Source organism: Carcharhinus amblyrhynchos, unplaced genomic scaffold (genome assembly GCF_965287045.1).
Source record: "Carcharhinus amblyrhynchos unplaced genomic scaffold, sCarAmb.v2.hapA scaffold_711, whole genome shotgun sequence".
In the NCBI taxonomy this organism is placed as follows: Eukaryota; Metazoa; Chordata; class Chondrichthyes; order Carcharhiniformes; family Carcharhinidae; genus Carcharhinus; species Carcharhinus amblyrhynchos.
In genome coordinates this window covers 246-72,334 of record NW_027650451.1, presented here as the reverse complement: position 1 = coordinate 72,334, position 72,089 = coordinate 246, and the positions used below count along the sequence as shown (strand labels likewise).

The 72,089-nt window shown below is 52.0% G+C and overlaps 1 protein-coding gene and 1 long non-coding RNA gene across 2 annotated transcripts; both read right to left on the bottom strand.

The window, feature by feature from the left end:
• Nucleotides 1-37,917: 37,917 nt before the first annotated feature.
• On the bottom strand, nt 37,918-46,795 carry LOC145339863 (uncharacterized). Its single transcript, XR_013886083.1, has 3 exons — nt 46,731-46,795; nt 40,940-41,021; nt 37,918-37,977 (listed from the first exon to the last, which is right to left on the bottom strand). It is a non-coding gene; the product is annotated as an uncharacterized LOC145339863 (long non-coding RNA).
• A 1,391-nt stretch (nt 46,796-48,186) lies between these two features.
• On the bottom strand, nt 48,187-68,822 carry LOC145339864 (cathepsin F-like). The gene is made up of 7 exons (XM_080184397.1): nt 68,715-68,822; nt 65,576-65,642; nt 62,230-62,343; nt 57,680-57,819; nt 55,503-55,602; nt 54,061-54,138; nt 48,187-48,368 (listed from the first exon to the last, which is right to left on the bottom strand). The coding sequence occupies exons 1-7, from the start codon at nt 68,820-68,822 to the stop codon at nt 48,187-48,189; spliced, it is 789 nt and encodes a 262-aa protein (XP_080040523.1).
• Nucleotides 68,823-72,089: the final 3,267 nt, after the last annotated feature.

Genomic DNA, 72,089 nt, shown 5'->3' with positions numbered 1-72,089 from the left:
CATCTTTGGACACTAAGGGGCAATTTAGCATGGCCAATCCACCTAACCTACACATCTTTGGACACTAAGGGACAACTTAGCATGGCCAATCCACCTAACCTGCACATCTTTGGACACTAAGGGACAATTTAGCATGGCCAATCCACCTAACCTGCACATCTTTGGACACTAAGGGGCAATTTAGCATGGCCAATCCACCTAACCTGCACATCTTTGGACACTAAGGGACAATTTAGCATGGCCAATCCACCTAACCTACACATCTTTGGGACACTAAGGGGGCAATTTAGCATGGCCAATCCACCCTAACCTACACACCTTTGGACTGCGGGAGGAAACCGGAGTCCCCGGGGGGGGGAAACCCACGTGGAGACGGGGAGAATGTGCCGACAGGAATCGAGCCCCCCCCCGGGGATCCCTGACCCTGTGGGGCAGCAGCAGCAGCAGTGATGCTAACCCACCGTACCACCCCAAATATTGGCGAACAATCCCACACAGATAGAGATAGATGGGGGGGGGGAGGAGGAGGTGGAGGAGGTGAAAACTCAAGATTTGACCCTCTAGCTAAAGATGAAACCTGTGCGCTGCTTGTGGACCTTTGCCCCTGAACTTTGAGAGGGAGCAGGCCACTTAATTTCAACCCTGCCCCCCCCTTCCTGGCTCAGATCCTCTTCCTTTTTTTTAAACTTTCTCTTTCCCAGTCTTGGAGCTCAGACAGAGTGGGGGGGGGGGGGGACTCGCCCCCAGGTCTCTGTGTGTGTGTGTGTGTGTGTGTGTGGGGGGGGGGGGGTGCAGAGGTGGTGGTAGAGTGGGGGGGGGGGGGGGAGTGGTAGGATTGGGGGATTTATCTGCCTGCTCACAGCCTCTCCGAACTAAGTCACTGAACTCGATGTCCGCTCCTGGGTCTGTTAAACCAATAAATTGGTTACGCCGCTCCCTAATGTGAAGGGGTGGGGGGTGCAGGGGGGTGCGGGGGGGTGCGGGGGGACCCCCCTCTCTCTCTCACACACACACACACACACACAAGCCGCAGGAAGGAGCAGAAGCTTACCATTTCTTGGAGCACTCTACGACCAGCTCTTGATAGGAGACGACAAACTGGAACTTGGAAGCTTTCTTGCCCACCCGCTGGAGTCTCTTCCAGACAGAAGTCATTCCTTGCCAGTCTCTCTCTCTCTCTCTCTCTCCCCCCCCCACTGCTGACGGTGGGGAAGGACGAAATGGTGATTTGTCAGCGTTCCGTCAACAGAGGAGGCAATTTTTAAATTTGAAAGTGAAAAATGTGTCCCCCTCTTTAGTTCAGGAAATGAGAGGCTGAGTTCGCTCCACGTTCTTCCACTTTCCCCACCCCTCTCTCTCTCTCTCTTGTCAGTGTCCGCATGGGGAATCCATCTCTACCCCCCCCCACCCCCCCTCCCACACACACACACACTTCCCCGCTGTCTCCCACACAGAAATAAGTTTGCGAGCTGGACAGGCTCCTCCCAGGTCTCAGCACTTCCCATGTGTGTGTGTGTGTGTGTGTGTGTGTGTGTGATCTAACAATGATATGTAAACCACCCAGTTCAGACAAGCAGAGTCCAAAGTGAAGATAATCTCTTCACTCTCCCACTCCCTTCTCTATCTCTCTCTCTCTCCCTGTGTGTGTGTGAGAGAGTGTGTGTGTGAGAGAGAGTGTGTGAGAGAGAGAGTGTGTGTGTGAGAGAGAGAGTGTGTGTGTGGGAGAGAGAGAGTGTGTGTGAGAGAGTGTGTGTGTGAGAGAGAGTGTGTGTGTGAGAGAGAGAGTGTGTGTGTGGGAGAGAGAGAGTGTGTGTGAGAGAGAGAGTGTGCATGAGAGAGAGTGTGTGTGTGAGAGAGAGAGTGTGGGAGAGAGAGAGTGTGTGTGTGAGAGAGAGTGTGTGTGAGAGAGAGTGTGTGTGTGAGAGAGAGAGAGTGTGGGAGAGAGTGTGTGTGTGAGAGAGAGAGTGTGGGAGAGAGAGAGTGTGTGTGTGTGTGAGAGAGTGTGTGTGTGTGAAAGTGTGTGTGAGAGAGAGTGTGGGAGAGAGTGTGTGAGAGAGAGAGAGTGTGTGTGTGAGAGAGAGTGTGTGTGAGAGAGTGTGTGTGTGTGAGAGAGAGTGTGTGTGAGAGAGAGAGTGTGTATGTGGGAGAGAGAGAGTGTGTGTGAGAGAGAGTGTGTGTGTGTGAGAGAGTGTGAGTGTGTGAAAGTGTGTGAGAGAGAGTGTGAGAGAGAGTGTGTGTGAGAGAGAGAGTGTGTGTGTGTGAGAGAGAGTGTGTGTGAGAGAGAGAGAGTGTGTGTGTGTGAGAGAGAGTGTGTGTGAGAGAGAGAGTGTGTGTGTGGGAGAGAGAGAGTGTGTGTGAGAGAGAGTGTGTGTGAGAGAGACTGTGTGTGAGAGAGAGAGTGTGTGGGAGAGAGAGAGTGTGTGTGAGAGAGAGTGTGCGTGAGAGAGAGAGTGTGTGTGAGAGAGAGAGTGTGTGTGAGAGAGAGAGTGTGTGTGAGAGAGAGTGTGTGTGTGTGACAGAGAGTGTGTGTGACAGAGAGAGTGTGTGAGAGTGTGTTTGAGAGAGATTGTGTGTGACAGAGTGTATGTGTGAGAGAGTATGTGTGACAGAGTATGTGTGAGAGAGAGTGTGAGAGAGGGTGTGTGTGTTAGAGAAGGAGTATGTGTGAGAGGGTGTGTGTGAAAGAGTATGTATGTGAGACAATGTGTGTGTGAGAGAGAGTGTGTGTGTGAGAGAGTGTGTGTATGTATGAAGCAGCACAGTGGCACAGTGGGGTTAGCACCACTGCCTCACAGCGCCAGAGACCCGGGTTCGATTCCCGGCTCGGGGTCACCGCCTGTGCGGAGTCTGCACATTCTCCCCGTGTCTGCGTGGGTTTTCCCCGGGTGCTCCGGTTTCCTCCCACAGTCCGAAAGACATGCTGGTTAGGGTGCAGTGGCCGGGCTAAATTGCCAATTAGTGTCGGGGGTGCAGCAGGATAAACGTGTGGGGTTACGGGGAGAGAGCCTGGGTGCGATTGTAGTCAGTGTGGATGGCCCGAACGACCTCCTCCTGCACTTTTGGGATCGTACGATGGAGAGTGTGTGTGAGAGAGAGAGAGTGGGCAAAGAACGCAGAAGAATATCACACAGGAACAGGCCCTTCAGCCCATCAAGGCAGGCGATAGCCCAGTGGTGTTATCGCTGGGTTACTAATCCAGAAACTCAGCGAACGATCTGGGGGAACCGGGGTTCGAATCCCGCCACGGGAGAATTTGAATTCAATAAAAAAAAATCTGGGATTAAGAATCTACGGATGAGGGGAAAAACCCATCTTTCAGGGAAGGGAATCTGCCGTCCTTACCCCGGTCTGGCCTACACGTGACTCCAGACACACACACACACACACACACACACAGACACGTCCCCAGGAACGAGTGAAGACAAGAGAAGGGGAAATGGTTTCACTCCGTTGGTCGATATCGTAGGTTCCCCGCGGTGCAGGAGGAGGCCATTCTGCCCATCGGGTCTGCACCCATCACAATCCTATCCCCGTAACCCCACACATTTATCCTGTTCATCCACCTAACCTGCACGTCCCAAGCTGCAATTTAGCATGGCCAATCCACCTAACCCGCACATCTTTGGACACTAAGGGACAATTTAGCATGGCCAATCCACCTAACCGACACATCTTTGGACACTAAGGGGCAATTTAGCATGGCCAATCCACCTAACCTGCACATCTTTGGACACTAAGGGGCAATTTAGCATGGCCAATCCACCTAACCTGCACATCTTTGGACACTAAGGGGCAATTTAGCATGGCCAATCCACCTAACCTGCTTATCTTTGGACACTAAGGGGCAATTTAGCATGGCCAATCCACCTAACCTGCACATCTTTGGACACTAAGGGGCAATTTAGCATGGCCAATCCACCTAACCTGCTTATCTTTGGACACTAAGGGGCAATTTAGCATGGCCAATCCACCTAACCTACACATCTTTGGACACTAAGGGACAATTTAGCATGGCCAATCCACCCTAACCTGTACATCTTTGGACACTAAGGGGCAATTTAGCATGGCCAATCCACCTAACCTGCACATCTTTGGACACTAAGGGGCAATTTAGCATGGCCAATCCACCCTAACCTGTACATCTTTGGACACTAAGGGACAATTTAGCATGGCCAATCCACCTAACCCGCACATCTTTGGACACTAAGGGACAATTTAGCATGGCCAATCCAGCTAACCTACACATCTTTGGACACTAAGGGACAATTTAGCACGGCCAATCCAGCTAACCTACACATCTTTGGACACTAAGGGACAATTTAGCATGGCCAATCCACCTAACCCGCACATCTTTGGGCACTAAGGGGCAATTTAGCATGGCCAATCCACCTAACCTGCACATCTTTAGACTGTGGGAGGAAACCGGAGCACCCGGAGGAAACCCATGCAGACACGGGGAGAATATGCAGACTCCACACAGACAGTGACCCAAGGCCGGGAATCGAACCCGGATCCCTGGCGCTGCGAGGCAGCAGTGCCAACCCACCGTGCCATCCACTCAAGAACAGCTTCTTCCCTGCTGCTGTCAGACTTTTGAATGGACCTACCTCGCATTAAGCTGACCTTTCTCTACACCCTCGCTGTGACTGTAACACTACATTCTGCACCCTCTCCTTTCCTTCTCTATGAGCGGTATGCTTTGTCTGTATAGTGCGCAAGAAACAATACTTTTCACTGTATCCTGATACATGTGACAATAATAAATCAAATCAAATATTAAGCTGATCTTTCTCTACACCCTCGCTGTGACTGTAACACTACATTCTGCACCCTCTCCTTTCCTTCTTTATGAATGGTATGCTTTGTCTGTGTAACACCCAAGAAACAATACTTTTCACTGTATCCCAGTACATGTGACAATAATAAATCAAATCAAATCAAAACTATATCAAGGTGGAAGCTGACTTCTGGTCAATTGGTTTGCCAACTACTTCAGCTGGAAAGGACAGTGTTCCGTCAATCTTTCTGGATATTCCTTGGAATACTGACCAACATTTCCCAGTGAGTTGTAAATTTGGATAACTCCGATCTCACTTCCCCGACAGCATCCGGGCCACGAACAAAATAATTTCCAGCCGCCCTCCCCAGATTCAGGGCGAAATCACAGCCTCACTGAGTAGACACTCGATGGGCCGAATGGCCTATTCCTGCTCCTGCTTTAGATGGTCTTATGGGAAGGGGTTTGATCCATTGGGATTGTGTACAATGGGAGCGGACCCATTGTACTGGCCCTCAGCACTGACCCTCTGACAGTGCGGCACTCCCTCAGCACTGACCCTCTGACAGTGCGGCACTCCCTCAGCACTGACCCTCTGACAGTGCGGCACTCCCTCAGCACTGACCCTCTGACAGTGCGGCACTCCCTCAGCACTGACCCTCTGACAGTGCGGCACTCCCTCAGCACTGACCCTCTGACAGTGCGGCACTCCCTCAGCACTGACCCTCTGACAGTGCGGCACTCCCTCAGCACTGACCCTCTGACAGTGCGGCACTCCCTCTGCACTGACCCTCTGACAGTGCGGCGCTCCCTCAGCACTGACCCTCTGACAGTGCGGCACTCCCTCAGCACTGACCCTCTGACAGTGCGGCGCTCCCTCAGCACTGACCCTCTGACAGTGCGGCGCTCCCTCAGCACTGACCCTCTGACAGTGCGGCACTCCCTCAGCACTGACCCTCTGACAGTGCGGCACTCCCTCAGCACTGACCCTCTGACAGTGCGGCACTCCCTCAGCACTGACCCTCTGACAGTGCGGCACTCCCTCAGCACTGACCCTCTGACAGTGCGGCACTCCCTCAGCACTGACCCTCTGACAGTGCGGCACTCCCTCAGCACTGACCCTCTGACAGTGCGGCACTCCCTCAGCACTGACCCTCTGACAGTGCGGCACTCCCTCAGCACTGACCCTCTGACAGTGCGGCACTCCCTCAGCACTGACCCTCTGACAGTGCGGCACTCCCTCAGCACTGACCCTCTGACAGTGCGGCACTCCCTCAGCACTGACCCTCTGACAGTGCGGCACTCCCTCAGCACTGACCCTCTGACAGTGCGGCGCTCCCTCAGCACTGACCCTCTGACAGTGCGGCGCTCCCTCTGCACTGACCCTCTGACAGTGCGGCACTCCCTCAGCACTGACCCTCTGACAGTGCGGCACTCCCTCAGCACTGACCCTCTGACAGTGCGGTGCTCCCTCAGCACTGACCCTCTGACAGTGCGGCACTCCCTCAGCACTGACCCTCTGACAGTGCGGCACTCCCTCAGCACTGACCCTCTGACAGTGCGGCACTCCCTCAGCACTGACCCTCTGACAGTGCGGCACTCCCTCAGCACTGACCCTCCTACAGATGTAAAGGGGGGGGAGGTGGGAGCGTGTGGGTAGTGGGGACGGGATGATTTTGCAGAGGAAGTGGGGGGAATGGTCAATGCGCTCACTGGGAACGCAGCCAGCGCCCACGACTGTCCAGCTATTAGTGTCCCTGCAACATGTAACAGAACTCCTGAGGCAGAGATTGCCGAGAGTGTAAGTCAGAGCCCTGATATAGCAGCACTGATCCCTGGCACCATGTGTCACACCAGCTGTCCAGCAGTAGGATGCATCAACAAGACTCAACGCAAGGAATAACAGCGATCCCTGATCTCCACGTCCCTCCAAACCACCACCCAATGTACTGCCGTCCTCTGCTAATAAATTGCAGTGTTGTGGAGACACCGGTGTTGAACTGGGGTAAACACAGGACGAAATCTCACAACGCCAGGTTAAAGTCCAACTGGTTTATTTGACAGTAAGCAACACCAGCTTTCGGGAACACTGCCCCTTCGCCAGTTCCTGCCCAAGGGACAGCGTTACCCAAAGCAAGCGAGTTTACTTTCAAATAAACCGGTTGGATTACATAAGAACATAAGAACATAAGAAATAGGAGCAGGAGTAGGGCCATCTAGCCCTTCGAGCCTGCCCCGCCATTCAATAAGATCATGGCTGATCTGTCGTGGCTCAGTTCCACATTCCCGCCCTCTCCCCATAACCCTTAATCCCCTCGCTTATCAAAAACCCATCAACCCGCTTCTTAAAAATATTGAGCGAGGCAGCCTCCACCACTTCAACGGGCAGAGAATTCCAGAGATTCACCACCCTTTGAGTGAAGAAGTTCCTCCTCAACTCCGTTCTAAACCGCACCCCCCTTTATCTTGAGGCTATGCCCCCTAGTCCTACTGTCCTTTCTGAGCGGGAAGAGTCTCTCCACCTCTATCCTATCCATCCCATTCATCATCTTATACGTCTCAATGAGATCTCCCCTCATTCTTCTAAACTCTAACGAGTACAAGCCTAGTTTATTCAGCCTCTCCTCATAGCTCAACCCCCTCAACTCCGGTATCAGCCTAGTAAACCTCCTCTGCACTCCTTCCAAGGCCAAAATATCTTTGCGCAGGTGCGGCGACCAAAACTGCACACAGTACTCCAGCTGCGGCCTCACCAATGCCCTATACAGCTGCAGCAAGACCTCCCTACTTTTATATTCAATCCCCCTCGCTATGAAGGCCAGCATCCCATTCGCCTTCCTGACCACCTGCTGCACCTGCAAGCTGGGTTTTTGCGACTCATGCACAAGGACCCCGAGGTCCCTCTGCACCGTCGCCTGCTGCAGTTTTTCGCCCCGTAAGTAATAGTCCTTCCTACCATTATTCCTACCAAAGTGGACCACCTCACACTTGCCAACATTAAATTCCATTTGCCATTTCCTGGCCCATTCGCCCAGCCTATCTAGATCCTTCTGCAGACTCTCCACACCCTCCGCACAATTTGCCGTTCCCCCAATCTTGGTGTCATCAGCAAATTTCGACACCCTACACTCGGTTCCCTCCTCCAGATCATCTATATAAATGGTAAATAGCTGAGGCCCCAGCACCGACCCCTGGGGCACTCCACTAGTCACCATCCGCCAATCCGAATAGCACCCGTTGACCCCCACTCTCTGCCTCCTATTTGACAACCAATCCTCTATCCACGCTAACACCCTACCCCCAACTCCATGTCCCTGCTGTTTTTACCTGCTGTTGTGGGAGTTCTGAATATATAGCAGCTCGTACATTAAAATATACAACACAGCAACAGACCGTTGAAACACCTTATTTTGATTTGATTTATTATTGTCACATGTATTGGGATACAGTGAAAAGTATTGTTTCTCGCGCGCTATACAGACAAAGCATACCGCTCATAGAGAAGGAAAGGAGAGGGTGCAGAATGTAGTGTTACAGTCACAGCGAGGGTGTAGAGAAAGATCAACTTAATATTTGATTTATTATTGTCACATGTACTGGGATACAGTGAAAAGTATTGTTTCTTGCGCATTATATAGCAAGCATACTGTTCATAGAGTAAATAGGGGAGAAGGAAACAAGAGGGTGAAGATTGTAGGGTTATAGTCACAGAGAAAGATCAACTTAATACTTGATTTGATTTATTATTGTCACATGTGTTAATATGTGAAGGAATGTGTGTGTGGGACCCGTACCCCAGTGAGAGTTAGTGTGTGTGGGACCCCAGTGAGAGCCAGTGTGTGTGTGGGACCCCAGTGAGAGTCAGTGTGTGTGTGGGACCCCAGTGAGAGTCAGTGTGTGTGGGACCCCAGTGAGAGTCAGTGTGTGTGTGGGACCCCAGTGAGAGTCAGTGTGTGTGTGGGACCCCAGTGAGAGTCAGTGTGTGTGTGGGACCCCAGTGAGAGTCAGTGTGTGTGTGGGACCCCAGTGAGAGTCAGTGTGTGTGGGACCCGTACCCCAGTGAGAGTCAGTGTGTGTGGGACCCGTACCCCAGTGAGAGTCAGTGTGTGTGGGACCCGTACCCCAGTGAGAGTCAGTGTGTGTGTGGGACCCCAGTGAGAGTCAGTGTGTGTGTGGGACCCCAGTGAGAGTCAGTGTGTGTGGGACCCCAGTGAGAGTCAGTGTGTGTGTGGGACCCCAGTGAGAGTCAGTGTGTGTGTGGGACCCCAGCGAGAGTCAGTGTGTGTGTGGGACCCCAGTGAGAGTCAGTGTGTGTGGGACCCCAGTGAGAGTCAGTGTGTGTGTGGGACCCCAGTGAGAGTCAGTGTGTGTGGGACCCCAGCGAGAGTCAGTGTGTGTGTGAGACCCCAGTGAGAGTCAGTGTGTGTGGGACCCCAGTGAGAGTCAGTGTGTGTGTGGGACCCCAGTGAGAGTCAGTGTGTGTGTGGGACCCCAGTGAGAGTCAGTGTGTGTGTGTGGGACCCCAGTGAGAGTCAGTGTGTGTGTGTGTGGGACCCCAGTGAGAGTCAGTGTGTGTGTGGGACCCCAGTGAGAGTCAGTGTGTGTGTGTGGGACCCCAGTGAGAGTCAGTGTGTGTGTGGGACCCCAGTGAGAGTCAGTGTGTGTGTGGACCCCAGTGAGAGTCAGTGTGTGTGGGACCCCAGTGAGAGTCAGTGTGTGTGTGGGACCCCAGTGAGAGTCAGTGTGTGTGTGTGTGGGACCCCAGTGAGAGTCAGTGTGTGTGTGGGACCCCAGTGAGAGTCAGTGTGTGTGTGTGGGACCCCAGTGACAGTCAGTGTGTGTGTGGGACCCCAGTGAGAGTCAGTGTGTGTGTGGGACCCCAGCGAGAGTCAGTGTGTGTGTGGGACCCCAGCGAGAGTTGTGTGTGTGTTAGATTTACACGCTGAAAGAAATTTTTCAAGTTTGCGATGGGAGTTTCTGAATGAATTCACTCTCTTTATAAACCCAGAGATAGTGATCTTTTCTGTGATATGTCACATACTCCCTGTCCTTATCTGACCTCTGTTGGTGTGTTTGGAGCAGTTTTGTACACTCTGATTGCTGGATGAACACTCCCCTCTGTCACTGAGCGGCAGGCGATCGGCTGAGTGAAGCGATGACCCCCGTATCTTTCGCCTGTGACCCTTTACCCTACCCCCTCCCACCCCATCACTCACCCACGGGGAGTCGTCAGAATGGGAGTCGTCTCGAGCTCACACCCACAGGGTCTCTGGAACTAACTTAACACAAGTTTCCTTGTGTCATTCCCCTCTGGCTACACCAACTGTGAAGAGGTGGAAGTGATTGAGAGCTTCAGGTTTCTAGGTGTCCAGATCACCTGTCCTGGTCCCCCCACAATGCCGACACGATAGTTAAGAAAGCCCCACCAACGCCTCTACTTTCTCAGAAGACTAAGGAAATTTGGCATGTCCGCTATGGACTCTCACCAACTTTTACAGATGCCCCATAGAAAGCATCCTTTCTGGTTGTATCACAGCTCGGTCTGGGCTCCTGCTCTGCCCAAGACCACAAGGAACTACAAAAGGGTGGTGAATGTAGCCCCAATCCATCACACAAACCAGCCTCCCATCCATTGACTCTGTCTACACTTCCCGCTGCCTCGGGGAAAAGCAGCCGGTATAATTAAGGACCCCCCCCCCACACACACCCCGGACATTCTCTCTTCCACCTTCTTCCGTCGGGGAAAAAGATACAAAAGTCTGAGGTCCCGTACCGACCGACTCAAGAACAGCTTCTTCCCTGCTGCTGTCAGACTTTTGAATGGACCCACCTCACATTAAGCTGATCTTTCTCTACACCCTCGCTGTGACTGTAACACTACATTCTGCACCCTCTCCTTTCCTTCTCTATGAATGGTATGCTTTGTCTGTACAGCGCGCAAGAAATAATACTTTTCACTGTATCCCAGTACACGTGACAATAATAAATCAAATCAAATATTAAGTTGATCTTTCTCTACACCCTCGCTATGACTGTAACACTACATTCTGCACCCTCTCCTTTCCTTCTCTATGAACGGTATGCTTTGTCTGTATAGTGCGCAAGAAACGATACTTTTCACTGTATCCCAGTACATGTGACAATAATAAATCATATCAGAATGGAATCAAATTGAATCAAATCAAAGGAGCCAGCATGGTGGCACAGTGGGTTAGCACTGCTGCCTCACTGCGCCGGGGACCCGGGTTCGATTCCCGGCTCGGGTCACTGTCTGTGTGGAGACTACACATACTCCCCGTGTCTGCGTGGGTTTCCATCTGGTGCTCCGGTTTCCTCCGACAGTCCAAAGATGTGCGGGTTAGGTGGATTGGCCATGCTAAATTGCCCCTTAGTGACCAAAGATGTGTAGGTTAGATGGATTGGCCATGCTACATTGTCCCTTAGTGTCCAAAGATGTGTAGGTTAGGTGGATTGGCCATGCTAAATTTCCCTTTAGCGTCCAAAGATGTGTAGGTTAGGGTGGATTGGCCATGCTAAATTGTCCCTTAGTGTCCAAAGATGTGCAGGTTAGATGGATTGGCCATGATACATTGTCCCTTAGTGTCCAAAGATGTGTAGTTTAGGTGGATTGGCCATGCTAAATTGCCCCTTAGTGACCAAAGATGTGTAGGTTAGATGGATTGGCCATGCTACATTGTCCCTTAGTGTCCAAAGATGTGTAGGTTAGGTGGATTGGCCATGCTAAATTGTCCCTTAGTGTCCAAAGATGTGTAGGTTAGGTGGATTGGCCATGCTAAATTTCCCTTTAGTGTCCAAAGATGTGTAGGTTAGATGGATTGGCCATGCTACATTGTCCCTTAGTGTCTAAAGATGTGTAGGTTAGGTGGATTGGCCATGCTAAATTTCCCTTTAGCGTCCAAAAATGTGTAGGTTAGATGGATTGGCCATGCTACATTGTCCCTTAGTGTCCAAAGATGTTCAGGTTAGGGGGATTGGCCATGCTAAATTGTCCCTGAGTGTTAGGGGGACTAGCTCGGGTAAAGGCAAAGGGTGATGGGAATAGGGCCTGGGTGGGATTGTGGTCGGCGCAGACACGATGGGCCGAATGGCCTCCTTCTGCACTGTCGGGATTTGATGATTCTATATAATCGAATGTTCAGTGAGGTAAAGATCACCCAACTGGCTTTAAAACAAAGACAAGATGCCACTCGAGACTATTTGACCCTCACTGACCTGGTGCAGGCTGACCTGGCGAGTCTAGGCCCCTGACCCGGGGGCGGGGTTAGGCCTCACCCTCTGGAATGTCCCAACGCCTCACTCTGTGTGACATCACCAGCCCCAACTCCATCACCCAATCGGAGAATGTGAGCGCACACAAGGCCACTCAGCCCATCGGCTCGGTGCTAGCCCCGGGAACGAGCTATCTAGCAAGTCCCTTTCTCGCTTGACGCTCTTCCCCACCCCCCCCCAAGGATCCCCGGAAGGCTTTTCCTCCCTCAAGCGTTCCTCCCCCTCCCAACTCCCTCTCAGGAAGCGCCTTCCAGCTCAGGACAACTTGTCCCGCGTCACAGAAACAAATCCTCCTCGTCCGAGTTTCTCCAACAGTCCGAGAGATTAGGTGCATCGGCCGTGCTAAATTCTCCCTCTGTGTGAGCCGAACAGGCCCCGGAGTGTGGCGACGAGGGGATTTTCACAGTAACTTCATTGCAGTGTTAATGTAAGCCTCCCTTGCCACGGATAAATACGCTTTAACTTTCCTTGGCAAAAGGAGAGTCTATAGTTCCAAAAAAATAGTTTGTGTGTGTGGGGGAGGTGGGGAGGGGTGTTGAGGGCAGATTTAGTGATTCACCACACAGTCGAATAGCACAGTCATTCTTGGAGGGTCTGTATTAAGGGAGTGCCGCACTGTCAGAGGGTCAGTGCTGAGGGAGCGCCGCACTGTCAGAGGGTCAGTGCTGAGGGAGTGCCGCACTGTCAGAGGGTCAGTGCTGAGGGAGCGCCGCACTGTCAGAGGGTCAGTGCTGAGGGCCGCACTGTCAGAGGGTCAGTGCTGAGGGAGTGCCGCACTGTCAGAGGGTCAGTGCTGAGGGAGTGCCGCACTGTCAGAGGGTCAGTGCTGAGGGAGCGCCGCACTGTCAGAGGGTCAGTGCTGAGGGAGCGCCGCACTGTCAGAGGGTCAGTGCCGAGGGAGTGCCGCACTGTCAGAGGGTCAGTGCTGAGGGAGTGCCACACTGTCAGAGGGTCAGTGCTGAGGGAGCGCCGCACTGTCAGAGGGTCAGTGCTGAGGGAGCGCCGCACTGTCAGAGGGTCAGTGCTGAGGGAGTGCCGCACTGTCAGAGGGTCAGTGCTGAGGGAGTGCCGCACTGTCAGAGGGTCAGTGCTGAGGGAGTGCCGCACTGTCAGAGGGTCAGTGCTGAGGGAGTGCCGCACTGTCAGAGGGTCAGTGCTGAGGGAGTGCCGCACTGTCAGAGGGTCAGTGCTGAGGGAGTGCCGCACTGTCAGAGGGTCAGTGCTGAGGGAGTGCCGCACTGTCAGAGGGTCAGTGCTGAGGGAGTGCCGCACTGTCAGAGGGTCAGTGCTGAGGGAGTGCCGCACTGTCAGAGGGTCAGTGAGGAAGGTGCAGTCTTGCTTCCGCCCACTTCTACCAGCAGGGGTCAGCACTCCTCAGCAGGGAGACGGGCTCTGTGATAGGAAGTGCTGTAATTATCCTGTAAAGAATGGACAGGATGGACATGTTGGGCCGAATGGCCTTTTTCTACGCTGTAAACCTCTACGACTCTGTCCCTTTTCTCTATCTGTCTCCCTCTTTCTGTTTCTCTCTCCGTGTCTGTCTCTCCCTCCCTCCCTCTGTCTCTCTCTTTCTGTTTCCCTCTCTCTGTACTCTATGAATGGTATGTAGCGCACAAATCAATGGGGTGATTTTCCGAATAGACACTCAGTGCCCAATGGGAGATTTTCCTTTCTGGTTTTTTGGGGCTATTTAGTTGGATAGAGTTCCGGGATTCTGTGCTTTACCCAGAGTCCCCCTGGGGGATTAACGGCCATGGGTGTGGGGTAGGGCCTGAGTGGGCCACTGCGCGTGCGCCTATCTGTCAATGGGCTGATTGGCGCACGCGCAATGGCTCCCCATCATCGGCCTCCCAATGTCATAACCGACCGCACCTCCCCCACTCCGCCACCCATCGATTGCCCACCTCTCCCTCCCCCCCCAGGGCTGTTCCCCGATCACTCCTTCCCCCCATGACCAGTCCTGAACCCACTCCATGGCCAGCACCCCCTCACAAGCCGGCCCCGATCGCCCTCCCCTACGGCCAACCCCGATTGCCATCTCCTTAATGCAGAGTGGTCCCCACTCTAACCTCGCCACCTCCCTCAGTTGCCCCCCACTCCAAACTCAGGCCTTGCCCCCTTGGCACTGCCCAGTTCCCGGTAGGCAGTGCCAGTGTGCCCAGCTGGCAGTGCCAGGCTGATACTGCCCAAGGAGCGCTACCCTGCCCCTGACCTCCCTGGAGGGAGATGGGTGGGGTGGGGGGGGGGGGGGTTCCTCAATGGCCTTTGTCCCACCAACGAGATGATGGTATCTGGTTGACGGGGGCCACTTTAATCCTCGCTGCTGGAAACCTCCCCTGGCAGTGGAGGGGGGCATCAGTGAGTTCGCAGGTTTCCATATTGGATTATGGGATAGAACAGAATCCCAACAGTGCAGAAGGAGGCCATTCGGCCCATCGAGTCTGCACCAACAACAATCCCACCCAGGCCCTAACCTCGTAACCCTACACATTTACCCTGTTAATCTCCCTGACACTAAGGGGCAATTTAGCATGGCCAATCCACCTAACCTGCACATCTTTGGACACTAAGGGGCAATTTAGCATGGCCAATCCCCCTAACCTACACATCTTTGGACACTAAGGGACAATTTAGCATGGCCAATCCACCTAACCCGCACATCTTTGGACACTAAGGGGCAATTTAGCATAGCCAATCCACCTAACCTGCACATCTTTGGACACTAAGGGGCAATTTAGCATGGCCAATCCACCTAACCTACACATCTTTGGACACTAAGAGGCAATTTATCATGGCCAATCCACCTAACCTGCACATCTTTGGACAGTAAGAGGCAATTTATCATGGCCAATCCACCTAACCTGTACATCTTTGGACACTAAGAGGCAATTTAGCATGGCCAATCCACCTAACCCGCACATCTTTGGACAGTAAGAGGCAATTTATCATGGCCAATCCACCTAACCTACACATCTTTGGACACTAAGAGGCAATTTAGCATGGCCAATCCACCTAACCTGTACATCTTTGGACACTAAGAGGCAATTTAGCATGGCCAATCCACCCTAACCTACACATCTTTGGACACTAAGGGACAATTTAGCATGGCCAATCCACCTAACCTACACATCTTTGGACACTAAGGGACAATTTAGCATGGCCAATCCACCTAACCTGCACATCTTTGGACACTAAGGGACAATTTAGCATGGCCAATCCACCTAACCTACACATCTTTGGACACTAAGGGGCAATTTAGCATGGCCAATCCACCCTAACCTACACATCTTTGGACACTAAGGGGCAATTTAGCATGGCCAATCCACCTAACCTACACATCTTTGGACACTAAGGGACAATTTAGCATGGCCAATCCACCTAACCTGTACATCTTTGGACACTAAGGGACAATTTAGCATGGCCAATCCACCTAAACTGCACATCTTTGGACACTAAGGGACAATTTAGCATGGCCAATCCACCTAAACTACACATCTTTGGACACTAAGGGGCAATTTAGCATGGCCAATCCACACATCTTTGGACTGTGAGAGGAAACCAGAGTGCCTGGAGGAAACCCACGCAGACACGGGGAGAACATGCAGTCTCCACACAGACAGTGACCCAAGCCGGGAAGTGAACCAGGTCCCTGGCGCTGTGAGGCAGCAGTGCTAACCCACTGTGCCACCGTTGTACAAAGCATAATCGCCCTTGCGGTAACTCGCAGCGTGAGGCTGGTTCCATTTTAAAAAGTAGCGGGGAAAAATCACGATCGGGTAAATGCCAGTGACGGCTCCCGCTACACAGTCCCACCACTGATAATGTTCAAACTGCTCCTGGGAAAATCAAACCACTTACTTTTCACTGTATCCCAATACATGTGACAACAATAAATCAAATCAAATATTAAGTTGATCTTTCTCTACACCCTCGCTGTGACTGTAACACTACATTCTGCACCCTCTCCTTTCCTTCTCTATGAACGGTATGCTTTGTCTGTATAGCGCTGAAGAAACAATACTTTTCACTGTATCCCAGTACACGTGACAACAATAAATCAAATCAAATATAAAGCTGATCTTTCTCTACGCCCTCGCTGTGACTGTAACACTACATTCTGCACTCTCTCCTTTCCTTCTCCCCTATGTACTCTATGAACAGTATGCTTTGTCTGTATAGAGTGTAAGAAACAATACTTTTCACTATATTTTGATACATGCGGCAATAATAAATCAAATATTAAGTTGATCTTTCTCTACACCCTCGCTGTGACTGTAACACTACATTCTGCACCCTCTCCTTTCCTTCTCTATGAGCGGTATGCTTTGTCTGTATAGAGCACAAGAAACAATACTTTTCACTGTATCCCAGTACGTGTGACAATAATAAATCAAACCAAAGACCTCGGCTGTGGGACTGGAAGTGTGAATCTCTCCCCGGGGGGGATGGTACAGAGCAGCATTGCCAGCAGGGAGGGTTAGATGGGAACCGGACCCGTGTTTGGGTTATAATATTGATGGTATAAACAGTGTGGGTGATCGGAGGGGGAGCTGGTTTGATTGTTTCGGAGGCCTGGAACATGATGCAGCTCCTGTCTGGTTGGAGGTGAGGGACAGGGAGGGAGTGATGACCTTGATGTGAATCCTCACCAGAGCCAGGGGTGGGGCAGAGTCAGAGAGAGTATTGGTCACAGAAACCACAGGACAGGCAGGGTGGTGACATCTGGGGAGTTCAGTCACCCTGAGGTGGGGAAGGAACAGAGGGAGAGAATATCCTGCAGAACTTTCAATCACTCTCCCTCCCTCTCTCTGTCTCTCCCTCACTCCCTCTCTCTGTCTCTCTGTCTCCCTCTCTGTCTCTCTCTCCCTCTCTCTCTCTCTGTCTATCTGTCTCTCTCTCTCTCTGTGTCTCCCTCCATCTCTCTCTCTGTCTCTGTCTCTCTCTCCCCCCTTCTCTCTCTCTGTCTGTCTCTGTCTGTATGTCTGTCTGTCTCTGTCTGTCTCTCTCTCTCTCTCTCTGCCTCTCTCTCGCTCTCTCTATCTCTCTCTGTCTCTCTCTCTCTCTCTCTCTGTCTCTCTCTCACTATCTCTCTGTCTCTCTCTCTGTCTCTCTCTCACTATCTCTCTGTCTCTCTCTCTGTCTCTCTCTCACTATCTCTCTGTCTCTCTCTCTCTCTGTTTCTCTCTCTCTCTCTCTCTGTTTCTCTCTCTCTCTCTCTCTGTCTCTCTCTCTCTCTCTCTCTCTGTCTCTCTCTCACTATCTCTCTGTCTCTCTCTCTGTCTCTCTCTCACTATCTCTCTGTCTCTCTCTCTCTCTCCCTCTCTGTCTGTCTCTCTCTGTCTCTCTCTCTCTGTCTCTCTCTCACTATCTCTCTGTCTCTCTCTCTCTCTGTTTCTCTCTCTCTCTGTCTCTCTCTCTCTCTCTGTCTCTCTCTGTCTCTCTCTCTCTCTGCACACATTTCCTGCTTTCTGTTTCGATCTTCAGTATCCCACAGCATCGACCCCCCTGAACCCCGCCAGCCGGGGAGTTTGTGGGGGCTTCCCTTCTGTTCAAATCTGGTGGGTGTGGGTGGCGGAGAGGTGTTTGGACATGAATCAGAAGTATAAAAAGATTTCGGTAATGGATGTGCAGTCCCGTTCTCCCCTGCTCGATCGACACACTGACCACAAACACTCACTCCCTCCACCACCGATGCACAGTGACAGCAGTGTGTACCATCTACAAGATGCACTGCAGCGACTCGCCAAGGCTCCTTCCACAGCACCTTCCAAACCCACCACCTCTACCACCCAGAAGGACAAGGGGGGGGGGCAGCAGACACATGGGGAACACCACCCCCTGCAAGATCCCCCCTCCGAGCCACTCACCATCCCGACTTGGAAATATATCGGCCGTTCCTTCACTGTGTGTGTCTGAGGATGTGCAGGTTAGGTGGGTTTTTACAACACTTGAGAATGGGTCAGTGCCGAGGGAGTGCCGCACTGTCAGAGGGTCAGTGCTGAGGGAGTGCCGCACTGTCAGAGGGTCAGTGCTGAGGGAGTGCCGCACTGTCAGAGGGTCAGTGCTGAGGGAGTGCCGCACTGTCAGAGGGTCAGTGCTGAGGGAGTGCCGCACTGTCAGAGGGTCAGTGCTGAGGGAGTGCCGCACTGTCAGAGGGTCAGTGCTGAGGGAGTGCCGCACTGTCAGAGGGTCAGTGCTGAGGGAGTGCCGCACTGTCAGAGGGTCAGTGCTGAGGGAGTGCCGCACTGTCAGAGGGTCAGTGCCGAGGGAGTGCCGCACTGTCAGAGGGTCAGTGCTGAGGGAGTGCCGCACTGTCAGAGGGTCAGTGCTGAGGGAGTGCCGCACTGTCAGAGGGTCAGTGCTGAGGGAGTGCCGCACTGTCGGAGGGTCAGTGCTGAGGGAGTGCCGCACTGTCAGAGGGTCAGTGCTGAGGGAGTGCCGCACTGTCAGAGGGTCAGTGCTGAGGGAGTGCCGCACTGTCAGAGGGTCAGTGCTGAGGGAGTGCCGCACTGTCAGAGGGTCAGTGCTGAGGGAGCGCCGCACTGTCAGAGGGTCAGTGCTGAGGGAGTGCCGCACTGTCAGAGGGTCAGTGCTGAGGGAGTGCCGCACTGTCAGAGGGTCAGTGCTGAGGGAGCGCCGCACTGTCAGAGGGTCAGTGCTGAGGGAGCGCCGCACTGTCAGAGGGTCAGTGCTGAGGGAGTGCCGCACTGTCAGAGGGTCAGTGCTGAGGGAGTGCCGCACTGTCAGAGGGTCAGTGCTGAGGGAGTGCCGCACTGTCAGAGGGTCAGTGCTGAGGGAGTGCCGCACTGTCAGAGGGTCAGTGCTGAGGGAGTGCCGCACTGTCAGAGGGTCAGTGCTGAGGGAGCGCCGCACTGTCAGAGGGTCAGTGCTGAGGGAGTGCCGCACTGTCAGAGGGTCAGTGCTGAGGGAGTGCCGCACTGTCAGAGGGTCAGTGCTGAGGGAGTGCCGCACTGTCAGAGGGTCAGTGCTGAGGGAGTGCCGCACTGTCAGAGGGTCAGTGCTGAGGGAGTGCCGCACTGTCAGAGGGTCAGTGCTGAGGGAGCGCCGCACTGTCAGAGGGTCAGTGCTGAGGGAGTGCCGCACTGTCAGAGGGTCAGTGCTGAGGGAGCGCCGCACTGTCAGAGGGTCAGTGCTGAGGGAGCGCCGCACTGTCAGAGGGTCAGTGCTGAGGGAGTGCCGCACTGTCAGAGGGTCAGTGCTGAGGGAGTGCCGCACTGTCAGAGGGTCAGTGCTGAGGGAGCGCCGCACTGTCAGAGGGTCAGTGCTGAGGGAGTGCCGCACTGTCAGAGGGTCAGTGCTGAGGGAGCGCCGCACTGTCAGAGGGTCAGTGCTGAGGGAGTGCCGCACTGTCAGAGGGTCAGTGCTGAGGGAGCGCCGCACTGTCAGAGGGTCAGTGCTGAGGGAGCGCCGCACTGTCAGAGGGTCAGTGCTGAGGGAGTGCCGCACTGTCAGAGGGTCAGTGCTGAGGGAGTGCCGCACTGTCAGAGGGTCAGTGCTGAGGGAGTGCCCGCTATCACACATCCTGGGTGTGACCGTGGTCTCTGGGAAGTGGGACGGGCAGAATTCTCCGTCTCTCCAAGGCCCAAGTCTTAGTCCCTTCATCTCAATCAGGTGATTGAAGTCTTTGCTACTTGTGGGATCTTGCTGTGCATAAGATGGCCATTCTGCCTTCTGTATCCCAGCAGTGGCTACTGTTTCAGTCCCCTTCTCTACAGCAAATCCACTCACCAATCTGTGCCAGTGGTGCGTGGGGGTGGGGGGGTGTGGGGTGGGGGGGGGGGGGGGGGGGGCGGAGCAGTGGGGGTGGCGGGGGGTCAACCTCCTAACAGATCCTCTCCAAGAATGGGGTCCATTCCCCATGAGGTCTGACCACTGCATGGCAGCACGGCGGCACAGCGGGTTAGCACTGCTGCCTCACAGTGCCTGGGACCCGGGTACCATTCCCGGCATCAGGTCACCGTCAGTGTGGAGTTTGAACGTTCTACCACCACCCCTCTGCCCCTCATATCTGTGGGGGCTTCCTCTGGGTGATTCTTTGGACACTAAGGGGCAATTTAGCATGGCCAATCCACCTAACCTACACATCTTTGGACACTAAGGGACAATTTAGCATGGCCAATCCACCTAACCTACACATCTTTGGACACCAAGGGGCGATTTAGCATGGCCAATCCACCTAACCTACACATCTTTGGACACTAAGGGACAATTTAGCATGGCCAATCCACCTAACCTACACATCTTTGGACACTAAGGGACAATTTAGCATGGCCAATCCACCCTAACCTACACATCTTTGGACACTAAGGGGCAATTTAGCATGGCCAATCCACCCTAACCTACACATCTTTGGACACTAAGGGACAATTTAGCATGGCCAATCCACCTAACCTGCACATCTTTGGACACTAAGGGACAATTTAGCATGGCCAATCCACCTAACCTACACATCTTTGGACACTAAGGGACAATTAGCATGGCCAATCCACCTAACCCGCACATCTTTGGACACTAAGGGGCAACTTAGCATGGCCAATCCACCTAACCTACACATCTTTGGACACTAAGGGACAATTTAGCATGGCCAATCCACCTAACCTGCACATCTTTGGACACTAAGGGGCAACTTAGCATGGCCAATCCACCTAACCTGCACATCTTTGGACACTAAGGGGCAACTTAGCATGGCCAATCCACCTAACCTGCACATCTTTGGACACTAAGGGACAATTAGCATGGTCAATCCACCTAACCCGCACATCTTTGGACACTAAGGGGCAACTTAGCATGGCCAACCCACCTAACCCGCACATCTTTGGACACTAAGGGACAATTTAGCATGGCCAATCCACCCAACCTGCACATCTTTGGACACTAAGCGGCAATTTAGCATGGCCAATCCACCTAACCTGCACATCTTTGGACACTAACGGGCAATTTAGCATGGCCAATCCACCTAACCTACACATCTTTGGACACTAAGGGGCAATTTAGCATGGCCAATCCACCTAACCTGCACATCTTTGGATACTAAGGGGCAATTTAGCATGGCCAATCCACCTAACCTACACATCTTTGGACACTAAGGGACAATTTAGCATGACCAATCCACCTAACCTACACGTCTTTAGACACAAAGGGACAATTTTGCATGACCAATCCACCTAACCTACACATCTTTAGACACTAAGGGACAATTTAGCATGGCCAATCCACCTAACCTGCACATCTTTGGACAGTAAGGGACAATTTAGCATGGCCAATCCACCTAACCTACACATCTTTGGACAGTAAGGGGCAATTTAGCATGGCCAATCCACCTAACCTACACATCTTTAGACACTAAGGGACAATTTAGCATGGCCAATCCACCTAACCTACACATCTTTGGACACTAAGGGGCAATTTAGCATGGCCAATCCACCTAACCTACATATCTTTGGACACTAAGGGGCAATTTAGCATGGCCAATCCACCTAACCTACACATCTTTGGACACTAAGGGGCAATTTAGCATGGCCAATCCACCTAACCCGCACATCTTTGGACACTAAGGGGCAACTTAGCATGGCCAACCCACCTAACCCGCACATCTTTGGACACTAATGGGCAATTTAGCATGGCCAATCCACCTAACCAGGATGTCTTTCGGAGTTTGCGAGGAAACCCACACAGACATGGGGAGAAGATGCAAACTCCACACGGGCAGTGACCCTGAGCCGGGAATCGAACTTGGGCCCCTGGCACCGTGGGGGCAGCAGCGCCAACGCCACCGGGCACACTCGGAACATTGAAGTGGGAGGTTGACCGATGCATGAACAGGTGGGGAACGGACGGGCACGGATCCGTGGAGGCGAACACTCCGTGTCGGAGGGGTCCGTGCGTGGGTGGGGGTTTCGGGGGTCCGGCGCCGGGGGGTGTTATTCCTCCGTCGTTCGCGATCCGAGGCACAACTACAGAGAGAGGTGTCAGAGGAAAGGGCCTGGAGGAGGGGGTCTACATTCCCCCCCCCCCCAAAACCTCCCCTCCCCAGGTCCGCGTCCCAATCTTTCTGGGGCATCAGCAGGTTGCGTTTCGTCTCGAGAGCAGATTGCAGCGTCATCTTGATAAGCGGGGAGATATCTGATCGTCAGATCCTCCTCGCGGTGGGGAGACGATCGAGGGGGGAGATAGCGTCTCACTGACTACGTGCGCCGCTCAGCCCATGCGAGACGCGGTTCAGAAACCCTCCCCCACCCCCTGCAGCAAGGAGATTGGGGCAAAAACGCAGGAGATAGGGGCAGGAGTAGGGCCATCTAGCCCCTCGAGCCTGCCCCGCCATTCAATAAGATCATGGCTGATCTGATAGTGGATCAGTTCCACTTTCCCGCTTTCTCCCCTGTCTATCAGAAACCTATCTACCCGTGACTTCAATATATTCAGCGAGGCAGCCTCCTCCACTTCAACGGGCAGAGAATTCCGCAGATTCACCACCCTTTGAGTGAAGAAGTTCCTCCTCAACTCCGATCTAAACCCCCCTTATCTTGAGGCTGTGCCCTCTAGTCCTGCTATCCTTTCTAAGCGGGAAGAATCTCTCTCCCTCTACCCTATCCATCCCCTTCATTATCTTATACGTCTCTATAAGATCCCCCCTTCTAAACTCCAATGAGTACAGACCCAGTCTATTTAGTGTCTCTTCATAGTCCAACCCCCTCATCTCCGGTATCAGCCTAGTGAACCTCCTCTGCACTCCCTCCAAGGCCAAAATATCCTTGCGCAAGTGCAGCGACCAAAACTGCACACAGTACTCCAGCTGCGGCCTCACCAGTGCCCTGTACAGTTGCAGCAAGACCTCCCCTACTTTTATATTCTCCCTATAAAGGCCAACATCCCATTCGCCTTCTTGCTGCACCTGCAGACTGGGTTTTTACGACTCATGCACAAGGACGCCCAGATCCCTCTGCACCGTAGCACGCTGCAGCTTTTCGCCTTTTCGCGAAGAAATGTCTCCTCGCCTCCCTCCCAAATGGTCTCCCCCCACCCCCGAATCCTCAGTCCGTGACCCCCTGCTCCCTCCCCATCATTGGTGAATGGAGGAGAGGGCTTGAAGGGAGCTCCTGGCTCAGACCGTACCCCGTTGGAGCAGAATCAGAAAATTCCAGCTCGGAAACAGGCCCTTTTGACCCTCCTTGTCTGGGCCGAACCATTCTTCTGCCTAGTCCCACTGACCCTGCACTTGGACCATATCCCTCCCTCCCATCCATCAACCCGTCCAAGTCTTTCTTAAAAGTGACCCCGCATTTATATGGCAGCTCATTCCACACTCCCACCCCTCTCTGAGTGAAGAAGCCCCCCCTAATATTCCCTTTAAACTTTTCCCCTTAACCCATACCCTCTGGTTTTTTTTCTCCCCTTAGCCTCAGTGGGAAAAAAGCCTGTTTGCATTCACCCTACCTTTTCCAATCTCACCTTATGCACCTCTATCAAATCTCCCGCTCATTTTTCCAGGGAATAAAGTCCTCACCTATCCGATCGCTCTCTCAGCTTCTCAAGCCCTGGCAACATCCTCGTGAACCTTCTCTTGTTTACGTCCACTTGGCCCATCGAGTCCACCATGGCCGATATTTTTCTCATCCCCCCATTCTCCTGCCTTTTCGCTCTGATCCCCTTATCAATCAGGAACCTCTCTACCTCTGTCTCAAAGACACCCGACCTCCTCTGCGACACAGAGTTCCCCCCCCACTCTGGCTGAAGAAATCCCTCCTCATCTCCCTTTCGCCCGAGGTCCGAGTTTTTCCGACTACATTCTCTCCACGCTCTCTCCATCCAGGATCTGGCAGTATCCTGTACGTTTCAATAAGATCCCACGCCCCCTGCCTCCTCATCCTTCTAAACTCCGACCAGCCCGGATGCAGAGCCCGCAACCCTCCTAATGAATCGCTGGTGGCGAATTGGGAGAGTTGGGGAGTGTGTAGAGGGATCTGGGTGCTCCGGTCGCTGGAGGGTAAGGTGCAGCAGGCGGCGAAGATGGCAAACGTTGGCCTTCGTGGCGAGAGGGTTCGAGTACAGGAGCGAGGGATGCGTTGTTGCGATTGTCCGGAGGCCACGCCTCGAGTATTGTGAGCAGTTTGGGTCTCCTTGTCTGAGGAAGGATGTTCTCGGTCTGGAGGGAGGGGTTTACCCAGTCTGATTCCAGGGACGGACGTACGAGGAGAGTTTGGCGAGGTCAGGATTGTTTTGTTTGGATGAGAAAGGGGGCAAATCTCGTAGAGATTTATAAAATTCTAACTGGGCTAGAGAGGAGAGATGCAGGGAGGGTGTTCCCCAGGGTTGGGGGGAGTCCAGAACCGGGCGGGGGGGCTGAGGATTGGGGGTAGAGCATTTAGGACGGAGGTGAGGAGACTGTCCTTCGCCCTGTGGAGTTCATTCCCACGGGAAGTCGTTGACGCCAAAACATTCAAGAGGCGGCTGGTAGGACGAGGCTATTGAGTTGGACAACCAACCACGATGGCAGCGTAAGCTCAAAGGGCCGAATGGCCTCCCCCCCCGCCGGCTCCTATTGGGCGAAGAAATGTCTCCTCGCCTCCATCCCGGGCTCCGAAACCCAAAAAAGAAAAATCCCACTCAAAAGTCAACGGATATTTGCCCAGTCCTCTCCCTCCCTCCCTACCCCCAACTCCCCTCCTCCCCCCATCCACCCACCCCCCCCCCCCCCAAGCCCTGCTGCCCGCCAAAAAATGGCGGATGCGAAAATCCTCCTCCATTATCTCTGGTGCTATCGCCAGCCGAGATGTAAAGGGCAGAATGGCCTCCTGCTGTAACATGGTGTGGACGCAGGGGGCAGTGTGACTGGAGGCCAGGCTCCGGGGCCATACCCCGAGCTTCAATGCCGGGACTCTTATAGACTTGTAAACGACAGCACAAACAGGCCCTTCGGTCCACAATCCTATCCCTACCTACCAGGCCTATCTACAGCCCTCAATCCCATTAGATCCCATGTACTCATCCAGAAGTCTCTTAAAAGACCCCAGCGAGTTCGCCTCCATTGACGGCAGCCCATCCCACTCACCCGCTACCCTCTGAGTGAGAAACTTACCCCTGACATCTCCTCTGTACCTGCTCCCTCGCACCTTAAACCTGTGTCCCTCTCGTAGCACCCTGGGGAAATAGCCTCTGAGAATCCACCCAATCTATACCTCTCAACATCTTATAAACCTCTATCAGGTCACCTCTCAACTTCCGTCTCTCCAGGGAGAAGAGACCGAGCTCCCTCAACCTATCCTCATAAGGCATGCCTCCCAATCCAGGCAACATCCTTGTCAATCTCCTCCCTCTCAATAGCTTCCACATCCTTCCTGGAATGAGGAGACCAGAACTGCGCACAGTACTCCAAGTGGGGTCTGAGTAGGGTCTTATAAAGTTGCAGCATTACCTCCCAACTCCTAAACTCAATCCCTCGATTAATGAAGGCCAGTACACCGTACGCCTTCTTGACCACATCCTCCACCTGCGAGGCCAATTTAAGAGTCCTACGGACCTGGACCCCAAGATCCTTCTGATCCTCAACCCAGCTAAGACTCCTACCCTTGATATTGTACTCCTGCATCCCATTGGTCGTGCCAAAATGGACCACTACACATTTCTCCGCGTTGAAGTCCATCTGCCACTTCTCTGCCCAGTCTTACGTCCTATCTACGTCTCGCCGTAACTTCTGACACCCCTACCTATGATAGACATTGGAGAAGTAGGCCGGACCTTTAGCGCGCACCCTGCCACGGGGGTGGACGAGGGGAGGTTGTTGGGGGGGGAAGAACGTGGAAAGGTTTGTAGGCCTTGGGCGGGTTTCGGGACTGGTGTAAAATCCCACCCCTGGGTGCAAGTGCGGGCGGCAGGATGGGCAAGGCCAACCCAAGACTGGTAGGGTGGTTGGCCTTGAGAAAGATGGCGATGGCTTGCAGGACGATAGGGATAGGTTGGTCAGATGGGCAGAACGGCGGCAGACGGTGTGTTAACCCCGATACGCGCGAGGCGACACACACACACACACACACACACACACACACACACACACACACACACACACTTGGATGAAGAGACAAGTCATGGGAGTATTGAATGAACACCCGAAGCTCAGGTCAACGGAAAAATCTTGGGGTAATTATTTACAGATTACGGAGCTGGTGAAGAGGGAAAAAGGGAGATGGAACGCTTGCTTTTAACCAACTGTGGTGTAGGGATGTCCAGGTTAGGTGGATTGGCCGTGCTAAATTGTCCCTTAGTGTCCAAAGATGTGCAGGTTAGGTGGATTGGCCATGCTAAATTGCCCCTTAGTATCCAAAGATGTGCAGGTTAGGTGGATTGGCCATGCTAAATTGCCCCTTAGTGTCCAAAGATGTGCAGGTTAGGTGGATTGGCCATGCTAAATTGCCCCTTAGAGCCCAAAGATGTGTAGGTTAGGTGGATTGGCCATGCTAAATTGCCCCTTAGTGTCCAAAGATGTGCGGGTTAGGTGGATTGGCCATGCTAAATTGCCCCTTAGTATCCAAAGATGTGCAGGTTAGGTGGATTGGCCATGCTAAATTGCCCCTTAGTGTCCAAAGATGTGCAGGTTAGGTGGATTGGCCATGCTAAATTGCCCCTTAGTGTCCAAAGATGTGTAGGTTAGGTGGATTGGCCATGCTAAATTGCCCCTTAGTGTCCAAAGATGTGCGGGTTAGGTGGATTGGCCATGCTAAATTGCCCCTTAGTGTCCAAAGATGTGTAGGTTAGGTGGATTGGCCATGCTAAATTGCCCTTAGTGTCCAAAATGTGCAGGTTAAATGGTTTGGCCATGCTAAATTGCCCCTTAGTGTCCAAAGATGTGCAGGTTAGGTGGATTGGCCATGCTAAATTGCCCCTTAGTGTCCAAAGATGTGCAGGTTAGGTGGATTGGCCATGCTAAATTGCCCCTTAGTGTCCAAAGATGTGCAGGTAGGTGGATTGGCCATGCTAAATTGCCCCTTAGTGTTCAAAGATGTGCAGGTTAGGTGGATTGGCCATGCTAAATTGCCCCTTAGTATCCAAAGATGTGCAGGTTAGGTGGATTGGCCATGCTAAATTGCCCCTTAGTGTCCAAAGATGTGCAGGTTAGGTGGATTGGCCATGCTAAATTGCCCCTTAGAGCCCAAAGATGTGTAGGTTAGGTGGATTGGCCATGCTAAATTGCCCCTTAGTGTCCAAAGATGTGCAGGTTAGGTGGATTGGCCATGCTAAATTGCCCCTTAGTGTGCAAAGATGTACAGGTTAGGTGGATTGGCCATGCTAAATTGTCCCTTAGTGTCCAAAGATGTACAGGTTAGGTGGATTGGCCATGCTAAATTGCCCCTTAGTGTCTAAAGATGTGCAGGTTAGGTGGATTGGCCATGCTAAATTGTCCCTTAGTGTCCAAAGATGTGTAGGTTAGGTGGATTGGCCATGCTAAATTGCCCCTTAGTGTCCAAAGATGTGCCAGTTAGGTGGATTGGCCATGCTAAGTTGTCCCTGAGCCTCAGGGTGACTACCTCGGGGAAACGCATGAGATTATGGGGATAGGCTGGGATTGTGGTTGATGCAGTCTCGATGGGCCGAATGGTCTCCTTTGGATCCTGTGATTCTCCAGTGAAGGGCCAGGAGGTAATGCGGGAGCTGGGCCAAGTGTTGGTGAGCTGGAGGGCTGTGTGCAGTTCTGGTCACCTCACTATACGATGGGTTTGATCTCTCTCGAGGAGGTCCAGAGGAGGTTCACCAGGATGTTGCCTGGGATGGAGCTATAAGGGGAGACTGGAAAGAGGCTTGGAGTGTTTTCTCTGGAGCAGGGAAGGCAGAGGAGAGGTAACATGATTGAGGTGTAGACGGTTATGAGGGGTACGGATAGAGGGAGCAGCTGTCCCCCTTGGTTCTGGGGTCAATCACTAGCGGGGGAGAGGGGGGGGTGCATAGCGAGGGTCAAGACATTCAGAGGGGATTTGAGGAAAGCCTTTCGCTCAGAGGCTGGTGAGAATCTGGAATACACTGCCCGGGAAGATAGCGGAGGCCAGAAACAAGGGACAGTACAGCACGGGAAACAGGCCATTCGGCCCTCTGAGCCTGTACCGCTCGTTGGTCCAACCAGACCATTTGTTTGTATCCCTCCATTCCCAGTCTGCTCATGTGGATATCTGGATAAGTCTTAAAGGATCCCAGTGTGTCCGCCTCCACCACCCTGCTTGGCAGCGCATTCCAGGCCCCCACCCCCCGCTCTGTGTAAAATACCTCCCTCTGATATTGGAGTTAAACCTCGCCCCCCCCCCACCTTGAACCTGTGACCCCTCGTGTTCGTCACCTTCGACCTGTGAAAAAGTTTCCCACTCTTCAACCTATCCACATCCTTCAGAATTTTATCCACCTCTATTAGGTCTCCCCCTCATCCTCCGTCTCTCCAGGGGGAGCAAACCCCAGTTTGCCCAATCTCTCCTCATAGCTCAGACCCTCCATACCAGGGGCAACATCCTGGTACACCTCCTCTGCACTCTCTCCAAAGTCTCCACGTCCTTCTGGTAGTGTGTGGTGACCAGAACGGGACAAGGTATTCCAAATGTGGCCTAACCAACGTTCTACACCGCTGCAACATCATACGCCAACTTTTATACTCTGTGCCCCGTGCTATAAAGGCAAACATGCCATATGCCTTCTTCTCCACCCTCTCCACCTGCGTTGCCATCTTTAAGGATCAGTGGGACTTGCACACCCAGATCCCTCTGCGTGTCTATAAACCTTACAAAAATATTTGGATTTTGTCTCATTCATCCGTGGGATCTGGGACATCGCAGGCTGGTTCCAGCATTTATTGCCCAGTTGCCCCCTTGGAGGGGGCAGTTGAGAGTCCCCCACATTGGCCGTGTGGCTCTGGAGTCACGTGTAGGCCAGACCGGGGTAAGGACGGCAGATTTCCTTCCGTAAAGGGAACCGGATGGGTTTTTTTCCCGTCATCAGTAGATTCCAGATTTTTTTTTCTATTGCATTCAAATTCCGCTGTGGTGGGATTCGAACCCGGGTCCCCCAGAACATTAATAATCTATCCATAATACCAGTCGGCCTTCGCCCACCCCAAGCTTGAAATTTCATCACGTTCAAAGATACAAGTCGATGTTGGGGAATCAGAAACACAAGGGAGATAAGATTCTCTTAAGCTTAACGTGCAAGTTAAGTTAGAGATATATAAGATTATGAAGGGTGTAGATAGAGTAAACAGAGGTAAACAATTTCCTATGTTAGAAACACACAGTACAAGGGGCCACGGGCTTAAGGTGAGGTGGGGGAGAGGTATAACACGGATGTTAGAGGGAGGTTTTTCACACAGAGGGTAGTGGGGGTATGGAATGCTCTGCTAAGCAAGGTGGTGGAGGCAACCATGCTGGAGTTGTTGAAGAGTAACTTAGACAGGCACATGAGTGGGTTGGAGATGGGTGGATATAGGAGGTTGTTTTAAATAAGGTTCGGTAGCATTGGGGCGTCCCTGGTAAGGTAAATGGATATGGTATGATAATAATGTTTCTCTCTTTTCATTCACAGGTTTTAAGTCAGTCTGCCTTGTTGTCCAACGAGGGGCGTACACGCGATGGGTCGTACTTGGGCTACTCTTGGTTGTTTCGAGATTGGCCTAGTGCTTCATGTCATTAGTGTGCACCTAAACTGGACCAGATACTGGGCAAGACGACAGCTCAGTGACTATCACTGATTGCTGTGCAGACACATGGATTTGGGTGGGTGTCCTTGTGGGAGTTTGCGCATTCTCCCCGTGACTGCGTGGGTTTCCTCCGGGTGCCCTGGTTTCCTCCCACACCCCAAAGATTGGCTATTAGGCTGATTGGAGGTAATAAATTGACCCTAAATTAGTTTTCCCTCAATGTGGAATGCCATAAGCAATAGATCAGGGTCATGGGTGGAGGGAGTGGGGTACTGGTAATATTAAAATGGCGGCGTGGACTCGTTGGGCCGAATGGCCTGTTTCCTGGGCTGTTCTTTGCTCAGTTAGGGAGGCAAACACAACGTTAGCATTCATGTCAAGAGGGCTGGAATACAAGAGCAGGGATGTACTTCTGAGGGTGAATCGGGCTCTGGCCAGACCCCATTTGGGCACTGGTGGGGCTAAATTTAGAGTATTGTGTCCAATTTTGGTCACCTAGTTACAGGAAGGACGTGAATGAGGTCGAAAGAGAAGGTTCACCAGGATGTTGCCGGGGACTTGAGAAGCTGAGCGAGAGATCGAACGGGTTAGGACTTTATTCCCTGGAATGAATGAAGATTTGATAGATGTGCATAAGGTGAGATGGGAAAAGATAACGTGAATGCAAACAGGCTTTTTTCCACTGAGGCTCAGGGGGAGAAAGGAAAAACAGAGGGCATGGGTTAAGGGGAAAAGTTGAAAGGGAACATTAGGGGGGGATTCTTCACGCAGAGAGAGTGGTGGGATAAATGCGGGGTCACTTTTAAGAGAAACTTGGATGGCGACGTGGGTGAGAGGGAGGGATATGGTCCAAGTGCAGGTCGGTGGCAAAAAATGTGTTGGCACACACAAGAAGGGTCAAAAAAGAGCCCGTTTCTGAGCTATAATTTTCGATTGTGAGCAGTTTTGTGAGCAGTTCCTTGTATCTAAGGAAGGGTGTGCTGGAGAGGGGTCCAGAGCGAGCCCTGGAATTAAGAATTCGCTGGATTGCGGAATGGGTTGAGGACTCTGGATCTGTGCTCGTTGGGAGTTGAGAAGGTTGGGGGGGGGGCATCTTATTGAAACTTCCAGGATACCGCGAGACCCTGGATAGAGCGGACACGGAGAGGACGTTCCCACCAGTAAGAAAAACTAGAACCGCGACCTCAGGCTAAAAGGGACGAAACTTTAAAACAGAGACGAGGAGGGATTTCTCCAGCCGGAGAGCGGGGAAGGCTTTGCCACAGAAGGGGGCCGGTGTATTTGAGACAGAGAGAGAGGTTCTTGATTAATAAGAGGGGGGAAAATGAGGAGGATGAGAAAATTAGCACCCATGATCAAACTGCAGTGTTGACTTATGAACGCTGACAAATTAACTTCAATTTTAGATATGGTCGCTACACACTTGATGGGCAGAAGCAACCCCCACCCCCAACCTCTGCCCGCGATTCCCATGGCAAGCGGGACAGGAAAATCCACTCCGTGAGATGAGAAAAACAGCACGGTTCGAGATATCTGGTCAGTTTATTGAGAAATGAACTCCTGAGAGCAAACCTCCTTCCAACAGCGAAGGTCACGTTCTGCATTTAGGTAGCGCCTTTCCAAAAGTTAAACCCCCCCCGGCCTCCGCCACTCCCTTCGCCCAAGGAAAATACACCATCCCGGCCGCTGGAGACACCGAGGGATGCCAAGCTCGGTGGGTTCCGAGGATTTGAGAGGGAGAAGAGTGCGAAGGACGGGAAAGATTCAGTGGGAGAATCGGGTGAAGGTTTGGAGGGGGGGGGTGTAAGGTGCGCCGGGGTCGGAGGGGAGAGCGCGATGGCAGTAATCTCTCCCTCGGTGTCAACAGAGCGAAGGAGGATCGGCATCGAGTTCAGGAAGTCTAAAGGAGAACAAGCCCCTGTCTACATCAACGGGGACGGAGTAGAAAGGATTGGGAGAGCTTCAGGTCTCCAGGTGTCCAGATCACCTGTCCTGGTCCCCCCCACCAACACGATAGCCCCACCAACGCCTCTACTCTCTCAGGAGGCTAAGGAAACTTGGCTACGACTCTCACCAACCTTTACAGATGCCCCATAGAAAGCATCCTTTCTGGTTGTATCACAGCTCGGTCTGGGCTCCTGCTCTGCCCAAGACCACAAGGAACTACAAAAGGGTGGTGAATGTAGCCCAATCCCATCACACAAACCAGCCTCCCATCCATTGACTCCATCTACACATCCCGCTGCCTCGGGAAAAGCAGCCGGCATAATCAAGGACCCCCCCCCCACACACACCCCGGACATTCTCTCTTCCACCTTCTTCCGTCAGGAAAAAGATACAAAAGTCTGAGGTCCCGTACCGACCGACTCAAGAACAGCTTCTTCCCTGCTGCTGTCAGACTTTTGAATGGACCTACCTCGCGTTAAGCTGATCTTTCTCTACACCCTCGCTGTGATTGTAACACTACATTCTGCACCCTCTCCTTTCCTTCTCTATGAATGGTATGCTTTGTCTGTATAGCGCGCAAGAAACAATACTTTTCACTGTATCCCAGTGACAATAATAAATCAAATCAAATATTAAGCTGATCTTTCTCTACACCCTCGCTGTGACTGTAACACTACATTCTGCACCCTCTCCTTTCCTTCTCTCCTATGTACTCTATGAATGGTATGCTTTGTCTGTATAGCGCGCAAGAAACAATACATTTCACTATATTTTGATACATGCAACAGTAATAAATCAAATCAAATATTAAGCTGATCTTTCTCTACACCCTCGCTGTGACTGTAACACTACATTCTGCACCCTCTCCTTTCCTTCTCTATGAACGGTATGCCTTGTCTGTCCAAGCGCGCAAGAAACAATACTTTTCACTGTATCTCAATACATGTGACAATAATAAATCAAATCAAATATTAAGCTGATTTTTCTCTACACCCTCGCTGTGACTGTAACACTACATTCTGCACCCTCTCCTTTCCTTCTCTCCTATGTACTCTATGAATGGTATGCTTTGTCTGTATAGCGCGCAAGAAACGATACATTTCACTATATTTTGATACATGCGACAGTAATAAATCAAATCAAATATTAAGCTGATCTTTCTCTACACCCTCGCTGTGACTGTAACACTACATTCTGCACCCTCTCCTTTCCTTCTCTATGAATGGTATGCTTTGTCTGTGTAGCGCGCAAGAAACGATACATTTCACTATATTTTGATACATGTGACAATAATAAATCAAATCAAATATTAAGCTGATCTTTCTCTACACCCTCGCTGTGACTGTCACACTACATTCTGCACCCTCTCCTTTCCTTCTCTATGAATGGTATGCTTTGTCTATATAGTGCGCAAAAAAACAATACTTTTCACTGTATCCCAGTATGCGTGATAATAATAAATCAAATCAAATATTAAGTTGATCTTTCTCTACACCCTCGCTGTGACTGTAACACTACATTCTGCACCCTCTCCTTTCCTTCTCTATGAATGGTATGCTTTGTCTGTAAAGCGTGCAAGAAACAATAATTTTCACTGTATCCCAGTGGCAATAATAAATCAAATCAAACCAAAATCAAAAGCAGGGGGAAAGCTGCGGGGGACCAATCGAGCAAAGCTTTGAAAGGGCGAGCACGGGGTTCGATGGGCCGAATGCACCTCCACCAGCGTCCCTCAGAGCTGAGAGTCGTTCGTGGGAGCTGCCGGGAAAGGGTCCACTGCCGGAGGTTTCCGCGCTCTGGAGGTCGCCGTTGGAGGTGAGGTGTGTTCCGTTGGCCGGAGGGGGAGACAGAGCGAAGCGAAGCGATGAGGGGCCTGTCCCAGGACGTCCCTACACCTCAGCTGACATCGGATATTGCGCGATTCCACAAGTGTTCTCCCCTCGGTAAATGCGAACGTAACCCTGCAGGGACAAAGAGACTCAATTCAGAAGTTTGCGGTTTCAAGTTCACTGATTAGCGTCGGCTGACATTAACGCCGCAATGAAGTCACTGTGAAAATTCCTCAGGCGCTGCACTTGTTCGGGTGACACTGAGGGAGGATTCGGCACAGTCCATGAACCGAACCCACACATCCGTGGACACTAAGGGGCAATTTAGCATGGCCAATCCACCTAACCTGCACATCTTTGGACACTAAGGGACAATTTAGCATGGCCAATCCACCTAACCTACACATCTTTGGACACTAAGGGACAATTTAGCATGGCCAATCCACCTAACCTACACATCTTTAGACACTAAGGGGCAATTTAGCATGGCCAATCCACCTAACCTGCACATCTTTGGACACTAAGGGACAATTTAGCATGGCCAATCCACCTAACCTACACATCTTTGGACACTAAGGGACAATTTAGCATGGCCAATCCACCTAACCTGCACATCTTTGGACACTAAGGGACAATTTAGCATGGCCAATCCACCTAACCTACACATCTTTAGACACTAAGGGACAATTTACCATGGCCAATCCACCTAACCTGCACATCTTTAGACACTAAGGGACAATTTAGCATGGCCAATCCACCTAACCTGCACATCTTTGGACACTAAGGGACAATTTAGCATGGCCAATCCACCTAACCTACACATCTTTGGACACTAAGGGACAATTTAGCATGGCCAATCCACCTAACCTACACATCTTTGGACACTAAGGGGCAATTTAGCATGGCCAATCCACCTAACCTACACATCTTTGGACACTAAGGGGCAATTTAGCATGGCCAATCCACCTAACCTGCACATCTTTGGACACTAAGGGACAATTTAGCATGGCCAATCCACCTAACCTGCACATCTTTAGACACTAAGGGACAATTTAGCATGGCCAATCCACCTAACCTACACATCTTTGGACACTAAGGGGCAATTTAGCATGGCCAATCCACCTAACCTACACATCTTTGGACACTAAGGGGCAATTTAGCATGGCCAATCCACCTAACCTACACATCTTTAGACACTAAGGGGCAATTTAGCATGGCCAATCCACCTAACCTGTACATCTTTAGACACTAAGGGACAATTTAGCATGGCCAATCTACCTAACCTGCACATCTTTGGACACTAAGGGACAATTTAGCATGGCCAATCTACCTAACCTACACATCTTTGGACACTAAGGGACAATTTAGCATGGCCAATCCACCTAACCTACACATCTTTGGACACTAAGGGGCAATTTAGCATGGCCAATCCACCTAACCTACACATCTTTAGATACTAAGGGGCAATTTAGCATGGCCAATCCACCTAACCTGTACATCTTTGGACACTAAGGGGCAATTTAGCATGGCCAATCCACCTAACCTGCACATCTTTGGACACTAAGGGACAATTTAGCATGGCCAATCTACCTAACCTGCACATCTTTGGACACTAAGGGACAATTTAGCATGGCCAATCCACCTAACCTGCACATCTTTAGACACTAAGGGACAATTTAGCATGGCCAATCCACCTAACCTACACATCTTTAGACACTAAGGGGCAATTTAGCATGGCCAATCCACCTAACCTGTACATCTTTGGACACTAAGGGGCAATTTAGCATGGCCAATCCACCTAACCTGCACATCTTTGGACACTAAGGGACAATTTAGCATGGCCAATCTACCTAACCTGCACATCTTTGGACACTAAGGGACAATTTAGCATGGCCAATCCACCTAACCTACACATCTTTGGACAATAAGGGGCAATTTAGCATGGCCAATCCACCTAACCTGCCCATTTTTCGGACTGTGGGAGGAAACCGGAGCCCCCGGTGGAAACCCATGCAGACACGTGGAGAATGTGCAGACTCCGCACAGAGGGCTGGCCAAGCTAGAAATTGTCTTCGCGCTCAGATGGGGATGTACGCCTCCTTCGCAAAGGTCACGCGCGCATCACGGGAGGAAAACGGACCATGCCCTCTGCCCCAGGCCCATCTGGAACCCAGTCTCGGCCTCCCAACCAGTCCCCAAACTCCCCCTCCACCCTACATACCTCCGAGTGGGACATCCTGGTCGATGGCTGCTTCGGTTGAGCTCGGAGAGGGTTTCCCCAGGCAGATTTGACAAGCGGAACGCGGAGCAGGAAAATATAAATCCGTCACCTCCCCTCCACCCCCCCACTCAAGGCGCCGTACCCGAGAGAGCTTGTGGGTGGCGGGGGTTGGTGAGTGTGGCTGTGGGGGGGCGCGATGGATCTCCCTGGTGGGTTTGCAGGGAGCGCCCTATCACAGCAAGAGACGGGACTGGAAGATTCCACCTGTGGGAAAGGGCTGGAAAATCCTCGCTGTTTCACTGAGGCTTTCCCTCCCCGTCTCCACCCCCCCTGCCCATCTCCACATCGTCTCTCTATCCTTTCTGGTTGTATCACAGCTCGGTCTGGGATCCTGCTCTGCCCAAGACCACAAGGAACTACAAAAGGGTGGTGAATGTAGCCCAGTCCCATCACACAAACCAGCCTCCCATCCATTGACTCCGTCTACACTTCCCACTGCCTCGGGGAAAAGCCGCCGGTATAATCAAGGACCCCCCCCCACACACCCCGGACATTCTCTCTTCCACCTTCTTCTGTCGGGGAAAAAGATACAAAAGTCTGAGGTCCCGTACCGACCGACTCAAGAACAGCTTCTTCCCTGCTGCTGTCAGACTTTTGAATGGACCTACCTCGCATTAAGCTGATCTTTCTCTACACCCTCGCTGTGACTGTAACACTACATTCTGCACCCTCTCCTTTCCTTCTCTATGAACGGTATGCTTTGTCTGTATAGCGCGCAAGAAACAATACTTTTCACTGTATCCCAATACATGTGACAATAATAAATCAAGTATTATGTTGATCTTTCTCTACACCCTCGCTGTGACTGTAACACTACATTCTGCACTCTCTCCTTTCCTTCTCTATGAACAGTATGCTTTGTCTGTGTAGAAACAATACTTTTCACTGTATCCCAATGCATGTGACAATAATAAATCAAATCAAATATTAAGTTGATCTTTTTCTACACCCTCACTGTGACTGTAACACTACATTCTGCACTCTCTCCTTTCCTTCTCCTCTATGTACTCTATGAACTGTATGCATTGTCTGTATAGCGCGCAAGAAACAATACTTTTCACTGTATCCCAATACACGTGACAATAATAAATCAAATCAAATATTAAGCTGATCTTTCTCTACACCCTCGCTGTGACTGTAACACTACATTCTGCACCATCTCCTTTCCTTCTCTATGAACGGTATGCTTTGTCTGTATAGCGCGCAAGAAACAATACTTTTCACTGTATCCCATTACATGTGACAATAATAAATCAAATATTAAGTTGATCTTTCTCTACACCCTCACTGTGACTGTAACACTCCATTCTGCACCCTCTCCTTTCCTTCTCCTCTATGTACTCTATGAACTGTATGCATTGTGTGTTGAGCACACAAGAAACAATACTTTTCACTGTATCCCAATACATGTGACAATAATAAATCAAATCAAACATTAAGCTGATCTTTCTCTACACCCTCGCTGTGACTGTAACACTACATTCTGCACCCTCTCCTTTCCTTCTCTATGAATGGTATGCTTTGTCTGTATAGCGCGCAAGAAACAATACTTTTCACTGTATCCTGATACATGTGACAATAATAAATCAAATCAAATATGAATTTGATCTTTCTCTACACCCTCGCTGTGACTGTAACACTACATTCTGCACCCTCTCCTTTCCTTCTCTATGAACGGTATGCTTTGTCTATATAGCGCACAAGAAACAATACTTTTCACTGGATCCCAATACATGTGACAATAATAAATCAAATCAAATATTAAGCTGATCTTTCTCTACACCCTCGCTGTGACTGTAACACTACATTCTGCACTCTCTCCTTTCCTTCTCTATGAATGGTATGCTTTGTCTGTATAGCGCGCAAGAAACAATACTTTTCACTGTATCCCAGTACATGTGACAATAATAAATCAAATCAAATCAAATGAGAATATTTGCCGGGTGTGTTTTGAAAGCCTGGGGCCTAGGAGGCCTGAACGTCTGGGCCTGGGGAAGGCTTGAGGTGAGCAGTGGCGGGTGGGCGCCCCCTTCCGGGGAGGGCCGGTCATTCCAAGCGCGGGGGCGGCGGTAGCGCCAAGGCGGACGCACCTCGCGGGTTTTGTAACTCACCTCCTCACCCCAATCCAGTCCCCAGCTGTTCTTCACAATCCAATATGGCTGGTTGCCCTCTGTCGGGGGTGTGGGGGGTGGGGGGGGGGGGTGGTGGTGGGGGGGGGAGGGGGAGACAAAAAAACACGGCAATCGTCAAGCGAGCTACGTCCTGCCTCAGCGGCGGAGGGAGGGGAGGTGTCCAGGCCTCCCCCCCCCCTCCACCGGAACCTGCTCGGGGGGGTGGGGGGAGTTGGGGGGAGGGGGGGGAGAGTCCACTTGGATTCCCAGGGGGCAATTGGGGGTCCCCCCCCCTCCTCCGGCCTTGGATACATTCCCCAAACTTGGCTGCCCATGAGTTGGGGGGGGGGAGGTGGCGGGGGGGTCACAGAGGGGTGCAAAGGTCATTATCCGAGGGCGTAGACGTCAAAATGGAGCTCAGCTTGCCTTCAGGGCACGCCCGCAACCTTTCTCAGGGGGCCGGCGTTCGACGGGGAAGGGGAAGGGGGCCCTCCTGACTGTCCTTATGATCGGCCAGGCGGCGAACTGCAGGGGGGGGCCGATATGGACAGGGCTTCGGGAGCTAGGAGTAGGGCTTTGGGCCTACTCCGCCAGTCAATCCCAACAGAGCTGATCCCCCATCTCAACGTCACGCTCCAAGCCCTTCTCCCAAACCTCCCCTCCCACCCACCGCCCCCCCCCTTTCACCCCTGAAGAGCCGAGAGATCTCTTCATTTCCTTCCGAAATATATTTGCCAACTGGGCCCTCTGCACCGTTCCCGTGGCAGAGATTGGCCACCCTCCGAGCGTAGACGTTTCTCCTCATCTGGGTCTGAAATGGTCTCCCTCGGTCCCCGAGACTGTGACCACTGCCCCCTCCCCCCCACCCCACCCCACCCCCCCACCACCCCACCCCACCCCCGTCGGCCCTCATTCCGGGGTCGACACGGTGGCACAGCGGGTTAGCGCTGCTGCCTCATGGCGCCAGGGACCCGGGTTCGATTCCCAGCTCGGGGTCACTGCCTGTGTGGGGTCTGCATGTTCTCCCTCACCACCAACCCCCCTTGTGGAAAATGGGGTTACCTTGTAACAAGAGGTTTTGGGAGCTAGGAGTAGGGCTTTGGGCCTACTCAACCGGGATCTGGGTGGGTTTCCTCCAGGTGCTCCGGTTTCCTCCCACAGTCCGAAAGATGTGTAGGTTAGGGTGGATTGGCCATGCTAAATTGTCCCTTAGTGTTCAAAGATGTGCTGGTTAGGTGGATTGGCCATGCTAAATTGCCCCTTAGTGTCCAAAGATGTGTAGGTTAGGGTGGATTGGCCATGCTAAATTGCCCCTTAGTGTCCAAAGATGTGCAGGTTAGGTGGATTGGCCATGCTAAATTGTCCCTTAGTGTCCAAAGATGTGCTGGTTAGGTGGATTGGCCATGCTAAATTGTCCCTTAGTGTCCAAAGATGTGCTGGTTAGGTGGATTGGCCATGCTAAATTGCCCCTTAGTGTCCAAAGATGTGTAGGTTAGGGTGGATTGGCCATGCTAAATTGCCCCTTAGTGTCCAAAGATGTGCAGGTTAGGTGGATTGGCCATGCTAAATTGTCCCTTAGTGTCCAAAGATGTGCAGGTTAGGTGGATTGGCCATGGTAAATTGTCCCTTAGTGTCCAAAGATGTGCGGGTTAGGTGGATTGGCCATGCTAAATTGCCCCTTAGTGTCCAAAGATGTGTGGGTTAGGTGGATTGGCCATGCTAAATTGTCCCTTAGTGTCCAAAGATTTGTAGGTTAGGTAGATTGGCCATGCTAAATTGCCCCTTAGTGTCCAAAGATGTGTGGGTTAGGTGGATTGGCCATGCTAAATTGTCCCTTAGTGTCCAAAGATTTGTAGGTTAGGTGGATTGGCCATGCTAAATTGTCCCTTAGTGTCCAAAGATTTGTAGGTTAGGTAGATTGGCCATGCTAAATTGCCCCTTAGTGTCCAAAGATGTGCGGGTTAGGTGGATTGGCCATGCTAAATTGCCCCTTAGTGTCCAAAGATGTGCGGGTTAGGTGGATTGGCCATGCTAAATTGCCCCTTAGTGTCCAAAGATGTGTAGGTTAGGTAGATTGGCCATGCTAAATTGCCCCTTGGTGTCCAAAGATGTGTAGGTTAGGGGGATTGGCCATGCTAAATTGTCCCTTAGTGTCCAAAGATGTGCAGGTTAGGTGGATTGGCCATGCTAAATTGCCCCTTGGTGTCCAAAGATGTGTAGGTTAGGTGGATTGGCCATGCTAAATTGTCCCTTAGTGTCCAAAGATGTGCAGGTTAGGTGGATTGGCCATGCTAAATTGCCCCTTGGTGTCCAAAGATGTGTAGGTTAGGTGGATTGGCCATGCTAAATTGTCCCTTAGTGTCCAAAGATGTGCAGGTTAGGTGGATTGGCCATGCTAAATTGTCCCTTAGTGTCCAAAGATGTGCAGGTTAGGTAGATTGGCCATGCTAAATTGCCCCTTGGTGTCCAAAGATGTGTAGGTTAGGTGGATTGGCCATGCTAAATTGTCCCTTAGTGTCCAAAGATGTGCAGGTTAGGTGGATTGGCCATGCTAAATTGCCCCTTAGTGTCCAAAGATGTGCAGGTTAGGATGGATTGGCCGTGCTAAATTGTCCCTTAGTGTCCAAAGATGTGCAGGTTAGGTGGATTGGCCATGCTAAATTGCCCCTTAGTGTCCAAAGATGTGCAGGTTAGGTGGATTGGCCATGCTAAATTGTCCATTAGTCTTTCAGACTGTGGGAGGAAACCCACGCAGACACGGGGAGAATGTGCACAGACAGTGACCCGAGGCCGGGAATCGAACCCAGGTCCCCCCGGCGTGGTGCCAACCCCACCGAGCCGCCCTGATGTCAGGTGTCGGGGAGGTCGGGGCGGGTGGCCTGGGGGGAGTGGACGACGGGGAAGCACGCGGGCTAGGAAGGAGGCCAAATGGCCAGCGTCTACGGGCGCTGATTGGGGAGGGGACGTTGGTGGCGGGTGCGAGGGTCAGTCTGGCGCGAGAGACGACGCGGAGGCACTTACCCACACCGTAGCCAGTAATCACCATCGCGTGAAATGTAGGGTTGTTGGAACGGTTACACCTCAGGATACCAGATTTGTATTGCTGTTTGAAAATACACGGGCAAATGATGAGGACCAGGAAATAGAGAGTCATAGAGCATGGAAACAGACCCATTTTTTCCACCCTTCCCAATGCTAAACCCAACTGCCCACATTTGGCCCATATCCCTCTCTACCCATCGTACCCACGTAACCGTCTAAAGGCTTTCCAAAAGACAAAATGGTACCCAACGAGCCTGCGTTGCCATCTTAACGTTGCGAGCGCCCCCCCCACCTCTCCCCATGACCCTTGTCTACGCCTACTGAGGGGAGGCTAATTCCGGGCCAACTTGTTCTGCCAATCTTTGGGGTGTGGGAGGAAACCCACGCCAGCCCGGGGAGAAAGCGCCAACTCCCGCGGAGACAATGGGCCCAAATCCTGTGGGTCCGCCCAGCTCGCGGTGATGGTCGCTGAGCTGCCGCGTTGCCCGTCCGCTGGTCCAGTCTAAGCGCGCACGTGAAGTACTCGGGCGCCTCTCGAAACTCTCCAAGAGCAGCCCCCGTACGACCCACCGCGTGCGCGCCCCTCGTTGGACAACAAGGCGGACCTGTGGATTGAAAGCGAAAAGCATCACTAAACACGCAAAACTTAGACGGACATTCACGGAAGTCAACAAGTGAGCCATGAGAAAGGTCCGTAGGAATCGGTTGATTCCCAGGGACCTACCAAGGCTCCTGGTCTATATTTCGAACGGTCTCCTGTATCCCTCTGAGTGAAAAAAAATTGCCCCCTCTAGACCCTTCTCTATCTCTCCCCTCTCCCCTTAAACCCTCTAGTTTTAGACTCCCCTCCCTTTGGGGAAAAGATATTGACTATCTAGCTGATCTGTGCCCCCTCATTATTTTATAGACTTCTATAAGATCACCCCTCCAGAGAAAAGAGTCCCAGTCTATCCAGCCTCTCCTTCTAACTCAAAGTCCCGGTAACATCCTAGTAAATCTTTTCTGCACTCTTTCTAGTTTAATAATATCCTTTCTATAATAGGGTGACCAGAACTGTACACAATATTCCAAGTGTGGGCCTTACCAATGTCTTGTACAACTTCAACAACTCCTGTATTCTGAGCGATGGAACCAAGCATGCCGAGTGCCTTCTTCACCACTCTGTCCTCCACTTTCAAGGAGCTATGAACCTGTCCCTCTCGATCTCTTTGTTCTGTAACTCTCCCCAACCATTAACTGAGTGAGTCCTGACCTGGTTCGAGCGACCAAAATGCATCACCTCGCATTTCTCTAAATTAAACTGTATCTGCCGTTCGCCAGCCCACTGGCCCAACTGATCAAGATCCCATTGCAATCGGAGATAACTTTCTTCACCGTCCACCAATCTTGGTGTCATCTGCAAACTTACTAACCATGTCTCCTATATTCTTATCCACATCATAATATAAATGGCAAATAACAGGCAATATTGGAGCAGAATTAGGCCATTTGGCCCATCGAGTCTACTCCCTGCTATCGCTGATCCATTCTCCCGCCTTTTCTCCATGACCCCCTCCCCAATCGGGACTCTATCTATCTCTGCCTCCGACACACTCAGTGACCCGGCCTCCTCTGTGGCAACGAGTTCCACAGATTTGCCCCCACCCTGAAGAAATCCCTCCCCATCTCGGTTCGAAAGGGTTGTCCCTTTACTCTGAGGTCGGGCCCTCGGATCCCAGTCTCTCCGACTCCTGGGAACATCTTCCCCGCGTCCGGTCTATCCGGGGGCCTTTCAGTATCCTGGAAGTTTCAATGAGATTCCCTCCCCCCCTTCTCACCTCATCCTTCTAAACCCCATCGAGTAGAGACCCAGAGTCCTCAAACATTCCTCATAGGTCAAGCCTTTCATTCCCGGGGATCTGGATCTGGCGAACCTCCTCTGGACCCTCTCCAAGGCCCGGCACGTCCTTCCTTAGATACAGGGCCCAAAATTGCTCCCAATATTCCCAAATGAGGGTCTGACCAGATCCTAATACAGCCTCAGAAGTCCATCCCTACTCTTGAATTCTGGCCCTCCTCTCCCCCGACACGAACGCTACTGTTGCCTCCCTACTGAATCTATACGTTAAACGTAAGAGAATCTTAGAACATAGAACATTACAGCGTAGTCCAGGCCCTTCGGCCCTCAATGTTGTGCCGACCAGTGGAACCAATCTAATGACGCTCTAACCTCAACTATTCCAATCTTATCCATATGCCTATCCATTGACCATTTGAACGCCCTTGAAGTTGGCGAGTCCACAGGCCGCAGGCCGGACATTCCACACCCTCTGAGTCAAGAACCTACCCCCGCCCTATAATTACCACCCCTCAATCTAATCTCCCCTCGTGTTAGCCGTCACCATCCGAGGAAAAAGGCTCTCACTGTCCAACCCTCTGATCATCGTGTCCGCCTCGATTAGGTCACCTCATAACCTTCTCCTCTCTAACGGAAATAACCTCAAGCCTTTCCTCATAAGACCTCCCCACCATACCAGGCGACACCCTGGAGAACCTCCTCTTCACCCTCTCCAGAACCTCCACATCCTCAATTGTGAGGTGGTGACTAGAACTGAACCAATACTGTAAGTGCGGCCTAAACCAAGGCTTCTAATAACGGAGCTTTTTAAGTTTCTTTACCAGTGTCACAAGTTATTAACACCGCAATGAAGTTACTCTGAAAAATCCAAGTCGCCACACTCCTACTCAGGGACACTGAGGGACAATTTAGCATTGCCAATCCACCTAACCTGCACATCTTTGGACACTAAGGGGCAATTTAGCATGGCCAATCCACCTAACCTACACTTTTTTGGACACTAAGGGGCAATTTAGCATGGCCAATCCACCTAACCTACACATCTTTGGACACTAAGGGGCAATTTAGCATGGCCAATCCACCTAACCTACACATCTTTGGACACTAAGGGGCAATTTAGCATGGCCAATCCACCTAACCTACACATCTTTGGACACTAAGGGGCAATTTAGCATGGCCAATCCACCTAACCTACACATCTTTGGACACTAAGGGGCAATTTAGCATGGCCAATCCCCCTAACCTGCACATCTTTGGACACTAAGGGGCAATTTAGCATGGCCAATCCCCCTAACCTACACTTTTTTGGACACTAAGGGGCAATTTAGCATGGCCAATCCCCCTAACCTGCACATCTTTGGACACTAAGGGGCAATTTAGCATGGCCAATCCACCTAACCTACACATCTTTGGACACTAAGGGACAATTTAGCATGGCCAATCCATCTGACCTACACATCTTTGGACACTGAGGGGCAATTTAGCATGGCCAATCCACCTAACCTACACATCTTTGGACACTAAGGGGCAATTTAGCATGGCCAATCCCGCTAACCTACACTTTTTTGGACACTAAGGGGCAATTTAGCATGGCCAATCCCCCTAACCTACACTTTTTTGGACACTAAGGGACAATTTAGCATGGCCAATCCACCTAACCTGCACATCTTTGGACACTAAGGGACAATTTAGCATGGCCAATCCACCTAACCTACACATCTTTGGACACTAAGGGACAATTTAGCATGGCCAATCCTCCTAACCTGCACATCTTTGGACACTAAGGGGCAATTTAGCATGGCCAATCCACCTAACCTGCACATCTTTGGACACTAAGGGGTAATTTAGCATGGCCAATCCACCTAACCTGCACATCTTTGGACACTAAGGGACAATTTAGCATGGCCAATCCACCTAACCTACACATCTTTGGACACTAAGGGACAATTTAGCATGGCCAATCCTCCTAACCTGCACATCTTTGGACACTAAGGGGCAATTTAGCATGGCCAATCCACCTAACCTGCACATCTTTGGACACTAAGGGGCAATTTAGCATGGCCAATCCACCTAACCTGCACATCTTTGGACACTAAGGGGTAATTTAGCATGGCCAATCCCCCTAACCTGCACATCTTTGGACACTAAGGGGCAATTTAGCATGGCCAATCCACCTAACCTGCACATCTTTGGACACTAAGGGGCAATTTAGCATGGCCAATCCCCCTAACCTACACTTTTTTGGACACTAAGGGGCAATTTAGCATGGCCAATCCACCTAACCTGCACATCTTTGGGCACTAAGGGACAATTTTGCATGGCCAATCCACCTAACCTACACATCTTTGGACACTAAGGGACAATTTAGCATGGCCAATCCATCTGACCTACACATCTTTGGACACTGAGGGGCAATTTAGCATGGCCAATCCACCTAACCTACACATCTTTGGACACTAAGGGGCAATTTAGCATGGCCAATCCCGCTAACCTACACTTTTTTGGACACTAAGGGGCAATTTAGCATGGCCAATCCCCCTAACCTACACTTTTTTGGACACTAAGGGACAATTTAGCATGGCCAATCCACCTAACCTGCACATCTTTGGACACTAAGGGACAATTTAGCATGGCCAATCCACCTAACCTGCACATCTTTGGACACTAAGGGACAATTTAGCATGGCCAATCCACCTAACCTGCACATCTTTGGACACTAAGGGGCAATTTAGCATAGCCAATCCATCTAACCTACACAAATTTGGACACTAAGGGGCAATTTAGCATGGCCAATCCCCCTAACCTACACTTTTTTGGACACTAAGGGGCAATTTAGCATGGCCAATCCACCTAACCTGTACATCTTTGGACACTAAGGGGCAATTTAGCATGGCGAATCCCCCTAACCTACACATCTTTGGACACTGAGGGGCAATTTAGCATGGCCAATCCACCTAACCTGTACATCTTTGGACACTAAGGGACAATTTAGCATGGCCAATCCATCTGACCTGCACATCTTTGGACACTAAGGGACAATTTAGCATGGCCAATCCACCTAACCTACACATCTTTGGACACTAAGGGGCAATTTAGCATGGCCAATCCACCTAACCTGCACATCTTTGGACACTAAGGGGCAATTTAGCATGGCCAATCCACCTAACCTGCACATCTTTGGACACTAAGGGGCAATTTAGCATGGCCAATCCACCTAACCTACACATCTTTGGACACTAAGGGACAATTTAGCATGGCCAATCCACCCTAACCTACACATCTTTGGACACTGAGGGACAATTTAGCATGGCCAATCCACCTAACCTACACATCTTTGGACACTAAGGGGCAATTTAGCATGGCCAATCCACCTAACCTGCACATCTTTGGACACTAAGGGGCAATTTAGCATGGCCAATCCACCTAACCTGCACATCTTTGGACACTAAGGGGCAATTTAGCATGGCCAATCCACCTAACCAGCACATCTTTGGACACTAAGGGACAATTTAGCATGGCCAATCCACCTAACCTACACATCTTTGGACACTAAGGGACAACTTGGCATGGCCAATCCACCTAACCTACACATCTTTTGGAGGAAACCCACGCAGACACGGGGAGAATGTGCAGACTCGGCACAGACAGTGACCCGAGGACGGGAATCGAAACGGGGTCCCTGGCGCTGCGAGGCAGCAGTGCCAACCCACTGTGCCACCTGTGCTGCCCTCCCTTCCTGTAAAGTAGTGGGCAGGTTTGACCACAGTAGTAAGTGCGTCCTGAGCAGTGCTTTATAAAACTGTACAATGACCTTTATACTCTCTGTCGTGGGCAACCGAGGCTTCAAGGGCTTCAAGATCGCAGCGTCTCCCTGCACTTAACTCAGGCGAGACCATGAGCAGAACCGCAACCCCATGGCATCAAGGTCCTTACCTGTAAAGGCGTCAAGTCAACCAGAGTTGTGATAGTTCCATTCGTGGACACGTACTGTTTCATTTCTGTAACAAAATTAAGTTCAGGCTTTAACTCACCAAGGCTCCTTCCACAGCACCTTCCAAACCCACCACCTCTACCACCTAGAAGGACAAGGGGGGGGGACAGCAGACACATGGGGAACACCACCCCCTGCAAGATCCCCCCCTCCGAGCCACTCACTTGGAAATATATCGGCCGTTCCTTCACTGTGGCTGGGGTCAAAATCCTGGAACTCCCTCCCTAACAGCACTGTGGGTGTACCTACACCACACACACGGGGACTGACTGATGTCCAATCACAATCCTGGAACTCCCTCCCTAACAGCACTGTGGGTGTACCTACACCACACATACACGGGGGACTGACTGTTGTCCTAGCTGTGACTTCCCTCCCTCCCTCTCTATACGACTCTCACCAACTTTTACAGATGCCCCATAGAAAGCATCCTTTCTGGTTGTATCACAGCTCGGTCTGGGCTCCTGCTCTGCCCAAGACCGCAAGGAACTACAAAGGGTGGTGAATGTAGCCCAATCCATCACACAAACCAGCCTCCCATCCATTGACTCCGTCTACACTTCCCGCTGCCTCGGGGAAAAGCAGCCGGTATAATCAAGGACCCCCCCCCCACACACCCCGGACATTCTCTCTTCCACCTTCTTCCTTCGGGAAAAAGATACAAAAGTCTGAGGTCCCGTACCGACCGACTCAAGAACAGCTTCTTCCCTGCTGCTGTCAGACTTTTGAATGGACCTACCTCGCATTAAGCTGATCTTTCTCTACACCCTCGCTGTGACTGTAAACCTACATTCTGCACCTTTCCTTCTCTATGAATGGTATGCATTGTCTGTATAGCGCACAAGAAACAATACTTTTCACTGTATCCCAGTGACAATAATAAATCAAATCAAATATTAAGTTGATCTTTCTCTACACCCTCGCTGTGACTGTAACGCTACATTCTGCACCTTTCCTTCTCTATGAATGGTATGCTTTGTCTGTATAGCGCGCAAAAAACAATACTTTTCACTGTATCCCAATACATGTGACAATAATAAATCAAATCAAGTATTAAGTTGATCTTTCTCTACACCCTCGCTGTGACTGTAACACTACATTCTGCACCCTCTCCTTTCCTTCTCTATGAATGGTATGCTTTGTCTGTATAGCGCACAAGAAACAATACTTTTCACTGTATCCCAGTGACAATAATAAATCAAATCAAATATTAAGCTGATCTTTCTCTACACCCTCGCTGTGACTAGAAACCTACATTCTGCACCTTTCCTTCTCTATGAATGGTATGCATTGTCTGTATCGCGCACAAGAAACAATACTTTTCACTGTGTCCCAGTACATGTGACAATAATAAATCAAACACTCTGACAACCTGAGACTCCATTTTCAGGTACCCTCTCACGCCCGCCCAACCAACACCACCCCCCCCCACCCTCCCCGACCCTCGCACCCCGACTCACGAGATTCGTCACCCTCCTTCAGGGAGATGCAGCGTCTGATCTTCACCACAGCTTGGGTTCGATTTGTGTGACAGTGTCCAACGTTGCCTTTGTACGCGTAGTTTTTCTCAGTCACCAGGCCTGCGTCGTCACAGGAGAAACATACGTCAGGAGGAATGGTGTGGAGATTAGCTCAGGGGAACGCTTGAGGAGCCTGGGAGGAGAACCTAGGCCCAGGCTGAGGCACTTGGGATAGAACCCAGGCCCAGGGCTGAGGCTCTTGGGATAGAACCCAGGCCCAGGCTGAGGCACTTGGGATAGAACCCAGGCCCAGGGCTGAGGCTCGTGGGGGGAGATCCCAGGCCCAGGCTGAGGCACTTGGGAGAAGAACCCAGGCCCAGGGCTGAGGCACTTGGGAGGAGAACCCAGGCCCAGGCTGAGGCACTTGGGATAGAACCCAGGCCCAGGCTGAGGCACTTGGGAGTAGAACCCAGGCCCAGGCTGAGGCACTTGGGATAGAACCCAGGCCCAGGCTGAGGCACTTGGGAGTAGAACCCAGGCCCAGGCTGAGGCACTTGGGATAGAACCCAGGCCCAGGGCTGAGGCACTTGGGATAGAACCCAGGCCCAGGGCTGAGGCACTTGGGATAGAACCCAGGCCCAGGGCTGAGGCACTTGGGATAGAGCCCAGGCCCAGGGCTGAGGCACTTGGGATAGAACCCAGGCCCAGGCTGAGGCTCTTGGGATAGAACCCAGGCCCAGGGCTGAGGCACTTGGGATAGAACCCAGGCCCAGGGCTGAGGCACTTGGGATAGAACCCAGGCCCAGGGCTGAGGCACTTGGGATAGAACCCAGGCCCAGGCTGAGGCTCGTGGGATAGAACCCAGGCCCAGGCTGAGGCACTTGGGATAGAACCCAGGCCCAGGGCTGAGGCACTTGGGATAGAACCCAGGCCCAGGCTGAGGCTCTTGGGAGTAGAACCCAGGCCCAGGCTGAGGCACTTGGGAGAAGAACCCAGGCCCAGGCTGAGGCACTTGGGAGGAGAACCCAGGCCCAGGCTGAGGCACTTGGGAGGAGAACCCAGGCCCAGGCTGAGGCACTTGGGAGAAGAACCCAGGCCCAGGCTGAGGCACTTGGGATAGAACCCAGGCCCAGGCTGAGGCTCGTGGGATAGAAACCAGGCCCAGGCTGAGGCACTTGGGAGGAGAACCCAGGCCCAGGGCTGAGGCACTTGGGATAGAACCCAGGCCCAGGCTGAGGCTCTTGGGATAGAACCCAGGCCCAGGCTGAGGCTCTTGGGGGGAGAACCCAGGCCCAGGGCTGAGGCACTTGGGATAGAACCCAGGCCCAGGGCTGAGGCACTTGGGATAGAACCCAGGCCCAGGGCTGAGGCACTTGGGATAGAACCCAGGCCCAGGGCTGAGGCACTTGGGATAGAACCCAGGCCCAGGGCTGAGGCTCGTGGGATAGAACCCAGGCCCAGGCTGAGGCTCGTGGGATAGAACCCAGGCCCAGGCTGAGGCACTTGGGATAGAACCCAGGCCCAGGCTGAGGCTCTTGGGAGGAGAACCCAGGCCCAGGCTGAGGCACTTGGGATAGAACCCAGGCCCAGGCTGAGGCTCGTGGGATAGAACCCAGGCCCAGGCTGAGGCACTTGGGAGAAGAACCCAGGCCCAGGGCTGAGGCACTTGGGAGGAGAACCCAGGCCCAGGGCTGAGGCACTTGGGATAGAACCCAGGCCCAGGGCTGAGGCACTTGGGATAGAACCCAGGCCCAGGCTGAGGCGCTTTGGAGGAGAACCCAGGCCCAGGCTGAGGCACTTGGGATAGAACCCAGGCCCAGGCTGAGGCACTTGGGATAGAACCCAGGCCCAGGGCTGAGGCACTTGGGATAGAACCCAGGCCCAGGGCTGAGGCACTTGGGATAGAACCCAGGCCCAGGCCTGAGGCACTTGGGATAGAACCCAGGCCCAGGGCTGAGGCTCGTGGGGGGAGATCCCAGGCCCAGGCTGAGGCACTTGGGAGAAGAACCCAGGCCCAGGCTGAGGCACTTGGGAGGAGAACCCAGGCCCAGGCTGAGGCACTTGGGATAGAACCCAGGCCCAGGCTGAGGCACTTGGGATAGAACCCAGGCCCAGGCTGAGGCACTTGGGATAGAACCCAGGCCCAGGCTGAGGCACTTGGGCTAGAACCCAGGCCCAGGCTGAGGCACTTGGGAGTAGAACCCAGGCCCAGGCTGAGGCACTTGGGAGTAGAACCCAGGCCCAGGCTGAGGCACTTGGGATAGAACCCAGGCCCAGGCTGAGGCACTTGGGAGGAGAACCCAGGCCCAGGCTGAGGCACTTGGGAGGAGAACCCAGGCCCAGGCTGAGGCACTTGGGATAGAACCCAGGCCCAGGGCTGAGGCACTTGGGATAGAACCCAGGCCCAGGGCTGAGGCACTTGGGATAGAACCCAGGCCCAGGGCTGAGGCACTTGGGAGGAGAACCCAGGCCCAGGCTGAGGCTCTTGGGATAGAACCCAGGCCCAGGGCTGAGGCACTTGGGATAGAACCCAGGCCCAGGCTGAGGCACTTGGGGGGAGAACCCAGGCCCAGGGCTGAGGCACTTGGGATAGAACCCAGGCCCAGGGCTGAGGCACTTGGGAGGAGAACCCAGGCCCAGGCTGAGGCTCTTGGGATAGAACCCAGGCCCAGGGCTGAGGCACTTGGGATAGAACCCAGGCCCAGGCTGAGGCACTTGGGGGGAGAACCCAGGCCCAGGCTGAGGCTCGTGGGATAGAACCCAGGCCCAGGCTGAGGCACTTGGGAGTAGAACCCAGGCCCAGGCTGAGGCACTTGGGAGTAGAACCCAGGCCCAGGCTGAGGCACTTGGGAGTAGAACCCAGGCCCAGGCTGAGGCACTTGGGAGTAGAACCCAGGCCCAGGCTGAGGTTCTTGGGATAGAACCCAGGCCCAGGCTGAGGCTCTTGGGAGGAGAACCCAGGCCCAGGGCTGAGGCACTTGGGATAGAACCCAGGCCCAGGCTGAGGCACTTGGGGGGAGAACCCAGGCCCAGGCTGAGGCTCTTGGGAGGAGAACCCAGGCCCAGGGCTGAGGCACTTGGGATAGAACCCAGGCCCAGGCTGAGGCTCTTGGGAGGAGAACCCAGGCCCAGGGCTGAGGCACTTGGGAGTAGAACCCAGGCCCAGGCTGAGGCACTTGGGGGGAGAACCCAGGCCCAGGCTGAGGCACTTGGGATAGAACCCAGGCCCAGGCTGAGGCGCTTGGGAGTAGAACCCAGGCCCAGGCTGAGGCACTTGGGAGTAGAACCCAGGCCCAGGCTGAGGCACTTGGGAGTAGAACCCAGGCCCAGGCTGAGGCACTTGGGAGTAGAACCCAGGCCCAGGCTGAGGCACTTGGGAGTAGAACCCAGGCCCAGGCTGCGGCTCTTGGGGGGAGAACCCAGGCCCAGGCTGAGGCTCTTGGGGGGAGAACCCAGGCCCCGGGACTGAGATGGTTAACGGTTGGGGCCTTGGGGAATCTTGTTGATCCAGGGGTGCGGGTACAGAGTTCCACAACAGTGGCATCACAAGGTGGCGGAGAAGGCCTTTGGCACACTCGCCTCCATCTGCAGAGCCGGGACATCGTGCACTTTTTCCCTACTGACGTTTGGGACTTGGCCATCGCGGGGCGGGGCCCAGCGTTTATAGCCCGTCCCTCATTGGAGGGGCAGTTGAGAGTCACCCACATTGGCTCTGGGAGTCATGTGTAGGCCAGACCCCGGGGGTAAGGACGGCAGATTTCCTTCCCTAAAGGGTGGGTTTTCCCGTCATCCATAGATCCTTAATCCCAGATATTTTCTTCATTGAATTCAAATTTGGCTGTGGCGGGATTCGATCCCGGGTCCCCCGGAACGTTAGCTGGATTTCTGGATTAGTAAACTAGAGATAACACCACATGGCCATCTCCTCGTGGCTACAAAGTCATTGGTGTGGCTACATTTGGAGTACATGTACAAATTTAGCCTCCCTTATAGGGGGGATATTATTAAACTGGAATAGGGGGCAGTTGGGTGCTTAGAGTTAACTAAGGAGAGGCCTCAACCGAGTGGTATTATCGCTAGATTACTAATCCAGAAACTCAGCTAATGTTCTGTGGAACCCAGGTTCGAATCCCGCCGCAGCACGGGGTTAGATACAGAGTAAAGCTCCCTCTACACCGTCCCCCCATCAAACACTCCCAGGACAGGTACAGCACGGGGTTAGATACAGAGTAAAACTCCCTCTACACTGTACCCCCATCAAACACTCCCAGGACAGGTACAGCACGGGGTTAGATACAGAGTAAAGCTCCCTCTACACCGTCCCCCCATCAAACACTCCCAGGACAGGTACAGCACGGGGTTAGATACAGAGTAAAACTCCCTCTACACTGTCCCCCCATCAAACACTCCCAGGACAGGTACAGCACGGGGTTAGATACAGAGTAAAGCTCCCTCTACACTGTCCCCCCATCAAACACTCCCAGGACAGGGACAGCACAGGGTTAGATACAGAGTAAAGCTCCCTCTACACTGTCCCCCAATCAAACACTCCCAGGACAGGTACAGCACGGGGTTAGATACAGAGTAAAGCTCCCTCTACACTGTCCCCCAATCAAACACTCCCAGGACAGGGACAGCACGGGGTTAGATACAGAGTAAAGCTCCCTCTACACTGTCCCCCCATCAAACACTCCCAGGACAGGTACAGCACGGGGTTAGATACAGAGTAAAGCTCCCTCTACACTGTCCCCCCATCAAACACTCCCAGGACAGGTACAGCATGGGGTTAGATACAGAGTAAAGCTCCCTCTACACTGTCCCCCCATCAAACACTCCCAGGACAGGTACAGCACAGGGTTAGATACAGAGTAAAGCTCCCTCTACACTGTCCCCCCATCAAACACTCCCAGGACAGGTACAGCACGGGGTTAGATACAGAGTAAAGCTCCCTCTACACTGTCCCCCCATCAAACACTCCCAGGACAGGTACAGCACGGGGTTAGATACAGAGTAAAGCTCCCTCTACACTGTCCCCCCCATCAAACACTCCCAGGACAGGTACAGCACGGGGTTAGATACAGAGTAAAGCTCCCTCTACACTGTCCCCCCATCAAACACTCCCAGTACAAGAGCGGGAATGGACTTCTGAGGCACTGGTCAGACCCCATTTGGAGGGTCGCGAGCGGCTTTGGGTCCCCGTATCGAAGGAAGGGTGTGCCGGAGAGGGGGTCCAGAAGAGACTCAGCAGAACCAGATCCCGGGGAGTATCAGAGCGTGACGAATGAGGAAGGGTTGAGGACTCTGGATCTCTCCTCGATGGAGTTTAGAAGGATGGGGGGGGGGTGGGGGGGGATCTCATCGAAACTTCCAGAAAGGCCTGGGATACAGTGGACACGGGGATGATGTTCCCATGAGTCGGAGAGACTGGGATCCGAGGGCCCGGCCTCAGAGTAAAGGGACAACCCTTTAGAACCGAGATGGGGAGGGATTTCTTCAGCTGGAGGGTTTGGAGGGGGTGAATCTGCGGAACTCGTTGCCACAGAGGAGGCCGGGTCACTGAGTGTATCGGAGACAGGGATAGATAGGATACGAATCCCGGCTCGGGTCACCGTCTGTGCGGAGACTGCATGTGCTCCCCGTGTCTGCGTGGGTTTCCTCCCACTGTCTGTAAGACGGGCTGGCGAGATGCACCGACCCGAACAGGAGCCGGTGGATGGCCGACTAGGGGATTTTTCCCACTGTAACTTCATTGCGGTGTTAATGTCAGCCTGACTTGCGACACTGATAAATAAAGTTTTAAACATTTACTCACCATTTTTGACAACACTCTCCAAAGCTCGATCAATATATCCGCATGAACAGTTACCAGCGCCCGAACAGTCAAGCAGTTCTACAGAAACAGAATAAGGCACGGAAAAATATATCACAACACTCCCAGGACAGGTACAGCACGGGGTTAGATACAGAGTAAAGCTCCCTCTACACTGTCCCCCCCATCAAACACTCCCAGGACAGGTACAGCACGGGGTTAGATACAGAGTAAAGCTCCCTCTACACTGTCCCCCCCATCAAACACTCCCAGGACAGGTACAGCACGGGGTTAGATACAGAGTAAAGCTCCCTCTACACTGTCCCCCATCAAACACTCCCAGGGCAGGTACAGCACGGGGTTAGATACAGAGTAAAGCTCCCTCTACACTGTCCCCCCATCAAACACTCCCAGGACAGGTACAGCACGGGGTTAGATACAGAGTAAAGCTCCCTCTACACTGTCCCCCATCAAACACTCCCAGGGCAGGTACAGCACGGGGTTAGATACAGAGTAAAGCTCCCTCTACACTGTCCCCCCATCAAACACTCCCAGGACAGGTACAGCACGGGGTTAGATACAGAGTAAAGCTCCCGCTACACTGTCCCCCCCATCAAACACTCCCAGGACAGGTACAGCACGGGGTTAGATACAGAGTAAAGCTCCCTCTACACTGTCCCCCCATCAAACACTCCCAGGACAGGTACAGCACGGGGTTAGATACAGAGTAAAGCTCCCTCTACACTGTCCCCTCATCAAACACTCCCAGGACAGGTACAGCACGGGGTTAGATACAGAGTAAAGCTCCCTCTACACTGTCCCCCCATCAAACACTCCCAGGACAGGTACAGCACGGGGTTAGATACAGAGTAAAGCTCCCTCTACACTGTCCCCCCATCAAACACTCCCAGGACAGGTACAGCACGGGGTTAGATACAGAGTAAAGCTCCCTCTACACTGTCCCCCCATCAAACACTCCCAGGACAGGTACAGCACGGGGTTAGATACAGAGTAAAGCTCCCTCTACACTGTCCCCCATCAAACACTCCCAGGACAGGTACAGCACGGGGTTAGATACAGAGTAAAGCTCCCTCTACACTGTCCCCACAAGGGGTCAATCAATAAAATGTACCTACAGTGCAAGTATACCATGGGTGTACCTACACCACACACACACGGGGACTGACTGATGTCCAATCACAATCCTGGAACTCCCTCCCTAACAGCACTGTGGGTGTACCTACCCCACACACACACGGGGGACTGACTGATGTCCAATCAGAATCCTGGAACTCCCTTCCTAACAGCACGGTGGGTGTACCTACCCCACACACAGGGACTGACTGATGTCCAATCACAATCCTGGAACTCCCTCCCTAACAGCACGGTGGGTGTACCTACACCACACACACACGGGGGACTGACCTTGTTTCCGAGACACCTACCTTGAGTGGAGAGGACGGTGAGGTCCCGAGTCTTGATGGCCCACTGAGATTCCACGGTGCTCACCACAGCAAAAGCCCAGCATGCCCTGCAGGTGTTGCCCTGGAGACGGGAGGAAAGGGTTGGGGTGTCGTTACTCCCCCTTTACAACAACAACTGCCACGAGGCCAACCTTCCCAGCATGCCGCGCGGCAAGGCAGGACACCCCGCCGCGCCGAAAACTGCGACCCAATCAGGGGACCCCGTCAGTGCGGGAGGAGGCCACTCGGCCCCAGCGGGTCTGCAGCCGACCGCAATCCCACCCAGGCCCCCTTCCCGTCACCCAACCCCTGCCAATCCCCCAGGCACCATGGCCAATCCACCCTAACCCGCACATCTTTGGACACTAAGGGACAATTTAGCATGGCCAATCCACCTAACCTACACATCTTTGGACACTAAGGGACAATTTAGCATGGCCAATCCACCTAACCTGCACATCTTTGGACACTAAGGGACAATTTAGCATGGCCAATCCACCTAACCTGCACATCTTTGGACACTAAGGGACAATTTAGCATGGCCAATCCACCCTAACCTGCACATCTTTGGACACTAAGGGACAATTTAGCATGGCCAATCCCCCTAACCTGCACATCTTTGGACACTAAGGGACAATTTAGCATGGCCAATCCACCTAACCTGCACATCTTTGGACACTAAGGGGCAATTTAGCATGGCCAATCCACCTAACCTACACATCCTTGGACACTAAGGGACAATTTAGCATGGCCAATCCACCTAACCTGCACATCTTTGGACACTAAGGGGCAATTTAGCATGGCCAATCCACCTAACCTGCACATCTTTGGACACTAAGGGGCAATTTAGCATGGCCAATCCACCTAACCTGCACATCTTTGGACACTAAGGGGCAATTTAGCATGGCCAATCCACCTAACCTGCACATCTTTGGACACTAAGGGACAATTTAACATGGCCAATCCCCCTAACCTACACATCTTTGGACACTAAGGGACAATTTAGCATGGCCAATCCACCCTAACCTGCACATCTTTGGACACTAAGGGACAATTTAGCATGGCCAATCCCCCTAACCTACACATCTTTGGACACTAAGGGACAATTTAGCATGGCCAATCCCCCTAACCTGCACATCTTTGGACACTAAGGGACAATTTAGCATGGCCAATCCACCTAACCTACACATCCTTGGACACTAAGGGACAATTTAGCATGGCCAATCCACCTAACCTGCACATCTTTGGACACTAAGGGGCAATTTAGCATGGCCAATCCACCTAACCTGCACATCTTTGGACACTAAGGGGCAATTTAGCATGGCCAATCCACCTAACCTACACATCTTTGGACACTAAGGGGCAATTTAGCATGGCCAATCCACCCTAACCTGCACATCTTTGGACACTAAGGGGCAATTTAGCATGGCCAATCCACCCTAACCTGCACATCTTTGGACACTAAGGGGCAATTTAGCATGGCCAATCCACCTAACCTGCACATCTTTGGACACTAAGGGACAATTTAGCATGGCCAATCCACCCTAACCTACACATCTTTGTACACTAAGGGACAATTTAGCACGGCCAATCCACCTAACCTGCACATCTTTGGACACTAAGGGACAATATAGCTTGGCCAATCCCCCTAACCTGCACATCTTTGGACACTAAGGGACAATTTAGCATGGCCAATCCCCCTAACCTACACATCTTTGGACACTAAGGGACAATTTAGCATGGCCAATCCACCTAACCTACACATCTTTGGACACTAAGGGACAATTTAGCATGGCCAATCCACCTAACCTGCACATCTTTGGACTGTGGGAGGAAACCGGAGCACCCGGAGGAAACCCACGCAGACACGGGGAGAATGTGCAGACTCCACACAGACAGTGACCCCGAGCCGGGAATCGAACCCGGGTCCCTGGCGCTGTGAGGCAGTGCTGCTAACCCACTGTGCCACCGTATGATGAGAGCAGTGATGCAGTGTGCTGGGTTTTGTGTGATGGGGGAGGTTTGCTGCCTCTGTGTTCTGACTCTCCCCTCTCCCCGAGCCTGTGGTTTGAAGCTCTCAGTTCTTGCCCAGTGTTGCCCCCGTAGCTCAGGCCTTTCCTTCCCCACACAGCGGCACACTGTCAGCTGGTGACGGGTACCTGGTTTTTGACGGCAGTCACTTTATTCTCTCGTCTCCAATCCTTGGTCTCCGGGGGGTTTTTTCCGTTGCTTTGGACGGACACGTCTTGACAGGAGGTGTCTGAGACTGGCTGAACGCTCCCAGACCTGAACTCTTCCTCTGAGGAAAGAAACACAACAAATTAATCCAGCCTCAATCTCTCTGTCTCTGTTTCCCTCTGTGTCTCTGTCTCTCTCTCTGTCTGCCTCTCTCTATCTCTCACTTACTCTCCCTCTCTCTCTCTGTCTCTGCCTCTCTCTATCTCTCTCTCTCTCTGTCTGCCTCTCTCTCTCTCTCTCTCTCTCTCTGCCTCTCTCTATCTCTCTCTCTCTCTCTCTGCCTCTCTCTCTCTCTCTCTCTCTCTCTGCCTCTCTCTATCTCTCTCTCTCTCTCTCTGCCTCTCTCTCTCTCTCTCTCCCTCTCTCTCTGTCCATGTCTCCCTCTCTCTCCGTCCCTCTTTATCTCTCTCTCTCTCTGTCTCTGTTTCCCTCTTTGTCTCTGTCTCTGTCTGCCTCTCTCTATCTCTCTCTCTCTCTGTCTGCCTCTCTCTCTCTCTCTCCCTCTCTCTCTGTCCATGTCTCCCTCTCTCTCCGTCCCTCTTTATCTCTCTCTCTCTCTGTCTCTGTTTCCCTCTTTGTCTCTGTCTCTGTCTGCCTCTCTCTATCTCTCTCTCTCTCTGTCTGCCTCTCTCTCTCTCTCTCCCTCTCTCTCTGTCTCTGTCTCCCTCTCTCTCCGTCCCTCTTTATCTCTCTCTCTCTCTCTCTCTCTGTTTCCCTCTTTGTCTCTGTCTCTGTCTGCCTCTCTCTATCTCTCTCTCACTCTCCCTCTCTCTCTGTCTCTGTCTGCCTCTCCCTCCATCCCTCTTTATCTCTCTCGCTCTGTCTCTCTCTCTGTTTCCCTCTGTGTCTCTGTCTCTGTCTGCCTCTGTCTCTCTCTCTGTCTGTCTCTCTCTCTGTCTCTTTCTCTCTCTGTCACTCTCTCTGTCTATCTCTTTTTCTCTCTGTTTCTCTTTCTGTCTCTCTCTCTCTTTCTCCCTCTCTTTCTCTCTCACTCTCTGCCCCTCTCTCCGTCTTTCCCTCTCTCTCTCGGTCTCTCTTTTTCTCTCTCTCTCTTCCTCTTTCTCAATCTCCCCTTGACTCTCACTCTGTCTCTGTCTCTCTGTCTCTTCCACCACTCCCTGTGGGAGCGAGTCCCACATTCTCCCCCACTCCCTGGGTAAAGAGTAACCCTGAATTCCCGATCGGAATTATTGGTGCACCTTCAGTAACCAGGGATAATAAGATCACTCGTTCTATCATTATCATTCTCAGTAATGGCCCCCATTATCGCAAACCTCCCTGTAATGTCCAATGGTTTGATTATGTTAATCTGGTAACTATCCACACCTACCGAATGGAATCCACCTAACCTACACATCTTTGGACACTAAGGGACAATTTAGCATGGCCAATCCACCTAACCTACACATCTTTGGACACTAAGGGGCAATTTAGCATGGCCAATCTACCTAACCTACACATCTTTGGACACTAAGGGGCAATTTAGCATGGCCAATCCCCCTAACCTGCACATCTTTGGACACTAAAGGACAATTTAGCATGGCCAATCCACCTAACCTACACATCTTTGGACACTAAGGGACAATTTAGCATGGCCAATCCCCCTAACCTGCACATCTTTGGACACTAAGGGGCAATTTAGCATGGCCAATCCACCCTAACCTGCACATCTTTGGACACTAAGGGGCAATTTAGCATGGCCAATCCACCTAACCTGCACATCTTTGGACACTAAGGGACAATTTAGCATGGCCAATCCACCTAACCTACACATCTTTGGACACTAAGGGGCAATTTAGCATGGCCAATCCACCTAACCTGCACATCTTTGGACACTAAAGGACAATTTAGCATGGCCAATCCACCTAACCTACACATCTTTGGACACTAAGGGACAATTTAGCATGGCCAATCCCCCTAACCTGCACATCTTTGGACACTAAGGGACAATTTAGCATGGCCAATCCACCTAACCTGCACATCTTTGGACACTAAGGGGGAATTTAGCATGGCCAATCCACCCTAAACTGCACATCTTTGGACACTAAGAGGCAATTTAGCATGGCCAATCCACCTAACCTATACATCTTTGGACACTAAGGGACAATTTAGCATGGCCAATTCACCTAACCTACACATCTTTGGACACTAAGGGGCAACTTAGCATGGCCAATCCACCCTAACCTGCACATCTTTGGACACTAAGGGACAATTTAGCATGGCCAATCCACCTAACCTATACATCTTTGGACACTAAGGGACAATTTAGCATGGCCAATCCACCTAACCTATACATCTTTGGACACTAAGGGGCAATTTAGCATGACCAATCCACCTAACCTGCACATCTTTGGACACTAAGGGACAATTTAGCATGGCCAATCCACCTAACCTGCACATCTTTGGACACTAAGGGACAATTTAGCATGGCCAATCCACCTAACCTATACATCTTTGGACACTAAGGGACAATTTAGCATGGCCAATCCACCTAACCTACACATCTTTGGACACTAAGGGACAATTTAGCATGGCCAATCCACCTAACCTGAACATCTTTGGACACTAAGGACAATTTAGCATGGCCAATCCACCTAACCTACACATCTTTGGACACTAAAGGACAATTTAGCATGGCCAATCCACCTAACCTGCACATCTTTGGACAGTGGGAGGAAAGTGGAGGAAACCCATGCAGACATGAGGAGAATGTGCAAACTCCACACAGACAGTGACCCGAGCTGGGAATCGAACCCAGGATCTGTGGAACAGTGGTGCTAACCCGCTGAGCTACCGTGCCACGCTGGAGTGTTATGGTAAGGCTATATTAGGCATTGGTGATGCCGAATTTAGAGTATTGTGTCCAGTTTTAGAACATAAGAACATAAGAAATAGGAGCAGGAGTAGGCCATCTGGCCCTTCGAGCCTGCCCCGCCATTCAATAAGATCATGGCTGATCTGTCGTGGCTCAGTTCCACATTCCCGCCCTCTCCCCATAACCCTTAATCCCCTCTCTTATCAAAAACCCATCAACCCGCTTCTTAAAAATATTTAGCGAGGCAGCCTCCACCACTTCAACGGGCAGAGAATTCCAGAGATTCACCACCCTTTGAGTGAAGAAGTTCCTCCTCAACTCCGTTCTGAACCGCCCCCCCTTTATCTTGAGGCTGTGCCCCCTAGTCCTACTGTCTTTTTTGAGCGGGAAGAGTCTCTCCACCTCTATCCTATCCATCCCATTCATCATCTTATACGTCCCAATGAGATCTCCCCTCATTCTTCTAAACTCTAACGAGTACAAGCCTAGTTTATTCAGCCTCTCCTCATAGCTCAACCCCCTCAACTCCGGTATCAGCCTAGTAAACCTCCTCTGCACTCCCTCCAAGGCCAAAATATCCTTGCGTAAGTACGGCGACCAAAACTGCACACAGTACTCCAGCTGCGGCCTCACCAATGCCCTATACAGCCGCAGCAAGACCTCCCTACTTTTATATTCAATCCCCCTCGCTATGAAGGCCAGCATCCCATTCGCCTTCCTGACCACCTGCTGCACCTGCAGGCTGGGTTTTTGCGACTCATGCACAAGGACCCCGAGGTCCCTCTGCACCGTCGCCGTTTTGGTCACCTAATTCCAGGAAGGACGTAAATAAGGTTGAAAGAGAAGGTTCACCAGGATGTTGCCAGGACTTGAGAAGCTGAGAGAGAGATCGAACAGGTTAGGACTGGAGAAAAATGAGGGAGAGATTTGATAGAGGTGCATAAGATGAGATTGGCATAGATAGCGTGAATGCTTTTTCCACTGAGGTTAAGGGGAGAAAGAACGCCAGAGGGTGTGGGTTAAGGGGAAAAGTTTAAAGGGAATATTAGGGGGGGCTTCTTCACGCAGAGAGGGGTGGGAGTGTGGAACGAGCTGCCGGATAAACGCGGGGTCACTTTTAAGAAAACTTGGATGGGTTCATGGATGAGAGGGGGGTAGAGGGATAGGGTCCAAGTGCAGGTCAGTGGGACTAGACAGAAAAATGGGTCGGCCCAGACAAGGAGGGCCTGTTTCTGAGCTGTAATGTTCTACGGTTCTATAGTTCTATCCCCCCATGAGAAGTTGGGAATATGAAGTATTGGGAGAGCGGTGGATACGAGGGAGGGACACAAAAGGGTCTGGAGGGTGTTTCACCCAGAGTGCCTGGAACTGGGGGGTAGTAGTGGAGGCGGGTACAATTTTAGAAAGCGTTTAGACAGTTAGACGGGTAAGGGAGAGGGATACGGGCCCAAGGTGGGCTAGTTTAGGGGTTTAATTAGGGGGTAGCATGGACAAGTTGGGCCGAATGGCCTGTTCCCCCTGCTGTAAATTTCTATAAATACCGGACGGGCAACCAATCCCCCGCCAAAACGAGGAGGTAACACGAAGTTTAACACATTAGCACCCCCCCCCCACCCCGCAAACCCCGCACCATCGCTGGCGTTGGCAGGCGGCTACCTGAGAGGTCGCTGAACTTGGTGACCCCGTACTGCGCCGTCCCGCTGTCCTCCTCCTGAAGCTTCCGGGCCTTCTCCATGTTCTCCGCGAAGGTCTTGAAACGGCGGGCCTCTTCTGGGGAGAAAAGTTTGAGCAACGCAAACGGTCAGGCCCAACGGAGGAAGCCGTCGGCGCTGGCGCTGAGGGCCTCCGGCTTTTGGGGGAAGGGGGCGCCGTGACGGACGATGGGGGGGGGTAGAAATAGCGGGATTTCTCCCCATTTTTCCGCCAGATTTCTCCGTCAGCCCCCCCGTTGAGTGGGAAAATGGCGCCTTGGTTAGGCTCCAAAGTCGGCGGGGGGCGGTGGTGGGCACCGTGTGCATGGGGAGGCGATAGACCCGTGGGATTATCTCTAGGCTACTCATCCAGGAACTCATCCCAACACCTTGGTGGGACCCAGGTTCGAATCCAGCCACGGCAGAATCAACCCAGCACGGGAAACAGGCCCTTCGGCCCAACGAGCCTGGGCCCGCCATTTCAACACCCCCCCTCTCCCACCCCTTGTCTACGCCCACCGCCCTCCCCGTTGGAAACCAGGTTGGAAAAAGGCCAATTTAGGGACAATTTGGTCCACCAATCTTTGGGGTGCCGGGTGGGGGAGGGCGCGAAATTGGAGGAAACCCACGCAGGCACGGGGAGAATGCGCCAACTCCCCGCACAGACACCGGTCCAAATCCATGTGTCTGCACAGCTAGCAGTGATAGTCACTGAGCTGTCGTCTTGCCCAGTATCTGGTCCAGTTTAGGCACACACTAACGACATGAAGCACTAGGCCAATCTCGGACAACCAAGAGTAGCCCAAGTACGACCCATCGCGTGTATGCCCCTCGTTGGACAACAAGGCGGACTGAATTAAAACCTGTGAATTAAAAGAGAAAAACTTTATTATCATACCATATCCATTTACATTACCAGGGACGCCCCAATGCTACTGAACCTTATTTAAAACAATCTCCTATATCTACCCATCTCCAACTCACTCATGTGCCTGTCGAAGTTACTCTTCAACAACTCCAGCATGTTTGCCTCCACCACCTTACTTGGCAGAGCATTCCATACCCCCACTACCCTCTGTGTGAAAAACCTCCCTCTAATATCTGTGTTGTGCCTCTCCCCCCTCACCTTAAGTCCATGGCCCCTTGTCCTACGTGTCTCTATTATAGGAAATAGCTTACCTCTGTTTACTCTATCTATACCCTTCATAATCTTATATACCTCTATTAGATCCCCCCCTCAGTCGCCGTCTTTCAAGGGAAAAGAGCCCCAATTTCTCCAACCTTTCCTCATACCCCAGTCCTTCCATACCAGGGCAACATCCGGGTAAACCTCCTCTGCGCTCTCTCCAGAGTCTCCACGTCCTTCCGGTAGTAAGGCGACCAGAACTGGACGCGGTACTCCAAATGCGGGGAGAACGGGAATGAGGAACTCTGGCTCCAGTTGCCGGGGGTTTTGGTGAGGCAGCATCTCTACACTTTGCCGTCTCCCTGTTCCGGGAGGGAGTTACCTATATTGGAGGCCATTAGAGTGAAGGATCGCTCTCTGGGGTGAGAGTGAGGGTGACGGGGGAGGTTTGGAGGTAAGGGGGGGGTGGTGAGGAGGAGGGTGAGTGTCCCATGAGGAGAGTCCGCCTCAATGGGGGTGGTGGGGGGGGAGGGGTTGCGAAACTCTCCGAAATTTCGGAGAGTGAGAGGCAAAGAGGATGAAATCCGATTGGATTCTGAGGGGGGGGGGGGTTTGGGTGGGTGGAGGGAGGTGGGGGTGGGGGGTTTGGATAGGGCAGGACGCTGAGGGACATCTCCCCCACAACCCCCTCAATCTCTGACGCCCAACTGGAAACAAGCCAAATTTGTACCGATCTCTCCTCATTGACAACTCCCTCCAAATCCCATCCGCGTTCCCCTGGAAAACTTTTCCGAAACCTCTCCCAAACCTTCCCCGTCCTTCTGGTGGTGTGGCGACCATAGAAAGCATCCTTTCTGGTTGTATCACAGCTCGGTCTGGGCTCCTGCTCTGCCCAAGATCGCAAGGAACTACAAAATGTAGCCCCAATCCCATCACACAAACCAGCCTCCCATCCATTGACTCCGTCTACACTTCCCGCTGCCTCAGGGAAAAGCAGCCGGCATAATCAAGGATCCCCCCCCCACACACCCCGGACATTCTCTCTTCCACCTTCTTCCGTCGGGAAAAAGATACAAAAGTCTGAGGTCCCGTACCGACCGACTCAAGAACAGCTTCTTCCCTGCTGCTGTCAGACTTTTGAATGGATCTACCTCGCATTAAGCTGATCTTTCTCTACACCCTCGCTGTGACTGTAACACTACATTCTGCACCCTCTCCTTTCCTTCTCTATGAGCAGTATGCTTTGTCTGTATAGTGCACAAGAAACAATACTTTTCACTGTATCCCAATACGTGTGACAATAATAAATCAAATCAAATATTAAGCTGATCTTTCTCTACACCCTCGCTGTTACTGTAACACTACATTCTGTACCCCCTCCTTTCCTTCTCCTCTATGTACTCTATGAACGGTATGCTTTGTCTGTATAGCGCGCAAGAAACAATACTTTTCACTGTATCCCAATACATGTGACAATAATAAATCAAATCAAATATTAATTTGATCTTTCTCTACACCCTCACTGTGACTGTAAACCTACATTCTGCACCTTTCCTTCTCTATGAATGGTATGCATTGTCTGTACAGCGCGCAAGAAACAATACTTTTCACTGTATCCCAATACATGTGACAATAATAAATCAAATCAAATATTAAGCTGATCTTTCTCTACACCCTCGCTGTGACTGTAACACTACATTCTGCACCCTCTCCTTTCCTTCTCTATGAACAGTATGCTTTGTCTGTACAGTGCGCAAGAAACAATACTTTTCACTGTATCCCAGTATGTGTGACAATAATAACTCAAATCAAATCCCAAATCAAATTAAGACACCAAATGTGGCCAAACTAATTTTCTATAAAACTGCAACATGACTTGCCAATTTTGCTACTCTGTGCCCTGACCGATGAAGGCAAGCGTGCCGTGTGCCTTCATGGTCACCTTACCCGCGTGTGTTGCCACTATCAGGAGACCGGGACCCTGTACGCCCGGATCCCTCTGTATCGTAATATCCCTAAGGATTCTACCATCCATTGTACATTTCTCTCAAGCATTTGACTTGCTCGAACAGCGCGGAGCCAGTGGGGGGGGGGTAGTGAGGGCCTGAATGGCCACCCGCTGACCCCTGAAAGCGGCGTGGCAGCGAGGTCAAAGGTCAGACTAAGGCTAGAGGCTAACTCTTACCTTCCTTGTCCTTGTAGACCTTGCCATATTGTTTCATGAAGCTACGAAACTTGAGTTCCACCTCCATCTGAAAGAGAGAATGGGGAGGGGAGAGGTTTAATCGCGAGGTTCGCACCCCGCTCCCGCACCCCCCCCGACTGTAAATACTTTAAGATTTATTTTATTAGCGTCACAAGTATTCTTACATTAACACCTCAATGAAGTTACTGTGAAAATCCCCTGGTTGCCACACTCTGGTGCCTGTTTGGATACACAAAGGGGCAATTTAGCATGGCCAATCCACCTAACCTGCACATCTTTGGACACTAAGGGACAATTTAGCATGGCCAATCCACCTAACCTGCACATCTTTGGACACTAAGGGGCAATTTAGCATGGCCAATCCACCTAACCTGCACATCTTTGGACACTAAGGGACAATTTAGCATGGCCAACCCACCTAACCTGCACATCTTTGGACACTAAGGGACAATTTAGCATGGCCAATCCACCTAACCCGCACATCTTTGGACACTAAGGGGCAATTTAGCATGGCCAATCCCCCTAACCCGCACATCTTTGGACACTAAGGGGCAATTTAGCATGGCCAACCCACCTAACCTGCACATCTTTGGACACTAAGGGACAATTTAGCATGGCCAATCCACCTAACCCGCACATCTTTGGACACTAAGGGGCAATTTAGCATGGCCAACCCACCTAACCTGCACATCTTTGGACACTAAGGGACAATTTAGCACGGCCAATCCACCTAACCTGCACATCTTTGGACACTAAGGGACAATTTAGCATGGCCAACCCACCTAACCTGCACATCTTTGGACACTAAGGGACAATTTAGCACGGCCAATCCACCTAACCTGCACATCTTTGGACACTAAGGGACAATTCAGCATGGCCAATCCACCTAATGTACACATCTTTGGACACTAAGGGACAATTTAGCATGGCCAATCCACCTAACCCGCACATCTTTGGACACTAAGGGACAATTTAGCATGGCCAATCCACCTAACCCGCACATCTTTGGACACTAAGGGACAATTTAGCATGGCCAATCCACCTAACCCGCACATCTTTGGACACTAAGGGACAATTTAGCATGGCCAATCCACCTAACCCGCACATCTTTGGACACTAAGGGACAATTTAGCATGGCCAATCCACCTAACCTGCACATCTTTGGACACTAAGGGGCAATTTAGCATGGCCAATCCACCTAACCTGCACATCTTTGGACACTAAGGGGCAATTTAGCATGGCCAATCCACCTAACGTACACATCTTTGGACACTAAGGGACAATTTAGCATGGCCAATCCACCTAACCCGCACATCTTTGGATACCAAGGGACAATTTAGCATGGCCAATCCACCTAACCTGCACATCTTTGGACACTAAGGGACAATTTAGCATGGCCAATCCACCTAACCTGCACATCTTTGGACACTAAGGGGCAATTTAGCATGGCCAATCCACCTAACCTACATATCTTTGGACACTAAGGGGCAATTTAGCATGGCCAATCCACCTAACCTGCACATCTTTGGACACTAAGGGACAATTTAGCATGGCCAATCCACCTAACCTGCACATCTTTGGACACTAAGGGGCAATTTAGCATGGCCAATCCACCCAACCTGCACATCTTTGGACACTAAGGGGCAATTTAGCATGGCCAATCCACCTAACCTGCACATCTTTGGACGCTAAGGGGCAATTTAGCATGGCCAATCCACCTAACCTACACATCTTTGGACACTAAGGGGCAATTTAGCATGGTCAATCCACCCAACCTGCACATCTTTGGACACTAAGGGGCAATTTAGCACGGCCAATCCACCTAACCTGCACATCTTTGGACACTAAGGGGCAATTTAGCACGGCCAATCCACCTAACCTGCACATCTTTTGGACACTAAGGGACAATTTAGCACAGCCAATCCGCCCTAACCTGCACATCTTTGGACACTAAGGGGCAATTTAGCATGGCCAATCCACCTAACCTGCACATCTTTGGACACTAAGGGGCAATTTAGCATGGCCAATCCACCCTAACCTACATATATTTCAGACTGTGGGAGGAAACCGGAGCACCCGAGGGAAACCCATGCAGACACGGGGAGAATGTGCAGTCTCCACAGAGACAGTCACCCCAGCTGGGAATCGAACCCGGGTCCCGGACGATCCGAGGCAGCAGTGCCAACCCACTGCGCCACCCAAAAGCTCACGAAAAACCCTCCTGTAGGGGAGGCAGGCTAGAAATATAGAAACCGCAAGCAGGAGGAGGCCATTCGGCCCTTCCAGTCCTGCTCCACCATTCATTTTGATCATCAAATTCAAATTCCTGATCCTCCCGCACCCCAATATCCCTCGATCCCTTTAGCCCCCCAGAGCGATATCTAATTCCTTCCTGAAATCCCACAACGTTTTGGCCCCAACTACTTTCTGTGGGAGTGAATCCCACCGCTCTCTGGGTGACGGAATCTCTCCTCAACTCAGTCCTAAAAGATTTACCCCCTTATCCTCAAACTATCACCCCCCCCCTCCCTCGTTGTGGACCCCCCTACCTTTTGGGGAAAAGATATTGACTATCTAGCTGATCTGTGCCCCTGGTTATTTTACAGACCTCTATAAGGTCACCCCTCTACACTCCAGAGAATCCCAGGATATCCAGCCTCTCGGGGAACCCTCCAGGGCAAAAAAGGAGGCCATTCCTCCCATCGAACCTGCACCAACCACCATCCCGCCCAGCCCCTAACTCTGTAAAACCCTTGCATGTGCCATAGCGAGTCCTCCGACACTAAGGGATGACTTATCGCACCTAACCAGCGCGTCTTTGGAGGGTGGGGAGGAAACCGGAGCACCGGGAGGAAACCCACGCAGACACGGGGAGAATGCGCAACCGCGTCGCCCTTCTGCCCACCCAATAAACCTGCCGGGCTTTAACCTGGTGCGTCCGAGACCTTCTCCCTGTGTTGAGGCCAGTCCAACACTGGCATCTCTCTACGCGCCCAACAGCTAAGCCAGGGGACAACATTCGGGCCACCTCGAGGGAGGGAGGGAGGGAGGGGAGGAGGGGGGTGGGAAGGGGAGGAGGGGGGGGGGGAGGCCCAGGCCCAGACCCACACGGACTTACCCAATCCAGGACCTGGGCGCCCACCCGCTGCCCATCTGCTAGGGGGTGCCCCTGGCTGGGCAAAGCAGCAGAGAGGGCGAGCAGGGGCAAAAGGCAGGAAACCTCCATCGAGCTCGCAAGTGGGGGGGGTGGTTGGTGGCTGATGCAGAGTGTGGCGAACTCAAGGCAGCTGGGACGAGATTTTATAGACAGCTGACTGATGACTCAGCCCCGGAGAGGGTTACAGATCTGCAGGCGATACGCAAGAAACCCACAAGGGGCTTTTGCCTATCGCACCATCTCGTTCCAAAACTCGCAGGTCCCACGACCTCATCTGCAAACGCAGACACTTCTCACCGTCTCCGTTCGCTGAACACAGAAGCCAACAAAATATATTTGATGGGATTCACTCATGTCACAGTTACTGGGGTGCAATAAATTTCTCGCGCACCGCACAGACAAAGCATACCGTTCATAGAGAAGGAAAGGAGAGGGTGCAGAATGTAGTGTTACAGTCACAGCGAGGGTGTAGAGAAAGATCAACGTAATATTTGATTTATTATTGTCACATGTATTGGGACACAGTGAAAAGTATTGTTTCTTGCGCACTATACAGACAAAGCATACCGTTCATAGAGTACATAGGGGAGAAGAAAAAGAGAGGGTGCAGAATGTAGTGTTACAGTCACAGCGAGGGTGTAGAGAAAGATCAACTTAATATTGATTTGATTTATTATTGTCACATGTATTGGGATACAGTGAAAAGTATTGTTTCTTGCGCGCTATACAGACAAAGCATACCATTCATAGAGAAGGAAAGGAGAGGGTGCAGAATGTAGTGTTACAGTCACAGCGAGGGTGGAGAGAAAGATCAGCTTAATACTTGATTTGATTTATTATTGTCACATGTATTGGCATACAGTGAAAAGTATTGTTTCTTGTGTGCTATACAGACAAAGCATACCGTTCATAGAGAAGGAAAGGAGAGGGTGCAGAATGTAGTGTTACAGTCACAGCGAGGGTGTAGAGAAAGATCAGCTTAATACTTGATTTGATTTATTATTGTCACATGTACTGGGATACAGTGAAAAGTATTGTTTCTTGCGCACTATACAGACAAAGCATACCGTTCATAGAGTACATAGGGGAGAAGAAAAAGAGAGGGTGCAGAATGTAGTGTTACAGTCACAGCGAGGGTGTAGAGAAAGATCAGCTTAATATTTGATCTGATTTATTATTGTCACATGAATTGGGACACATACAGACAAAGCATACCATTCATAGAGAAGGAAAGGAGAGGGTGCAGAATGTAGTGTTACAGTCACAGTGAGGGTGTAGAGAAAGATCAACTTCATATTGGATTTGATTTATTATTGTCACATGTACTGGGATACAGTGAAAAATATTGTTTCTTGCGTGCTATACAGACAAAGCATACCATTCATAGAGTACATAGGGGAGAAGAAAAAGAGAGGGTGCAGAATGTAGTGTTACAGTCACAGCGAGGGTGTAGAGAAAGATCAGCTTAATATTTGATTTGATTTATTATTGTCACGTGTACTGGGATACAGTGAAAAGTATTGTTTCTTGTGCGCTGTACAGACAAAGCATACCGTTCATAGAGAAGGAAAGGAGAGGGTGCAGAATGTAGTGTTACAGTCACAGCGAGGGTGTAGAGAAAGATCAACTTAATGCGAGGTAGGTCCATTCAAAAGTCCGACAGCAGCAGGGAAGAAGCTGTTCTTGAGTCGGTCGGTACGGGACCTCAGACTTTTGTATCTTTTTCCCAATGGAAGAAGGTGGAAGAGAGAATGTCCGGGGTGCGTGGCGGGGGGGTGGTCCTTGATTATGCCGGCTGCTTTTCCCTGAGGCAGCGGGAAGTGTAGACGGAGTCAATGGATGGGAGGCTGGTTTGTGTGATGGGATTGGGGCTACATTCACCACCCTTTTGTAGTTCCTTGCGGTCTTGGGCAGAGCAGGAGCCCAGACCGAGCTGTGATACATCCGGGGAGGTGCAGCACACTGTAGAGGAACAGCTCCCCTCCGCCACAACTCCCTCCCCAACACCGTGATGGAAAGGGGTGACCACTTGGTCACTTGGGTGGCTTTTGCGGGGAAGGCACCTGAGTTTGCATTAAGAGAAGGATCCCTGTCCTTGTCCCCAAGTTCCAATAGCCCAGAGGGAGAAGGGAGGGAGTGAGGGAGAGAGAGAGGTAGAGGAGGAGGGAAGGTGGGACGGAGGGAGGAAAGGAAGGACGGAAGATCGGGAGGGAGGGTTGGAGGGAGGGAGGGAGGGGAAGAGGGGAGGAAGGGAGAGAGGGAGGGCAGGATGGAGGGAGGGTGGAAGGGAGGGAGGGAAGGAGGAAGGGGAGATAGGGAGGGAGGGGTGGAGGGAGGGAGGGAGAGGGAGGGAAGGAGGGAGGGAGGAAAGGAGGAAGGAAGATAGGGAGGGAGGGAGGGGAAGAGGGGAGGAAGGGAGAGAGGGAGGGGAGAATGGAGGGAGGGTGGGAGAGAGGGAGGGAGGGAAGGAGGGAGGGAGATAGGGAGGGAGGGGTGGAGGGAGGAAGAAAGAAGATAGGGAGGGAGGGATGGAGGGAGAGAGAGAGAGGGAAGGAGGGAGGGAGGGAGAGAGGGAGGGCAGAATGGAGGGAGGGTGGAAGGGAGGGAGGGAAGGAGGGAGTGAGGGAGTGTGGGATGGAGGGAGGGAGGAAGGGAAGAGGAATGTGTTCACTGGATGAGTGGGAATGAGTGGAACGCGGAGGGAAACAGAGACAAAAGAACAAGGAAAAGTACAACTCAGGAACAGGCCCTTCAGCCCTCTAAGCCTGTACTGGCCCTAACTAAACTACAAATAAACCCTTCTGCCCTCACTCAGTCCGGATCCCTCTTTTCCCTCCCTATCCATGTCCCCATTCAGATGCCTCCTTCCACCCCCTCCTCTGGCAGCGCGTTCCAGGCACCCACCCCTCCCTCTGCATGAAAAACTCCCCCCCCCCCGCCCCCCCCCCACTGCTCAACTCCCTTCAACTTTCCCCCCTTCTCATCTTGAATCTGTGCCGCCCCCCCGTGAAATTGACACTTCCAGTCTTGGGGGGAAAAAGCCTCGGACTATCCACCCTGTCTACGCCTCTCATCGTTTTTGTCGACCCTCTATCAGAGTCTCCCCCCCACCACCACCACCACCGCCCCCCCCCCCGACCCCCTCAGCCTCCATCGAAACAATCCCAGATTATCCAACCTCTCCTCATCGCCAACACCCTCGAGGCCAACATCCTGGTGAACTTTCTCTGTCCTCTCTCTCTCTCTCTGTCTCCAAAGCTACAAAGACAAGGATGATTTTTGGAAGGACATTGGATTGAGGGAGATGAGCTCATGGATGCTGGGATAGAGCGGGTG

Coding starts and splice junctions, on each gene's coding strand:
- LOC145339864 (XM_080184397.1), bottom strand. CDS start 68,822: ATGGAGGTTTCCTGCCTTTTGCCCCTGCTCGCCCTCTCTGCTGCTTTG. Junction 65,643..68,714: donor GCGCCCAGGTCCTGGATTGG/GTAAGTCCGTGT, acceptor TCTCTCTTTCAG/ATGGAGGTGGAACTCAAGTT. Junction 55,603..57,679: donor TGACTGCCGTCAAAAACCAG/GTACCCGTCACC, acceptor TCCCGTCTCCAG/GGCAACACCTGCAGGGCATG.